Source organism: Amblyraja radiata, chromosome 6, assembly GCF_010909765.2.
Source record: "Amblyraja radiata isolate CabotCenter1 chromosome 6, sAmbRad1.1.pri, whole genome shotgun sequence".
Taxonomy (NCBI): domain Eukaryota; kingdom Metazoa; phylum Chordata; class Chondrichthyes; order Rajiformes; family Rajidae; genus Amblyraja; species Amblyraja radiata.
In genome coordinates, this window is record NC_045961.1 from 52,236,664 (window position 1) to 52,308,604 (window position 71,941).

The window sequence follows — 71,941 nt, forward strand, 5'->3', positions numbered from 1 at the left end:
AGCATGTGCAGTGCCCTACCAGGGGCTCAAACACGCTGGATAAAGTGTACACCAACATCAAGGACGCTTACAGAGCTCTCCCCTGCCCATCCCTGGGGCAATCCGAACACCTCTCACTGTTTCTACTGCCTGCATACAAACCCCTCATCCGCAAGACCAAACCTGCAATAAGGACGGTCAAAATATGGCCCGAGGACGCCACTCGACAACTCCAGGACTGCTTTGATCGCACCGACTGGGACCTGTTTGCACAACAGGCTACCAGTGGTACAGAGGTAGACTTGGAGGAGTACACATCCACTGTGCTCTCCTACATCAACTGCTGTGTGGAGACTGTCACAGTGGACAAGCAAATAAAGATGTTCCCAAACCGGAAACCCTGGATGAACAAGGAGGTTCAGGATCTGCTAAGGGCACGCAACAATGCCTTTAAATCAGGGACACTTCTGCCTACAGTGAGGCCAGGTCAAACCTGAACAAAGGCATAAAAAAGGCCAAAGACATCCACAGGCAAAGGGTAGAAGAACACTTCAATGCCGCGGACACCAGAAGCATGTGGCAGGGTGTCAGGGACATCACTGACTACAAGAGCAGCCCCGCCTGCCCCCACGGTGATATCACACTGGCCAACGAACTGAACACCTTCTGTGCCCGGTTCGAAACTGGCAACACCACCAGGAGTGGAATAACCCCGGCCATGGCGGAGGGACAGGCCTTAACACTGAGCACTCAGGAGGTACAGTGCGCTCTGCGTAGGATTAATCCACGCAAGGCTGCAGGCCCAGATGGAGTCCAGGGAAGTGTAGATACATAGATACATAGAAAATAGGTGCAGGAGTAGGCCATTCGGCCCTTCGAGCCTGCACCGCCATTCAATATGATCATGGCTGATCATCCAACTCAGTATCCCGTACCTGCCTTCTCTCCATACCCCCTGATCCCTTTAGCCACAAGGGCCACATCTAACTCCCTCTTAAATATAGCCAATGAACTGGCCTCAACTACCCTCTGTGGCAGAGTGTTCCAGAGGTTCACCACTCTCCGTGTGAAAAAGTTTCTTCTCATCTCGGTCCTAAAGGATTTCCCCCTTATCCTTAAGCTGTGACCCCTTGTCCTGGACTTCCCCAACATCGGGACCAATCTTCCTGCATCTAGCCTGTCCAACCCCATAAGAATTTTGTACGTTTCTATAAGATCCCCTCTCAATCTCCTAAATTCTAGCGAGTATAAGCCAAGTCTATCCAGTCTTTCTTCATATGAAAGTCCTGACATCCCAGGAATCAGTCTGGTGAACCTTCTCTGCACTCCCTCTATGGCTATAATGTCCTTCCTCAGATTTGGAGACCAAAACTGTACGCAATACTCCAGATGCGGTCTCACCAAGACCCTGTACAACTGCAGTAGAACCTCCCTGCTCCTATACTAAAGGACTGTGCTGTACAGCTGGCGGAGGTATTCACGAGAATCTTCAATCTATCTCTATCTCTGGCAACGGTCCCCAAGTGCCTGAAAACAGCCACCATAGTGCCGGTGCCGAAAAAGTCCAAAGTCACCAACCTGAACGACTACCGCCCGGTTGCCCTAACTCCAATCCCAATGAAGTGCTTCGAAAGGCTGGTCCTCTCCCATATCAAATCCAGCATCCCTGCCTCACTGGACTCTCATCAATTTGCATACAGGGCAAATAGATCAACAGAGGATGCCATCTCTCTGGCTCTTCACACTGTCCTGACTCACCTGGACAGACAGGGCACGTACGTGAGGATGCTCTTCGTTGACTATAGCTCTGCATTCAATACGGTCATCCCCACCAAGCTCACCACCAAACTCCACCAGGTAGGCCTCAGCTCGCCGATATGCGATTGGATCCTGAACTTTCTGACGGAGCGACCGCAGGCAGTGAGACTGGGCCCGCACCTGACCTCCACTATCACCCTGAGCACTGGCACACCACAAGGCTGTGTACTAAGCCCCATGCTCTACTCCCTCTTCACTCACGACTGTGTTCCTGCATTCGACACCAACACCATCGTGAAGTTTGCAGACGACACAACAGTGATTGGGCTGATCACCAACGGTGATGAAACAAACTACAGAGCGGAGGTGCAGAACCTGGCGGACTGGTGCACACGTAACAATTTGTCACTAAACACCTCCAAGACCAAGGAGCTGAATATTGACTTCAGGAGGCCCCATAATGGAGAATAAGCCCCAATCTCTATTTACAGGGAAAGTGTGGAGAGAGTGTCCAGCTTTAAGTTTCTGGGCACTCACATTTCTGAGGACCTCACATGGTCCACCAACACCGCTGTGCTGGTCAAGAAGGCACAGTAACGGCTGTTCTTCCTGAGGACATTAAAAAAGACTGGTCTGCCCCAACAGCTGCTGACAATGTTCTACCGCTGCACCACAGAGAGCATATTAACGTATGGCATCTCTGTGTGGTATCTCAGCTGCACGGAGGCGGAGAGGAGAGCTCTTCAGCGCGTCGTCCACAGAGCGCAGAGGATCATTGGGACAGAGCTACCAGCCTTGGAGGGCATCTATCACACACGGTGCCTCAGGCAGGCCGTCAGCATCCATAAAGACTCATCACACCCCTGTAACGGACTGTTTGAACTACTTCCCTCCGGCAGACGTTACAAGGCCTTCTACGCCTGAACCTCCAGACTCAGAAACTGCTTTATTCCAAGAGCTATAGCGGCTCTGAACCGGCCCTGCTGAGTGCCCCCCACCGTCCCTGGACTGTCTCCCTTGGATGGTCACGACACACAGCTTATTTATTTATTTACTTTTCTTTTTCATCGGTTGGAGCTGCATACTAAATCTCGTTGCACTGACGTGCAATGACAATAAAAAAAAAAAAAAAGATATTATTATTATTATCTGCAGTTCTTTCCTACACACATGGCCGGGGGAAGAGGGGATAACGAAGGGATACAAGGATGCGAACAGTGGAACTGGTCGGATGACAAGGATGGGGGTGGGGGAGAGAGAAAATGCAAGGGGTACGAGAAATTAGAGAAGTCATGAATTAGGACTACACTTCTTCCCACCCTGCTTCCTGTAAGGACTCCATCCCTACTCCCAATTCCTCCGTTTACGCCGCATCTGCACCCAGGATGAAGTGTTCCACACCAGGGCATCGGAGATATCCTCATTCTTCAGGGAACGGGGGTTCCCCTCTTCCACTATAGATGAGGCTCTCACCAGGGTCTCTTCTATACCCAGTGGCTCTGCTTTCACTCTCCATACCCCCACTCGAAACAAGGGCAGTGTCCCCCTTGTCCTCAACTTCCACCCTACCAGCCGTCACATACAACAAATAATCCTCCGACATTTTCGCCACCTCCAAAGTGATCCCACCACTTGCCATATCTTCCCATCTCCTCCCCTGTCTGCTTTCCGCAGAGACCGCTCCCTCCGTAACTCCCTGATCAATTTGTCCCTTCCCATCCGAACCACCCCCTCTCTGGGCACTTTCCCTTGCAACCGCAGGAAATGCCACACTTGTCACTTTTTCTCCCTCCTCGACTCCATCCAAGGACCCAAGCAGTCTTTCCAGGTGCGGCAGAGGTTAACCTGCACCTCCTCCAACCTCATCTATTGCATCCGCTGCTCTAGGTGTCAGCTGCTCTACATCAGTGAGACCTCGCTTCGCCCAACACCTCCGCTCGGTTTGCAATAGCTAACCTGATCTCCCAGTGGCTCAACGCTTCAACTCCCCCTCCCATTCTGAATCCGACCTTTCTGTCCTGGGCCTCCTCCATGGCCAGAGTGAGGACCACTGTAAATTGGAGGAGCAGCACCTCATACTTCGCTTGGGCAGTTTACACCCCAGCGGTATGAACATTGACTTCTTCAATTTCAGGTAATCCCTGCTTTCTCCTCCCCTTCTCAGCTCTCCCTCAGCCCACTGTCTCCGCCTCTTTCTACACCCTCACATCAGTCTGAAGAAGGGTCTCGACCCGAAACGTTGCCTATTTCCTTCGCTCCATAGATGCTGCCTCACCGCTGAGTTTCTCCAGCATTTTTGTCTACTCACGAATTAGGATTGTATCTTTAATTTTGCAATTTGTAATTACTGTGAATGAATCGTGGTTAATATAGGTTCGAGATACCCGTGTAACCGGGACAATGCAATAGTTTGCACCATCCCACACCGCCACCTCTTGGTTACAAATGATCGAGGCAACTGGCGGCTACTTTGTAACAAAACATTCGCAACAATGTAATACAGATTGGAGAACCTCGCAGTTAAGTAACATTTTGAAACATTTCTGTTGAAATTCACGTTGCCACCAGAGCACTTGAGTTAACAATTACGAACCAACCCCTTCAACCAGTGTTGTTTCGAATGCTGCACACAACAATCATAAGATTGTTTGAAGTTGGGATATTAATAATATTAATGACCCGGACCCCGGACGTGCAGAAAGGCGTATCTGATGTGATATGTAACAAGGGCTGCGTCAGCAGTTGCCGCCATTCTCATTCCACATGAGCCAGCTCCTCAAGAGGGAATCTAGGCGTCACTCATTCTGACCGTCCGGGGGGAAGGACGGAGAATCTTTAATGTCGTAGCTGTCCAGGTGTCAACTATTTTCGCAAATTCACTTCATCCAGCAAAACAAAAACTTCAATAGTTAAACGTCAGGGTTGGGAACGTGACGACCTATGTTCCACAAACACTTATCTCTCGTGTTCGAGTTCCCCCATTTCCCCTTTATCCCCCCCCCCCTGCCTTTCTCTTCCCCTCTGTCATTTTCCACTCATACCCCCCCCCCCCCCGCGACTTTACATTTCACTCCTTCTCGCCTCTCCTCTGACACCCTTTTATTTCATTTTCACCTATGACCTTTGCCACTAATTCCACCCATCTGCCAATCAACCCCTACCCCATCACCTATATCCACCCATCACTTGCCTGGATGTGAACGCGTCTGAATATGCTTGTGACAATTTGCGCAGTCTGAAGAAGGGTCTCGACCAGGAACGTCACCTATTCTTTTTCTCCAGAAATAGAAAATAGAAAATAGGTGCAGGAGGAGGCCAGTTGGCCCTTCGAGCCAGCACCGCAAGATGCTGCTTGACCCGCTGAGTTACTCCAACACTTTAGTGTCTAATTTCGGTATAAAGCAGCACCTGCAGTTCCTTCCTACACATATCTCTTCTTAGACTTTGTCCCGCCCCCACTTCTTTCCAGCTCCTCTCCCCCCCAATCCCCAAACCCCACTACAATCAGTCTGAAAAGAAAGTAGCCTGCCCATTCTCTGGCACAGTCTGAAGCATCACTCGTCCATTCCCTCCAGAGATGCTGCTTGACCCTCCGACCTCCCCCAGCACTTTGTTTTGCTCAAGATTCAAGCCTCTGCAGTTCTTCGTGACTGCATCTAATACTTTCCTAAACAGTTACAAGACCTGGTAATAGTGCGTAGGGCAGATATCGTCAAGAAGACTATTGTCCCTAAATGGTTAAAAAGCTCTCTCCAATGTCATCTTCCCAACATCTGATGGCATCTTTACCATCTTTATCAGTGGTACTCTCATCCCAAAACATTGATACATTGAAAAGTATTGAATTTGTGTCCAGAAAGATATGAAAAAAATCCAATACACTCTTCATACAATTAAATGTTCAAAATTAATCATTTCTTTCCCTGCACAACTTGTTTATATAAGAATTATTATGGATATTAAAAATGACCATTGTCTCCAATGGTGCATTGCAGATACTCACCACTCACTGCTCACGACTCACTGTTTCGAAGATTCAACTTTAATGCTTCAATCTTTCTAAAACACTGGAAGCTCCCTGCATTTAAATCCATTCCAATTTGGGGGGTTGTATCCGCTTTGAACACGCCCTTTCCTTTTGTGGTCTTGAATGAATGGTCATAGAGTCATACAGCATGGAGACAGGCCCTTCATCCCAACTCATCCACGGTGACCAAGAAAGTAGTCCCATTTGCCCACCTTTGGCAAATATCCTTCCAAACCTCTCCTATCCATGTACCTGTCCAAGTGTCTTTTAGCTTCTTTTATAGTACCTGCATCAACTACCTCCAGTTTACAAAACAAGACAAAATGCTGGAGTAATTCAGCGGCTCAGGCAGCATCTTTGGAGAACATGGATAGGTGGTTTTTCCTCTCAGGAGCCTTATACAGACTCCAAGGTGGAATGTACACAGTAAATGGTAGGGTCCTGAAAAGTGTTGTAGGACACCGAGACTTACATAGTTTCCTGTAAGTAGAGACACGGGTAGACAGAGTGAAAAACAAGGCATTTGGCATGTGTGGCTTCATCGGTCAGGGCTTTGATTATAGGAGTTTGAGCAAATCATTGGTGAATTATGTGCAGTTATGGTCACCCAGTAATCATATAAATGTCATATAGCTGGAAACGGTGCACAAAAGATTCACAAGGAATTACCTGGGCCTGAGGGTTTGAGCTAAAAGGTGGGACTGGATAATGATATCGAATAAGAGGCCATACCTTTAGAATGCAGATGACAAGGAATTTATTTGGCCAGATGGTGGTGAATCCGTGGAATTTATTGCCACACAGTGGTGGAGGCCAAGTCATTGTGTATTTATAAAGCAGAGATCGATTGGATTTTCATTAGCAAGGGCGTCAAATGTTACAGGAGAAGGCAGGAGAATGGGGTTGAGAGGGAAACAGATCAGCCACGATCGAATGGCAAAGCAGACACAATGGGCCGAATGGCCTAATTCTGCTCCTATGTCTTATGATCTTATGGAAAGGCTGAGACTTTCCTCTATGTGCTTTAGGTCCCTGGAGCCGAGGGAGAGGCCGAGGAAACCGGGAAGGGTCGCGCCGGGTAGGCCCGGGAGCGGGGAAACACCTGCCTCTCCGCCCGAGACAGGGCGGCGATGACCTACCCAGGGGGGCAGAAAAGGAAACTTACCCGTGGAGCTGTCGGGTCCCTGAGGGGGGGGGAAATATTTTGACGCCAGTCAAGTAAAGAAGGGAGGGGCGTGGCAAGTGGGGGCGTTGTTTTATCTCGCAAGCACAGGACCCGCTAAATAGCCCGCCGCACGGACCGGATAAAATCTCGTGGCGGGCCGGGTTTGGCCCGCGGGCCATAATTTGGAGATGCCCCCTCCTGTTCTAAAGGATCACACAGCGCACTGGCCAGGAGTCCGTTCACAAATACCAATCTTCTGTGTAAAGCGGCCGCGGAACCAGGAACCTGCCCGGAATACCCAAAGGCTGAGCGGACAGTGGTACCGAGAGGTACCTGGAGCTGGAGATGTCAGACGCAAGGAGCAAGGGTTATCCGGGGAATGCTTCCAGCGCCGTCAAAGGGGAGGGAGGGAGGGGGAGAGAGAGAGGGAGAGAGAGGGGGGGAGAGAGAGAGAGAGGGGGAGAGAGAGAGGTGGAGAGAGGGGAGGAGAGGCCGGTGCCTCTTCTCTCGTTCTACTCGCTATCTCTCTCTCTCTCTGCTCTCTCTCTCTCTCTCTCTTCTCTTCTCTCTCTTTCTCTCCTTTCCTCTCTCTTCTCTCTTCTCTCGCTCTCTTGTCTCCTCTCTCTCTTTCTCTCTCGCTCCTCGTTCTCTCTTCTCTCTCTCGCCCTGCTTCTTCGTCTCTCTCTTCTCTCTCTCTACCTCTTCTCTCTCTCGTCTCTCTCTCTTTCTCTCTCTCTTCTCTTCTCTCTCTCTCGCTCTTTTGTCTCTCTCTCCTCTCTCTCTCTCTCCTCACTGCTCTCTCTCCTCTCTTCTCTCTCTCTCTCTCTCTCCTCTCCTCTCCCTCTCTCTCCTCTCTCTCCTCTCTCTCTCCTCTCTTCTCTCTCTTCCTCTCTTCTCTGCTCTCTCTCTCTCTGCCTCTCTCTCAGAGAGAGAGAGAGATCTGTCAACATGTAAAAACACTGTGCATTTGCACGTGAGAAATAATGTATGTACACCAAAATGGAAATCAAAACTGTCACGTTAACATTGGTAGAATTGACCACAAACCTGGGTTAAGTTGTACAATTACCCATAAATCGCCATTTACAGATCAGATGGTGTAAAAAGTTCAGAAACACGGATAGTTTATTACAAACACCTGATATATTGTGTTTACAGGGCCTTGTTCAGTGGTAATGAGCAATTCTTGGAAGACAAATGGCTCAGAAAAGGGAATATTTTGATAACAGGATTCGCATCACATTTCCTTTGACATTTGCCACTGGCGCTAAGTGGTCTGGATGCACGACAACTGATTTGTATAACTTTCAGCGTTTTTCTTGGTATTGCTTTTTCTTTCACTTTATTATGTTGGTACCTCGTTACTCAATTGGTCCGGCATCCTAGTGAAGAGCGCTTGTAGTATTTTGTATTTCAAGCTGTATTTTTTCTCTTCCAATGAGAAAACCGCTGGCCTCCCGGCCCTGCATATTTTATTGTCACGCTCTTTGCAAACTTGTAATCTCTGTGCTGACTTTTGCCCTGGAACGACTGTTCAAACAACCTCCCTGTTCGGGTAAGCCACCAGACACAGTTTATGGTCTACCGTTTCACAGCAACGCATAGCAACCCCAGTAAACTCGTGGGCAATAAGATCAATTATCTAGCTCTATTTATTCGATAGCATGTAGGAAGTATCAAAGTACGTTTCCAGCACAATGCACAAAGTGATAAAGTGATCGATTCCACTCCGGCAAACAATCGACGGGACTTCTCATGCCAATCGGCACAGAGGTTAAAGAGAGTGAATGTCAGTATGTATGTCATTATTTTTCTCTGGCGGCACTTCAATTTGTAATGGAACATAATTGAAGACTTTGAAAACACACACGAACATTATTGTAATATCCAGTCCTTCCTCGTTCGTCGAAACGAAATTGGAGTGTATTATGGCCAAATAATATAACAATTTGTAAAGCTGCCCCACATTCTAAACACGCGGATAATTGGCCGAGCATTCTTGATTGATTGCCTAGATTAAAAGACACAACAAGGAAACAGGCCGTTCGGCCCACCCAGTCCACACTGACCACTGATCACCCATTCACGCAAATTCTATGTTATCCCACTTTCTCATCCGTTTTCCACACACACTCGGGGCAATTTACAGAGGACAATTTACCAACGCCCATTGGAATGTGCTGGTGGACTCCACATAGACAGCACCCCCCCCCCCTCCCCCCCACCCCCGCAGGTCAGGATCCAAGCCGGGCCTCTGGCGCCGTGAGGTGCCGGCTCTACTAGCTGTTCAACGATAGTAAACCTAACGCATTAACATCTATGCAAGTGCGTTGCACTCTTTCCAAATAAACCCAAACTAATAATCAAGATAAGACACAAAAAGGGAAGGGTCTTGAAGAAGGGTCTCGACCCGAAACGTCACCCATTCCTTCTCTCCAGAGATGCTGCTTGTTCCACAGAGATACTCCAGCTTTTTGTGCCTATCTTCGGTTTAAACCAGCATCTGCAGTTCCTTCCTACTAATAATCAAGATGATCAGAGTTCCTCCCCCCTCCCCTTCCCCATCGAAAAAAAGCAATAACGAAAAAAATATTATAGGCTTACGGACACAGTCAGATAAATCAAGTTTAGTTTAATTTAGAGATAAACTATGACTCCTGATCTTCGAATCCAGCGATCACCACGTGCTCTAGCATTATCCTAAGCACAAGGGACGATTTACAAATGTACCGAAGTTAATAAACCTACAACCCGGTAGGGTCTTTGGAGTGCGGGAGGAAACGGGAGCATCCGGAGAGAGCCCACCCGGTAACAAGGAGAGCGAAGCACCCGAGGTCAGGATCGAACCTGGATCTCTGGCTCCACCGCTGCGCCACTGTGCCGCCCAAATGGTGCGATTCAGAACACAGGTTTCAAACTCTACATTATAATAAACTAGTCCACTCGCAACTAACCCAAAAGATTTATAAAAGTATCTCTAAAGGGGAAAATGTAGAAATTATGAACACGGAAAAATGAAAAACAATTACAATAAGTACAATACAATGCCGGTGCATTTCGGAGAGAAAAGGGAGTTCACATTTGAAATGTCGAAATGCATCTTGTCGTGTTTCACAGACTCGGATATAATCTAACTTTTGACAACTATATTAAAATATTTCACTGATATAAAGCCTGAAACACAGAGGGGGAGAAAAAATCGTTCACATTGTCATTAGGTCGGCGGCAAAGCTTCGGTGTTGTTTCACGGACAAACTTGCCGAAGTCTTGCAGAAAATGTTTTTAATGTTAAACCCCTGGCGTTGCCATTGTGGAATCGTGGAGTGCTGTAGAATGTACTCTTGGACACTGAAGAGTCTGGTACTCCTGCTTATTATATAGGCGCCAGTTCGTGCTTTCCCTCTGTCCCTTCGGGTGTGTGGAAACAGCATTCACTGGGAGACTGTGCCCGGTAAAACCGCGCTACCGGCAGACCCCAACACACCGCCGTTGCCCACCGACAGGGAACCGGCTGGCCCGGGTGGAACCGGGCTCAACTGAGCCGACGCCTGCTGAGATTGCTGTTGTAGCTTCTTCTTTGTCAGCTTTCGCTCCTTGGCCCTTCTGTTTTGAAACCAGATCTTGACCTGAAGTGACGGAAAAGAAACCGATTTAATACGGCAGCACCACAATTCCAATTTCAATTCAATGTTGAAAGGATGGCATAAATATTGCACAAGGATTGCATAAAACGTGTTGTAGTGTCTCAGCGGTTCAGGCAGTATCTGGGGGGCTTGGCCTAAAGAATGGTCCCGACAAAAAAAGTCCCCTACCGATACCTCCTGATCCGCCCAGTTCCTCCAGTACTCATCAGTCTGAAGAAGGGTTTCGGCCCGAAACGTCGCCTATTTCCTTCGCTCCATAGATGCTGCTGCACCCGCTGAGTTTCCCCAGCAATTTTGTGATCCTCCAGTACTTTGCTGCGTTTTGCTCAATATTCCAGTTTCTTGTGACTATTAAAAGGATCCCAGCCTGATCGGCGTCACATACATCACTGCGCATCGTAGGAACATGCCCTTCAACCCACAATGTCTGTGCCGAACGTGATGACAAGACCAACTCATAGAGTGATAAGAGTCGTGCCATGGAGTCATGGACCCTTCAGTCCAACTTGCCCACGCCGACCAACATGCCCCATCTACATTAGTCCCACCTACCTGCATTTGGCCCATATCCCTCTAATCCTATACTATCCATGTACCTATCTAAATGGTTCTTAAACGTTGTGATAGTACCTGCCTCCTTGGGCAGCTCGTTCCATAGCCCCACCGTGCAAAAACGATACACCTCAGATTCCTATTAAATCTCCCCTCCCTCGCCCCTCACCTTAAACCTGTTTCTCGATTCCCATGCTCTGGGCAAAAGACTGTGCATTTACCCGATCAGTTCCTCTCATGATTTTATACACCTCTATAAGATTACCCCTGACCCCACTGCGCGCCAAGGAATAAACTGTTTACTTGATCTATGCCGTTTAGGATAATTCTTCGTAGGAACGACTCTCTTCTGAACCCCAAACTTCACCTATCCATGCTTCCAGAGAAGCTGCCTCACCCGCTGAGTTGCTCCAGCACTTTGTCTTATTTAGACCAACTCTTATCTGCCCGCACACAATCCATATCCTTCCATTAACTGCCGAACTGAAAGTCTCTACCTGCCACGAATTACACAACACATTGAGATTGCACAAACTGAAAATACTATAGTTGCAAACAATTCATAGGTGCGCTGCTGTACATCAGTAATGATTATTTTACATTTGTTTTCTTTAAGAATGTGAATAACAACCCAAACTAAACAATTCAGTTAAAACTTATCTCTGAGCGATGGGGGAATCAAAGAAAGCTGCCTCTAGCCGCTAGTTGCTAGGTTTTTAACTGCTCGGGCTCCGGTCGAGTTGTGAGGAAATCACACAATTACCATCGATAGAAAATCTCGATTGCACTGACACAGATAGTGATTGGTGAATGGAACAGAGGAGGTAGTTGAGGCAAGTACCATTGCAACATTTAAGAAACATTTTGACAGGCACATGGATGGGATATGTTTAGAGGGAATGTGTATGGAGGAACTGCAGATGTTGGTTTAAACAGAAGACAGACACAGAAGCTAGAGTAAACTCAGCGGCTCAGGCAGCATCTCTGGAGAAAAAGACTAGGTAACGTTTCTGGTCGGGATTGTTGTTTTGAGTAAATTTGGAAGTCATTGGTTAGGTGTCCTATGCCAAACACACTCAGGATAAGTTATTTAATTTTAATTTCAAAAAAATGAACTTGATTCGCAATAAAAACAATGTATACAAAAATAAATAAGAAGAAACTTAAAAATAAGTCTTCATACATTCTTAGTATCTATAAATTCGGGTTGGAAATGATTGGAAAGGTGACTTATGGCTCTTGGTATATCGTTTTTAAATCAACAAACAAACTTTATTCGTAATAAATATATATATATATAAATAAAGTGCAAAAACTCTTAATACATTCTTGGTGTCTGCGCATTTAATATTGCTGGCGCCATACTCTGTATCACCAGTCTTTACACATAAGTCTGGACTCCAAACGTCACCTATCCGTATTCTCCAGAGGGGCTGTCGGTCAGGCTGAGTTACTCCATTTTGTATCCTTTTGTTGCCTCTTATCTGGCGCTTTGAGGAGATATCCCTTCCCTTGTTTGCTGCATGTGTTGCCAGCCGGCTAACGCGCATCTCTTAGATAGAACACAAAGATGTCCGTCAGGGAATGTTGCCCACTGGCCTATTCCAGACTGCAGGAGTACGTGCTGAGGAACGCATTGAAGCTTGGTGCAGCTAGTACCAAGGGTCTGTGGGGAAGGACCACAGACTAGGGTCTCTCCTCTGCTGAACATTGAGGGGCAGGGTCCGTTTGGGACACCCCTCAAATAAGGCAAGGGATGTCATCCCAGGGGGGCACTTGAGTGGCAAGGGTGCCTGGTATAAGGATAGTTCGCGAACACTACCGAACATAACACCAATAAGCATGGATAGGGAGGAACTGCAGGTGCTGGTTTACACCGAAGATAGACTGGAGTAACACAGTGGGCCAGGCAGCATCTTTGGGCAAAAATAAATAGGTGACGTTTGGGGTTGACACCGTTCTTCAGAGTCAGGGGAGAGGGAAACTAGAGGTATGAAAAGGTTCAAAAGGAATTAAGAGCCCGCACCGATGATCAAGGAAAGGTGGAGCCCACAATGGTCCATTGTTGGCTGTGGAAGAAGTGACAACAAATGGATACCAACAGTGAAACTAGGAGGCTAACTAGGGTGGGGGAATGTCAGAAGAGTTTTTCCACTGTTCTTGGTTTGTATATATCTTTTTATTCAGAAAACGTTTATGGAAAAAGACTCAGCTGGTCAGGCAGCATTTCTGGAGGACATGGGTAGGCAATGTTTCAGGACAAAACGTCAACTATTCAGGTCCTCCAGAGATGCTGCCTGTCCCACTGAGTTACTCCAATTCCTTGTGTCCTTGCCAGTCAACTGGAGGTGCGTGCACTTTGCCCTGTCAGTCACCCACCTGTCTCTCGGAAAGCCCCAGATTTGCAGCCAGCTCAGCTTTCCGCCGAATGGTGATGTAGCGGCTGTAGTGAAACTCTTTCTCCAACTCCAGCCTCTGGTGATCTGTGTAAACCACTCGGTATTTGTCCTTTGTTCTTGTTTTATCTGTAACAGAACAAGTGAGAGCGCATCAAATATAATGACAACGAATTGCCTCACTGTGATCTGCATTCTCTCCGATTCCTTAGCTGAATCTTTGAAAGATGCAAGGTGGATAATCATTGTTATTTGGGAATAGACACAGAATGCTGGAGTAATTCAACGGCCTAGGCAGCATCTTTAGACATACTGCACAAGAGACCCGGGATCGATCCTGACTATGGGTGCTGTCTGTATGTTAGTTGGTGCGGGCAAGTTGGGCCTGAATAGCCGTTCAGAATGTTATGTATTAGAAATTCAATATATATTAGCACTCATTTAGAAGATACTCATTAATTTCCACCGACATATTTAACCATGCTGACCAGCAATCCCTGTACACTAGCGCCATCCTACACACTTGGGACTCTTTCTGTGCTTTATATATAAAACTAAAACTCTGGAGTAAAGGAATGTCCTTTCCTTTTCCCCTATTCCTTTTCTCAAAAGATGCTGTCTGATCTTCTGAGTTATTCCAGCGCTTTGTGTCTATCGTCGGTGTAAGATAGCTCTGCAGTTTCTTCCTACACAAGTTATTTTTGGGAGTTAAGCTTCATATAAATATGTTATTGAAAGTTGAGCAATTCACTTTCTCGTCTTGACGTGCGGCCCAATGTTTAAGAACATAAAACATTGAACAGCCCACTTCGGACATTCCATGCCCAAGAAACCTAGTTAAATTAATCTCGTCTGCCTGTACATGATCCACATCCCTCCATACCCTGCATATTCATGGTTCTATCCAAAAGCCTCTTAAATGCACTGTGGTATCTGCCCCGGCAGTGTGTTCCAAGCACCCTCCCCCCTCTGTGTAAAAAATAACCCGTCTCTAAGCTTTTCCCTTCTCACCTTAAAATGATGCCTTCCTTTTTGGAATTTCCACCCTGGGAAAACGGTTCTAACTGTCTACCCTTTTCTATACCTCTCGTAATTTTATATACTTCTATCAGCCTCCCCCCCCCCCCCTCCCCAGCCTCTCTGACGATCCAGAGACAACAATCCAAGTTTGTCCAATCTCAGCTTTTGAAAGCAAACGTGTAAGCTACAAGAACTTGCGAAATATTTCCTGTTAGTTACATTAGCGCAGAACAAGGCGAGATGAAGATAAGTTCACACAAACATGCTGGTGATGTTAGTTTCTCCACAACGGCTTCGCCTAAAGACATCGATTTGGAGGACTTCAAACCACGAAAGATCTTTTTTTTAAATTAGAAAATAAGATTAGTCGATAAAATGAGCTCAGATGGTTAATCGAGGCTGAAAAAAAACAGCAAACGCCCCCATCTAACCCACAGAGCGTTGTAAAACGATCGGACAACGAGAAAAGTACATCTTAAAAGCGTGTCTGGATTTATTATGTAACTTATTTTTGCATTTCCTAATGCATCCCCGCGCTCAGTATAATGTTAACTCTCTCCAATTAATCCTATGGGTGTCGTATTTCTTCTGGTCTTTTCATCTTATTTCTACATTTTGTGCTCTGTGAGAAAATGGGGTTTCGAACCCCCCAAATTATTTAACTTCGCAGTATAAAACACCTCGTTTTCTGAAAGACCTGAAGATGTTTCACAATTTAAACACAGACATTTCGGACTGTTTAAGGCTGCACGGTAGCGCAGCGGTAAACTAAACTAAAAAAAACTTGTGCTCATCGCCAATAAGTGCGTTCTAACGCCAAGATATACCGGACAAGTTCAACATGGCAACCTTTTACGAGTCAAGGTGGCGAAAAATGGACGGGAGAGGGCGAAAATTGAATACAAAAAATTGCAGTTTCTAAGATCATATTGGAAAGAAATTGGTCAAAATCTCAATATCAAAAGTAATTTAATTCTAGAATTGTTATAATCTTAATATTTGCCATGAAGCAGCATCCTTGCAATAATGGCTGGAACGGTTTGTATGAATTGATTAAGAAGGAACTGCAGATGCTGGAAAATCGAAGGTACACAAAAATGCTGGAGAAACTCAGCGGGTGCAGCAGCATCTATGGAGCGAAGGAAATAGGCAACGCTTCGGCCCGAAACGTTGCCTAATTTCTTTCGCTCCATAGATGCTGCTGCACCCGCTGAGTTTCTCCAGCACTTTTGTGTACCTTGTATGAATTGATAATGAGTATTCCGGGAGAAATATCGATCCTGTTTTCTTGTGTGTGTGGATAATTTAGGTCAAATATTGGCCAGATTAATGTTACACCGAGAGTTAATCGGAACAATTGACCTAAACCAGCTGCTGCTTAATCCAGTGTCAGGAGATGCCAGTAAAATGTTTGAAAATGGTTATGGAAAAAAGTAAAGATAAGACGCAAAGTGTTGGGAGTAACTCAGCGGGTCAGAGCACAGCGCAGCACAGCACCTCTGGAGAAAAATAATAGGGTCGGGACCTTTCTTCAGAAGTTTTTACCTTAGGGTAAAAAATAGTTTGGACACATTTCGAAAACCTTTTAATGAGAAACTCGAACTTGTGGGCGGCACAGTGGCGCAGCGGTAGAGTTGCTGCAGCTGCCTTATAGCTCCAGAGAACCGGGTTCGATCCTGACTATGGGTGCTGTTTGTACGCAGTTTGTACGTTCTCCGTGTGACTGCATGGGGTTTCTCCGGTTTCCTCCCACACCCAAAGACGTTTAGGCTTGTAGGTTAATTGGCTTCGGTAAAATAGTAAATTATACCTAGTGTGTAGGATAATGCTAGCGCTGGTCGGCGCGACTCGGTGAGTTTCCGCGCTGTGCCTCTAAACTAAACTAAATGCATAATAACAATTACTACTGAAAAAAATAAGTGAAAACTATTGGGAAACTCGGTACAATTCCCGACATTTCTCTTATGTACCACAAACTCTTAAGAGTGCGATGTAACGTTCAGCTATATTTACGTTTAAACACTTAAAAATCCACAATCGATGCAAACGGTGAGGTTGCTATAAAATTTTGAAAGACACCTGGACTGGGACATGGATATTAAAGATTTAGAGGGGAACTGGGTCAAATGCGGGCCAATGGAACCAGCTTGGACGAGTTGGGTGGAAGGGCCTGTTTCCGTGCAGCGAGACTCCATGATTGTCCATGACTCTATTAAGTCGAATTTAATAACCCAATATATTTATGTGCGCCCCGAACAATTTTAATGAACCCTATCGAAAAAGGAAACTTCCCTTCCCCTGCGCTCAGATGCTGAACGCCGGCGGGACGACTTTGTTCAGGTAATTCGCTGCAAACTCCAACAAAAGCGCCCCGCGGAGAAACAAGCTTCATCCAGGGGAAATGTATACAGCTGTTTAAAGGCGAACACGGCCCGAACAATGCGCGACAAGGGGATCTTATCAAAGAGATTTTTTTTTCAGTGGTGCATTCTGTTTAAATTGCCACTTACGAACAAATGGCGGCTGAATCTTTCATCACGAATCTCGGCGCATTTACATTTAAAACCCTCATTCCTAAAGATAGAAGAATGCTGAAGAATTTCAATGGGAAATGCTTCAAAGATGAAGGTTGGCTGTTGGAGCCAAGGCGCATATGGACATTTTTTGGAAGGAAAAAAATGATCTGACAAATTGTGTTAAAAAAACACATTAATCACCGAAAACACATGGCTTATCTTGTGCAGCAAGAAATACACAAATAATCCCCGGGCGCTGAATAGAAAGGTCAACGAACCCATTGAGAAAGGGATCAAATTTTTGATTGCAATTTTTCTGCGAGTCCGTCCAAAACGCAATTCTGAATACACTTGATAAAGAAGAAGAAATGTACGAACGCGTTTTAAAACAGCGTACTTTCGAACTAAATTATCAATACTTATTCGGGCGTATAAAATGACCCATTTTCCGACCACTATTGCCCTCTTATAAGGGTTCATTTCTTGGTAAATTAATACAAAACATTATATTAGCAATTCAAACTATTTGCAGTTTTAAGACTTCAGGAGCGTTCTGAGTTCATTTTCAGTAATTGCTTTGAATTTAAAGCAGTGGTGCACTTAAAAAGTGACTTTCCCAAGAATACATTCAGCCAAGATTTCACATCAATGTTTTCTTTTGCATCTCATTGACACGTACGTGTGTCACGGATGACACTTCGTTAGTTGGGAGCAAGTAATATTTATTGTTCCCGTGATGGCCTGGGAACCGAGTGAAAAGAAAGAAGATACGATGAATGGGATCATGCAGAAATGTCAGAATTCTTTATTTGCTGCGAACTCACCACCCTTTTCCGGAGGACGGGCGGAACAATGGAATAGGGCTTCGGGAATAAAAGTGTATATCAAAGCGCATCATGTTAAAAGGTCGTGACACATAACAGATTGACGATCAATCTATCAAGGGGGAATGTATTAATTTACCAAGAAATTCTACTTTTAAATCGGTAATAATGGTGGAAAAATAAGCTTTCTTTCTTAACCCGAAATAAGCCTGAATAATTTAGCGTGCGTGCAATATCGAAAGAACGCAGTTGAAAATTTAATTGTTTTGTTTTGTTTATTATGTGTTATCCATGAGTACAGTATTGTGATTACCGGCCTGCTATGCTGCTGCAAGTAAGAATGTCATTGTTGGTACATTTGACAATCAAACAGTCTTGTCTCTTGATGCAAGACTTCGTCCAGTTTATTTACAACCATGACCCACCACCAGTGTGCGATGCTCAACCTACAGTTCTTGTTTTGTATGTATTTTTTATTCTGAATAAAGTTTCTTGTTGCAAATAAAATACTTTACTTTCATAAGGATAGTTTGTGAACACTACCGAAAATAACACTCATGGATGTATGTATAGACGCTGAGAATGTCGGAAGAGGTTTTTGCACTGTGCTTGGTTTTTATAATGTTTTAATTATTCCGAATACAAAAGTTTATTTTTGGAGGAAATGCTTCACATTTTAGATTAGTCTTTCACCCACAGCAAGGGCTGTAATTGAAACGCTTATTTATTACCTTTAACTTCGACCAAAAGAAGTTTGAAGAATTGCAAACTGATTCTATGTCAAAGAGGTAAGGTTTCATTCGCAGCCGTCCGGAATACATTGTGAAGAGTGGGACATGTAAATTGTGCTTCAAGTCTTGTTTTTTTTCTAATTATGGCCGAGGTATTCTTGATCATAATAACTATAGAAACGTGCAGATTTGCGAATTTTAGCTCATCCTAAATGTAGATCACAAAACACAAAGTACTGGAGGAACTCAGCGGGTTAGGCATCTTCTGGGGAGGGAATGGATAGACGACATTTTAGTTTGGGATCCTTCTTTAGAAGATCCGAAACGTCGCCTCTCTATTCCCTCTACACATGCTGCCTCGATGAGTTCCTCCAGCACCTTGTGTTTTGCTCACAATTCCAATTCCTTGTGACTCCATTAAAAGAGTCCCGGCCCAGTCACATCAAACTACACTTGAGCGGGTTGCTGTAGGTTAAACAGTATAGATAATGTCATTGAGGCATACAGCCGTGAAAACAGGCCCCAACTTGTCCACACCGACCAACATTTGCCATCTACACTAGTCCCACCTGCTTGCGTTTGGCACATATCCCTCTAAACCTACCAATGTACCTATCTAAGGTGCACAAAATTGCTGGGGAAACTCAGCGGGTGCAGCAGCATCTATGGAGCGAAGGAAATAGGCGACGTTTCGGGCCGAAACCATTAATGTACCTATCTAAATGTTTCTTGAATGTTGCGATGGCACCTGCCTCAACTACCTCCTCTAGCAGCTGGTTCCATACATCCTCCACTCTTTGTATACAAAAGTCACCCCTCAGGTTCCTATCTGTTCCCCTTCACCTTCAACCTATGGTTCTCGATGTGTACAAAAACAGACCGAAGGAGATAATCGTCCTTCTCGAACTGACGTGGGGCTATCTGGCGATGGTCACAGGTTGAGAATAGTTCTGATAAAGCAACGTTTTCAATTGCGAATAATTCCGGGTAGCGGGGCGAGGAGATGGAAGTCGGTCCACGTTACAGTAGGCAAGTGACAAACTAGTTTTCAGATTGGCTATGTATAAAGGAATACAGTTGTTTAGTGCTTGGAAAATAGCGGGTACTAACTAATAAACGTATTTGCTTAATGACTCAGAAACAATTGTCAGACGACACTGTTCAGTGATTTATATGGTCGAAAATTGGTTATAAAATCTTCGAATGTCGATAACAGGGTTTGGAATTATTGCAATTAAAGTAGGTCTCCTCAATTCAAGAGGCTTATCGTGAAACTAATGAATAAATTAAGGTGGAAAAAAAGCAAAAGAAATGGCCCGACACAAACTGCGTTACCAATTTATTGTCATTCATTTATACATTAATTATGATGTTATTGGGTTGTCTCATGGCGATATTGTTCACAGGAAGATACCAACCAATAAACACTGCTCGCCTCGCATTACCAGTCAGGCACCGAAATGGTCCCTTAGACAGCGATTTAAAAAGCATTCTGACATGGCATGACCTCCTCGTCGTTTAAGCAGCTTTTTCTGACAGACTGACAAAGCATTAAAAAAATAAATGGATAATTGATACATATTAGGTCGTCCACATTACTTCAGAGCTTAAGATTTTGCAATGTCACCGGGTGTCCGGTTAAAAGGAGGAATTAAGGCAGCACATTCGTGATTATTTTTTAACAGGGACCAGATTCTTAATTTTTACCGTCATTTAAAAAAAAAAGTTCTTGTATCCTTTCGGAGTTAACCTCAACATGAATAATATCTATTTGCTTGGATTTTGACAGAGGAACCCAGATATATCAAGTGCTGGTAAAATCAAAGGTGACAAATTCCTCGGAGTCCTATTTGGTTGAAGAGTGTTACATGGGAGACAATGGTTTTAATTTTTTTAAGTTTCCTCTTTTTCTGCTTGAGACAAGAATCAATATAGTCAAAGAGGATTTTATTGTCATATGCCCCGAAACGGAACAGGAAAATTCTTACTCGCAGCAGCATAACAGACAGAGAATAACTTGAACAGACAGAGAATAAAATAAAAGATAGACACAAAATGTTTTAGTAACTTAGCGGGACAGGCAGCATCTCTGGAGATAAAGAGTGTGTGCGTTTCGGGTCGAGACCCTTCTTCAGGCAAGTCAGGGGAAAGTGAAACTTAAAATAGAGTGGCATAGGATGGAAAAACCAGGAATATCCGGGAGAAAACATTCCCCTTTTGTCCCACTGAGTTCGGGCTTCGGTTCTACAGTTAATTCACCAAAGTTGCAAACTCGACCCCAGGGCACGGGAATCTTTATCAAAGAAATACAATTGGAAGCATTTGACTTACGCAACGGCCAGAGTGGAGGTGAGAAAGCGATTTCCATAGTTATGTGAAAATGGAGTCGTGGGAGCAATTTCTCTATCATGTTCTGCTTTGGAGTGTTAAAGAGGGCTAGAGACACTTACCTGTAGCGGACAGCTGCTGGTTTGGTTTCCTCATCCATTGGTAAGGGTTGCGCCTTTGGCTATTGGGGGAATGCTGTTCCAATAGATTATTGTTTAGAGGCTGTATCACGCCAGATGTCGGGTTCTGGACGGAATTATATTCTGCTGGGTTGTAAGAAAGAGATCCCGGCGAGGTGTTGATGCCGTGGACAGTGCTAGTGGGCGCCGCGTACGCACTCCAGTCGTCCCGGGGTGGCCCGTAAGGGGAAGGCCAGGATCCTGAAGACTGAGTGTGATTGTCCAGGTTTACGCCGGGTACATGATAGCCAGCATAATCCGTGTATTGTGGCGTGTTGACGAAGTTCTGAGTGCCCAAGTTAATGCCAGAATGCCGGACGGAGCCTGGGTACATGCTGATGTCTTTATCCAGTAGATAGCTCACGTACATGTTGGCGGCGGGGCGCAATCGGCATGCTGTTCCGGAGAAATCCAGATTACTGTCGTTTCAAGATTTTCTTTTCCCTGGTTTGCTAGTGCGTTTCCAAAGGCGATCAGGGCGATTCGCTCGCGTCTCACATGATTAACGAGTGTTTACAAGCTTCTATTAGTAAAGGCGAACGAAAGGCAGGTGACGTCAACTAATTTGTGCAGCCGAAGATTTGCATTTAAAAAGATAAGAAGACAGGAGCGCCGGGATCAAGAGCTACATATTCAACCGAGTATTGTTTCAAACGCTTCCTCCTTCTACTTCAATCGTCCGCACTTTAACCCCGCATATTCGCTGCCCACAGTCAAAATCATCGGGAAGACTTTTTTTTTGTTTTTTGAAAAAAAAAAATCAGTTTGGGAAGGTAGCGAGTATTGACCCGGGCAAGAACCGCGGAAGTCATCGGACAGGCACAGTTCAAAAGGCAGCAGATTCGCCCAGTTACATACCACGCCGTGAGCACCTTGTCCAATGTTCATGTTAAGGCAGATCGAGGAGCGAGTAAATATCTGGCTCCATTATCAATTGAGCCTGAAATGTTGGCATCGGTTTCGTAAAATGTATTAGCAAACTCTAGCAAGTCAAATTAAGACATCATTTGTACTAAAAACAAGTGTTCATGAAATATGTATAGGGATTTTGAAAGCCACAAACTAGTTCTACATTCAAAGCGCAAATTGTCAAGTTTTAAAACTCGCGAGAATAATAATTCCCAAACGGCACACTTTCATTTGCCTTTTTTTCCACCAGGCTTTTGACCTGGGGTGAGCTGCCAGTGATGATGGTGGTGGAGACATATACGATAGTGGCGTTTAAGAGGCTTTTTTCGCCACATGGATATGGAGGGAATGGATGGATATGGATCATGTGCCAGCGCAGGAGATCAGTTTATTTTGACACCATGTTCGGCAGACATTGTGGCCGAAGAGCCTGTTCCAATGCTGTTCTTTTCAATGGAAGATAGACACAAAGCGCTGGAGTATCTCAGCGGTTCAGGCAACATATATGGAGCGAAGGAATGGGTGACGTTTCGGGTCGAGACGCCTTCTTCAGACATCTGTTCGGGTCTTCGGGTCTCGACCCGCAACGTCACCCATTCCTTCTCTCCAGAGATGCTGCCTGTCCCGCTGAGTTACTCCAGCACGTCGTGTCTATCTTCGGTTTAAACCAACATCTGCCGTCCCTTCCTATATTGTTCTTTTCAATGTTCTACGTTCCCCAAACAGATGCGTTTACAAAAGTCGGTGAGTGAAAAATTGGCCAAACGCCGTTTAGCCAAAGCGAAAACATGTCAAATGAGTGTCAAATAAACATCGAATGAGTGAAATCAAGTTTGCAGATATCCAGGAGAATAGCAGATGGGAGTATACAGTTTCGGAGTTATTGTTCTCATGATCAGACGTTTTACCTTCAATGATATATTTGAGTTGAAATAAAATAGTTGTAAACGAACAAATGGTACTTTACGATAATTAAAACCAAATAAACGTTTAAGGAATGTTCCGTGTTGATATTTTGGAAATGAGCTGAACGATAATAATCAAACCGTACATGAAGTACATTCATTCATTTCCCGCGAACTGGGACATGACCAGCAGATTGTTGGTGTTTAAAGAAAACCAGGATTTTGAGTTGCTTTGACTTTTTAGTTTAATTTCAAAGAATTAGCGTGGTAGGTATATTCATAATAATGGGGGTTGCAAATAAATGAGTTTATTGTTACAAATTAAAAGACGCCAGAACACATGGAAATAAATAAAACGGGATATAACCTAAATGCTATAGAGAAGATGGTTTAGATGATTGAAATACAGATGGGGGAGGATATTGGAATAAAGTGACATTTTTCTGTAAATCGCCACCTCTCCATAATCTTTGTCATCGTTGTAAGTGGAATTAATTTCTTTGATTGGATATTTAGCCACGGCAGAGTAAAATGCAAAAAAAGAATTTAAATATTCTTCACATTTGTAAATGCAACCATGCCAAACACAGCGACGTTCTTGACTCAACTTGTCGAAAATATTATGAAGATGTCTCTATAAGTGGCCTCTATATTGTGGCCATTCAATTATTAAAGAAATGGCTGCCTTAAAAAAAACCCTTCATTAGTATACATTATTGAACTTGCTCGCATTTCACCTATTGCAAAACAAAGAAATCATAATAAGACAACAAATGCCCCAATTACATAGTATGTTGAATCACACGCACTTCATGTATGTTATTATAAACGGAGGACTATATTAGTTAAGCAAATGTGTATTATGTAACAAATCATCACCATATTGAACATCAACGTGCCAATTCCGGTCAAACACCTGTGCTAATTAGTCTAATGATTTGTACTATATCCTTGCTTTATTCCAACTTTTGAAAACTTGCATAGATATCTGGTTGGAACAAGTACTGCACGGATCGTTTTTATATATGACTTAACACCAGAATGATTTGTAGGGGTAGTTTAGTAATTTGTTCGTTACCGCCTTCCAAGCTAAATGAATAACAGTGTGGACCGACGAGCTTCGAAAATGTTCGAAACCCATCCCAATAGAATGGCCAGAAAGCACAACATTCTTTATTTAATAAATGGGAGGCATAAGAAAATATTTAGTGCTAATCATTTTATTGTTGTTTAAAGAAAACATCCAATTTATTTAATCACAAAAGGCAAGATGCTCACATCCATTTCAACATCCATCCCGGAGCGACTCTGAGTAGGGACAATCATTCCCACAATTTTATTGCCATTCGACTCTGGGTTTTAAAAACCGTCCAATCTTCTTATACCGATTTTTTGGCAAAGCAGCGACCAAATCGAAGTCACCACAATTCCTTCGGGTCGATTCCAATGACATGTTAATGGCCAATATTAAACCGCGAATTCGATGAAGCAGTAAACTTTAAATGCAATTTAAAAAGGCGATAAAACTGACAAAAGTTGCTGTAACCTGAATTATATTGCATGATCGCGCTTCATAAATTTCAGGTCGGAGTTGTCTGCCCTGTGAATAATTTTCAGATTAAGTAATCTCAGGGTGATATATGACCATTAACCAGACGAGTTACAATCATGGCTATTTATTAGACCAACGTGACTACGCCGTAATCTGCAGTCATTTATTTTGTCAAAACAATGCCCCAGTTATATTATTCAAGTCCCCCCCAAAAAGCATATTGGAACCACGATTGTGGGACTGAGTCCTTGCGAATGCTCGTTGTGGGTTGGTGAGCGGTTTCATCACCTTCTGATTATTTCTGAGTATTTCTGTTGTGAATTTAACAACTTAAACCGAATATCTGGCCAAATCCAATGACATCTTCCAAAGGCCTTTAAGTCTGCTAAATAAAGCCAAATAGAGCGTGGATTTTAACATATGGGAACGCGCTCAAAGCTATAGTTATAATTCTTATATGTGGAAATCTTAATTCAAACAAGCAAGCGGGACAAGTTCTCGTACTGTCACCCTTATTGCTAGTTAGTTAACACCATTTATTCAAGAGTCGAGTCAAGAGAGTTTTATTGTCGTATGCCCTAGGCAGAATAATGAAGTTCTTACTTGCAGCAGCACAACAGAATACGTAAACGTTGTACATATATGTAAACAATATAATTCGAGTCGCGAAATTAAATTCTGGACTCCACCTTTTATTCAAAGTGTCGCACCAGAGAATTAATCTACTGCGTAGGAAGGAACTACAGATGCTCGTTTAAACGGAAGATAGGTACAAAAAAACTGGAGTAACTCAGCGGGTCAGGCAGCATACTGTGTTTGATATTTTAGAAGTCTCTAACAATCTGTCTTAGTACGTTTCGCGGGATGGGTTTCCCGGTTGAGGATGTTCCTAACACGCAAAGTGTAGCCAATCTAATACTCATCGGGGTGTCAATTTTACTCTCAGACTTTTATGAACCCTGCTGAGAATTGTGTCGCTATAAAATTCAGCCTGGCCAATGTTTTCTACTGACAGCATTTACTCTATCGCCTCCCGTTCTACCTCGGACGGCAGACACACTTCGTCCCTCTGTTCTCATTGGGATCTGTAGACATCTAACCCCCCCCCCCGGTCCGGTCGACATCTAACCCCCCCCCCCCCCTCCCCCGGTCCGGAAACCCACGTTTCCATCCCAGATGCACCTTGCTCCGCGCCATGTACTTCGACAGTAATGGCAAACTTAATGGAATATAGAAACATAATGCTGGAGTAACTCGGCGGGACAGGTAGTACCACCGGAGAGAAGGAATTGGCGATGTCTTGGGTCGAGACCCTTCTTCAGACTTCAAACTTCAATCTTATTCACACTTAATGGAACCAGCACCTTGTGTCTTTTTCAATAAACTAACAGTGCTTGTATCTACAGTCCACATCTTTATGGTAACATTCATTCGCTTCGCGATCCTAAAGTCATTTCCGCGAACGAAAACAAGAAAGACAAGTGCATGATAGTCATAAAAGTGATTCGTGTAGGATGAGTGTAAATGGGTGCAGACATGGTGAATGGCTTTTTTTCAGCGTTGTATAACTCTAAGACTTTGCATAACTCTGACACGTCTAAGTGCAGTTATTTACTGCAAATTGCTGGAGTAACTGAGCGGTCAAGCAGCATCTCTGGAGAAAGTCTGAAGAAAGGTCCTGATCCGAAACGTCACCCACCCTTTTTCTCCAGAGATGCTGTCTGACCCGCTCAGTTTCTCCAGCACTTCGGGTATACCTTCGGTGTAAACCAGCATCTGCAATTCCTTTTCCACACATATCTTTAGCAATCAACCAAATCTGAGATTATGTTAAATTATATTACTTGAGCCCAGTAAACTTAAAAAAAGACGGAACCTTTTTCTAAATGGTAAATTAGAGTCATCGAGCTGTATAGCACGGAAATAGACCCTCGGGCACAAAGTGCTGGACGAACCGAACAGGTCCGACAACATCTGGCGACGGGATGGGCAGATAATGTTTCGGGTGGGGACCCTTCTTGGTTTTAATCAATGAGTTTTTTTTTGTTACTCTAAAGTCTTTGTACAAATTATATCTTTAAATGATTCAAATTCCCTCTTTATCAGCATTAATTTTTAACGTGTATTATTTTTATGTCTGCAACTAATTAAAGACTCGAATAATTTACGACATTGGTCAAAACTGCACATGATCATTGTTAAAATCAGGTCATGATCATTTCTTCCAATATTAATTCAGATCGCTTTGTCATTAACAAGCAATAAAAACAAAAGAAAAAAACAAGCAAATGAAACAGAGTGAGGGATTTTGCGTGTGTCAACAAACTTTGGTAAATTACATAAACCCTGTAGTTTTCTGGCCTTGATCATAAAAATATGGAAAATTTGAATGGTCACATTTTCAGAAGAGTTAAAGAAGATAGAGACTCATTCAGTGTGTAGACTCTGAGATATTTACACAAGATGTCCTTTAAAATGGAAAACAAGCTCTTCAATTTATAACTTTAGTAAGAACGAAGTATTTATTTTATCTCATTCTTTACTTTGTCGCATTGATTTTCTTTCCTATTAGTTTACGTTCTGATCCATTCCCACGAAAACATCTCAGCGTGTGGGTGTGGAAGGGGGCAAGCAGATCTCAGACTTGTAGTTATCAATTTAAACAGAGCTTCAGTTAATGTTCAAGTTAAAGCTAAACAACACAATCACCAGAGACCCACACCGCCCTCATTTCATTCCTTTCTTTGCTTTTAAAATCTTTTTATTCGTTTTTTTCTCACCAAAAAACAAAAACAAAACATAAAAAACAGAGCAAAAAGAATAATGATAAACATAACAGTGACATTGATACATAGGGATCAGGATGACATTAATAACAGGTATAACCTAATGTGAATCCAGTGTCAAAATTCACATTGAATATAGACCTCTATGTAAATATAGTTAAATATTTAAAAGAAAACTTCTATATGTAGAAAAAAAAACCACAAAGATAAAAAGACAAAAAAAGAGGAAAAAAGGAAGAAACAAAACTCCCTAAAAAACTAAAGAAAAAAAGACAGGAAAAAATAAAAAAAATAAAATAAAAACAAAGCAAAGCAAAACAGAATCTGAACTGAGAATTTCAACAATTTAAGTCTGTTTGTCGTCAAGTCCGTTCCACCATATAAAGGTAAAATAGTTTTTACAACAGTTAGAGAGGGAGCAATTTATGTTGTATGAAAATGTTGAATAAATTTTCCTCAAGTCTTATCAAATTTAACCAAGGGTTCAACAATGTCACTCCTGATTTTTTTCTAAATTTAAACATGATATCGTTTCAGAGTACCAATGGAGTGTGGTCGGAGTGTTGTAGTCTTTCCATTTAAATAAAATAGATCTTCTGGCGATCGGGTCGGAGCCTGAAAACTGCAACTGCAACAGCTTCTTCCCTGCAGTCATCAGGCTATTAAACACTACAACCTCCAAATAGGATCTGAATTACGTAAACATTGGTGCATTGGTTTTGTCTTTTTGCAATGTTATAGTTTGCCTGTTTGTTTTTAGGTGTATCTATGTATGTGCGTGGTTAACACACGCACACACGCACACACGCACACACACACACACACACGAACACACACACACACACACACACACACACACACACACACACACACACACACACACATGTATATTTATATATATATATAAAATAAACATTGAATTATTATATTGTTTACATAGTACTATGTTTAAATATTATGTTGTGCTGCTGCAAGTACAAATTTCATTTTCGTTCTGGGACATATGACAATAAAACACTCTTGACTCATTTTAAGTTACACTGCGTGAACCAAAAACAATTTCTAGCTGTAACCCAATTAAAACAGAATCAACATTGAAATGTGAAATATAAATGGAAGATAATAGAATTACTGGGCGACACCTATTAAAGGGTCTCGACCCGAAACGTCACCCATTCCTTCTCTCCAGAGATGCTGCCTGACCCGCTGAGTTACTCCAGCTTTTTGTGTCTATTTTCGGTACCTATTAAAAAATAGGGTTAATAGTTAAAACCTTACAAAGGGTCTTCAACCTGAAATATTCACCCTGTTTCTCCTTCCATAGACTGGTTGAGTTTTTCCAGTATTTTCTGGTTTTATATTGAAATGCTCATTTTATTTACAACTAATATAAATGTCGGGCAGCATGATGGCGCATCAGTAGAGTCAGAGTCCAGGGTTGGAACTTGACTTCAGTTGCTGTCTGTATGGAATGTTTACATTCTCCCCGTGACCGTATGGGATTTGCCTGGATGCTTCGGATTTTTCCCATATTCCAAAGGCATACAGGTTTGCAGGTTAATTAGCTTTGGTAAAAATTGTAAATTGTCCCAAGTATATTGGATAGTGCTAGTACCCCATTCCTGTCTTCTCCCCATGTCCCCTGACTCCACTATCTTTAAGAGCCATATCAAGCTCTCTCTTGAAAGTATCCAGAGAACCGGCCTCCACGGCCTGAGGCAGAGAATACCACAGACTCACAAATCTCTGTGTGAAAAAGTGTTTCCTCATCTCTGTTCTAAATGCCTTACCCCTTATTCTTAAACTGTGGCCCCTGGTTCTGGACTCCCCCAACATCGGGAACATGTTTTCTGCCTCTAGCATGTCCAAACCCTTAATAATATGTTTCAATAAGATCCCCTCTAATCCTTCTAAATTCCAGAGTATTGAGGCCCAGCCGCTCCATTTTCTCAGCATTGGACAGTCCCGCCATCCCGGGAATTAACCTTGTGAACCTACGCTGCACTCCCTCAATAGCAAGAATGTCCTTCCTCAAATTAGGGGACCAAAACTGCACACAATACTCCAGGTGTGGTCTCACTAGGGCCCTTTGCAACTGCAGGAAGACCTCTTTGCTCATATACTCAACTCCTCTTGTTATGAAGGCCAAAATGCCATTTGCTTTTTTCACTGCCTGCTGTACCTGCATGCTTACCTTCATTGACTGATGAACAAGGGCCCCTTTTCCCAACTTGATACCATTTAGATAATAATCTGCCTTCCTGTTTTTGCTACCAAAGTGGATAACCTAACATTTATCTACATTAAACTGCATTTGCCATGCATCTGCCCACTCCCCCAACCTGTCCAAGTCACTCTGCATTTTCATAGCATCCTCTTCACAGTTCACACTACCACCCAGCTTTCTGTCATCTGCAAATTTGCTAATGTTACTTTGAATCCCTTCATCTAAATCATTAATGTATATTGTAAATAGCTGCGGTCCTGAGCCTTGCGGTACCCCACTAGTCACTGCCTACCATTCTGAAAGGGACCTGTTAATCCCTACTCTTTGTTTCCTGTCTGCCAACCACTTCTCTATCCATGTCAGCATTCTACCCGCAATACCGTGTGCCCTAATTTTGCCCACTAATCTCCTATGTGGGTCCTTATCAAATGCTTTCTGAAAGTCCAGGTACACTACATCCACTGGCTCTCCCTTTTCCATTTTCCAAGTTACATCCTCAAAAAATTCCAGAAGATTAGTCAAACATGATTTCCCCTTCGTAAATCCGTGCTGACTCGGACCGATCCTGTTACTGCTACCCAAATGTGCCGCTATTTCATCTTTTATGATTGACTCCAACATCTTCCCCAACACTGATGTCAGGCAAACTGGTCTATAATTCCCTGTTTTCTCTCTCCCGCCTTTCTTAAAAAGTGGGATGACATTAGCTACCCTCCAATACACAGGAACTGATCCTGAATATATAGAACATTGGAAAATGAACACCAATGCGTACACGTTTCTAGAGCCACTTCCCTGGGATGCAGACAATCAGGCCCTGGGGATTAATCAGCCTTCAGTCCCATCAGTCTACCCAACATTTCCTGCCTAATGTGGATTTCCTTCAGTTCCTCTGTCACCTCAGATCCTCTGGCCACTAGTACATCAGGAAGATTGTTTGTGTCCTCCTTAGTGAAGATGGATCCAAAGTGTTCAACTCATCTGCCATTTCCTTGTTCCCCATAATAAATTCACCTTTTTCAATCTTCAAGGGTCCAACTTGGGTCTTAACTAATTTTTTCATCTTCACTCACCTAAAGAAGCTTTTACTATCCTCCTTTATATTCTTGGCTAGCTTACCTTCGTACCTCATCTTTTCTCCCCGTATTGTCTTTTCAGTTATCTTCTGTTGCTCTTTAAACATTACCCAATCCTCTGGCTTCCCGCTCCTCTTTGCTATGTTGTACTTCTTCTCTTTTATTTTTATACTGTTCCTGACTTCCCTTGTCAGCCACGGTTGCCTTTTACTCCCCTTGGAATCTTTCTTCTTCTTTGGAATGAACTGATCCTGCTTCTATATTATTCCCAGAAATACCTGCCATTGTTGTTCCACTGTCATCCCTGCTAGGGTATCTTTCCAGTCAACTTTGGCCAGCTCTTCCCTCATAGCTTCATAGTCCCCTTGTTCAACTGTAACATGGACACCTCCGATTTACCCTTCTCCCTCTCAAATCTCTAAACTAAAAACAAAACTAAAATCTGTGACAATCCAAATATTCAACCTCAAACCTCCTTGAAAAATGGTCTTTTATCTCTGGTAGACCATAAGTCTCAAGTTTAAATAAGATCCACACTAAAATCTTTAATTTAGAGTGGATGCATACATCGCTGGGGGTACACACTTAATCAATGAATGGCTAGTTTCACTTTCATCCACTTCAAAACACTAATCTCTAGTTGGTTGCAGAATTAGATGTTTGCTAACTTTGAAGGGAATATCTGAGCATGCAAGGCTATAAAAAGTTTAATTCAGTTTAGTTTAGTTTATTGTCACGTGTACCGAGGTACAGTGAAAAGCTTTTTGTTCAGATTGTAAGTGAAGTTCAAGACCAAAATATGATTTAATTATCCCCCAAAATTAATATATTAGCACATTGATAATAATTTATTAACATGTGTATGAACACTGATTTAACATTTACAATGATAGGGATTACTACAGACCAAACAGAACCTCTCGGCCCGGGCGTCGCGGGCCAGAACCTCGCAAGTCAGAGGTAGAGCCTTGTGGGCCAGAGCCCATGCCTCGTGGGCCGGCGGTGGAGCCTTGCGGGCCGGAGCCTCGCTAGTCGGCGGTAGAGCCTCGCTGGCCGGAGCCTGGGCCACGTGGGCCGGAACCTCGCTGGCCAGAGGTGGAGCCCATGGCAGGGGCCTGGGTTGGAGCCACGGAGGCATCCGGAGAGAATCCGGCAGCGTTAATGGAGGGTACGGTGCGGCATTCGATGACAGTGCCGACCGACGGGCGAGGTCGGACATGTGGAAGTGAGGATGCCATTGACAAGGAACAATGGGGGGACCGCCGTGATGGAGGGGGAAGGGGGGGGGAGAACAAAGGGGGGGAGGGGGGACGGAATTTGTAACTTTGTAAACGGCCTTTATCGGCGACTATTTGCATACCTGCAGTATGCAAACAAACAACTTCAGTGACTTGTCTCAGGTTTGAATTCAATTCAATTTTTTAATGCCTTATCCTTTCTGATTTGTTGCAGCTGCCAACATTTCCATTGCCTTTTAAAACAGAACAGCACAGGAATAGGCCCATCAGCCCACAATGTTCATACCAAACATGATGCCAAGATAAATTAACCTCATATGCCTGCACATGAACCATATCCCTCTATTCCCTGCACATCCATGTGCCTATTTAAAAGCCTCTTAAACGCCCCATGTTATCTGCTTCCACTACTACCTCCGGCAGCATGTTCCAGGCACCCATCACTCTTTGTTTAAGAAATCTTGCCCTGCTCATCGCCATTACACCTTGCCCCTTTAACCTTAAAGCTATGCCCTCTGTCTTTGACATTTCCACCTTGGGTGAAAGGTTCTGACTGTCTACCTTATCTATCCCTCTCTTGATTTTTATGCTTCTATCAAAGATAGATACAAAGAGCTGGATTCCCTCAGCGGGACAGGTAGCATCTCTGGAGAGAAGGAATGGGTGACATTTCGGGTTGAGACCCTTCTTCAGACTAGTTAGGGGAAAGGGAATCAAGAGATATAGACGATGATGTAGAAATATAAAGATATGCAAAAAAGTAACGATGAGAAAGGAAACAGGCCATTGTTCACTGTTTCTTGGGTGAAAATTAGAAGCTGGTGCGACTTGGGTGGGGGCGGGATGGAGAGAAAGGGAATGGTGGGGCTACTTGAAGTTAGAGAAATCAAATTTCATACCACTGGGCTGTAAGCTGCCCAAGCAAAATATGAGATGCTGTCCCTGTAATTTGCGTTTAGCCTCACTCTGACAATGGTGGAGACCTAGGACAGAAAGGTTGGTGTGGGAATGGGAAGGAGAATTAAAGTGTTTAGCAATTGGGAGATCAGGTAGGTCCAGGCAGATTGAGTGAAGGTGTTCCGCGAAACGATCGCCCAGTCTACGTTTGATCTCGCCGATGCATAAGTCCACATCTTGAACAACGGATATGGTAGATTAGGTTGGAGGAGGTGTGAATGAACCTCTGCCTAACCTGAAAAGATTGTCGGGCTCCCTGGACAGAGTCGAGGGAGGAGGTGTAGGGTCAAGGTGTTGCATCTTCTGCGGTTGCAGGGGATGGTACCTGGGGAGGGGTGGTTTGGGTTGGAAGGGATGAGTTAACCTGCTTCTATCAGGTCTCCTCTCAACCTCTGGTGCTCCAGAGAAAACAATCCAAATCTGTCCAACCACTCCTTATAAGGATCTCTTTAATCCATGCAACCATAAGACATAGGAGCAGAATTAGGCCATTCAGCTCTCCTCCGCCATTCAATCATTGCTGATCTATTTTTCCCTCTCAACTCCATTCTTCTGCCTTCTCCCCGTAATCTTTGTCACTCTTACTAATCAAGAACCTATCAATCTCTGCTTTAAAAATAGCCACTATCTTGGCCTCCACAGCCATGTGAGGAAATGAATTCCACAGTTTCACCACACTCTGTCTAAAGCAGCGTTTCTCAACCGGGGTTCCGCGAGAGGTTGCTAGGGGTTCCGAGAGAAATTGTGATAAATAGGCTAATCATATGTAATTACAATTTTGAGTCATTTTTGTGTTTAATTTCATATTCGTAATTTTATTATACACGTAGGGCATATTCTTGGAAAATTCTTGGGTATTATTATAAAGTCTTCAACCTCTTATATCATTAAAAGTATAATAATCATAGGGAATATATTTAGCGACGTCTATACGGTGCCAGTGTGAAATGGCCTTTAGTGGTCAGTCAACAGGAGCTGGACGTGATGGATGTGTGTATCATCAAGTGACTCATTCAAGTACAGATGCACGCACGGTCTCCATCAGTCCTGTCTGTGCTTCCTGGCGTGCAGGTACAGTTCCTCATTCACCCACGTTATTTATTCATTTTTACCCATCGTTTAGGGATGTTATATGAGTTTAAAAAAATTACAAGCATATGGTGCAACGCAAACTTAGAAATGAACAGTTTCAGAACCGGGTGAGGGATGGGTAAAGATACAAAGTAGGTATATCCCTTTCAATTCTCTTTTTTTCCCTCTTTTTTCTTCTTTATTCTCTTTTTCTTCTTATTTCACCTCACCTTTTTGTTTTCTCCTTCGGGCTATACAGCCCCATGGGATCTTTCTTTTCTATTTCTTCTCGAACTAACAATATCACTACTTTATATAAAACTTTCTCTCTCTCTATTCTGGCTTTTCTTACTCTTTTTCTTTACTATTAAATTTAAAATAAGAAGTTGTACACGAAATGTAATATGCTATTCATGTCTTATATTATTGTACACTACTAATAAAAATATATTTTTTTTTTAATTAAAAAAATTAAGTATGTTTATGTTTATTTTTGTTAGTTTATCAAAAGTTTATTTATGTATGTTTTTGTTAGTTTACGAAAAGTTTATGTGTGTTGTTTTCTCTCTCTCTTTCTCGCTCCTCCAAGGTTAGTTCTGTTTGCCTTTATTCACTTCAGTTTTATTTGTTTAAGTGTTATTTATCAAGTTATTTATCTTCTTTTTTACATTTTTTGCTTTTTTGTTTTACAGAAATGTCTGACCCTCCAGTTATCAGAAAAATATATTATGTTTGCCTTATGAACTTTAAATTTATGAAAGAGAAAGAAAGAGTAATAAAGATATATAGTAATTTTTATGTAGGGGTTCCGTGAGACATGAAAATTATTTCAAGGGTTTCGCAAGGGTAAAAAGGTTGAGAAACGCTGGTCTAAAGAGATTCCTCCTCATCTCTATTCTAAAGGTACATCCTTTTATTCTGAGGCTGTGCCCTCTGGTCGTAGACCTTTGCACTAGTGGAAACATCCTCTCCACATCCATCTATCAGGCCTTTCACTATGCGGTATGTTTCAATAAAATCACCCTTCATCCTTCTAAACAGTGAGTTCTCTCAAAATGTGGCCTTCATCATCTATTTGAAATCGGTAAAAGAATCCTTTAAGGACAGCACGGCGGTGCAGCGGGGGAGTTGCTGTCATACGGTGCCAGAAACAGGTTCAACCCTGACTATTGGTGCTGTATGTATGAGTTTTTTTGTTCTCCCCGTGTTCACGTGGATTTTCTCCGGGTGCTCTGGTTTCTTCCCACACTCCAAAGATGTCTAAGTTTGTAGGTTAATTGGCTTCAGTAAAAATTGTAAATTGCCCCTGGTGTGTAGGAAATTACTAGTGTATGGGTGATCGCTGGTCGGCTCAGACTCGGTGGGCTGAAGGGTCTGTTTCTGCGCTGTATCCCTGAACTAAACTAAACTAAACTAAACAAAAGAAACAAAACTAAACTAAACAAAATCTTCTTGTAGCTGCTCTATGTTTTCTTTGTATACCACTGTTATCTCTCAAAGAAGCAAATTGAACTGTGTACATAAACTTATTTGTAACTTTTTAACAGTTTTGCTATCTTATCTGGTGCTTGTTCCAAGAAAAAACTAATCACATTCCCATAGCTCATACCTTCACAGTGTGTAGCCCATGTTTTTGTAATGTCCTTTGTGACTGATTTCTGTTTTTTTTAAATAATCCTTTAGTGTTGGACAGATAAATTTAGTTGTAGTTTTTTGTTTTAGAGATGCAGTATGAAAACAAGTCCTTCAGCTGACTGACTCCGTGCTGACCAACAATCACCCTCTGTGCACTAGTTCTATCTGACACACGAGGACAATTTACTGATGCCAATTAACCTACAAACCCACACATATTTGGAATGTGGTAGGAAGCTGGAGCACCCGGAGGAAACCCACGCAGTCATCGGATGAACGAACAAAGGCAGCACCCTAGTCAGTGTCGATCTCGTGTCTCTGGTGCCGTGAGGCAGCAACTCTACTGTTGCACCACTGTGCTGCCCTATCAATTATATCCCACACTCTCTTTCCCAATGTTTGTTCTTTCTTCTGGAAACTGAAAATGCTGGAAACACTTAGCAGGTCAGTCAGCATCTGTGGAAAGAGAAGCAAAGTTAAGTGTCCAGCACAGAGACCCTTAGACAGTCTGGTTGGAGCTCAGTTGTGTGAGCTTCCTGAGTGGTCACCGTGGGAAGGGAATGGGGGACATTGGCTCCTGAACCTATGGCCCAGGCCTTATCTGAGGGGAGTAGGTAGGCTGCGGTGCAGTGATTTGCTGACACACAGATTTCCCCTTCACACACTCTACCTCCTGACCCAGAGATAAACCAGTGGTTACATGAAAGCAGAGAGTTCATAAGTCATAGGAGCAGAATTAGACCATTCGGCACCGAGTCTACTCTGGCATTCAATCATGGCCGATCCATCTTTCCCTCTCAACCCCATACCCCTGCCTGCTCCCAGTAACCTTTGACACCCTTACCAATCAAGGTATATACCAGCATCTGCAGTTCCTACCTACACCAAGAAACAGCTAGTTGGGGTGAGGAAGACTGCTATTGATGATAAGGTGGTAGAGTTCACGGTTAAAGCTGGACATTGTAGCTCTGAGCAAAGTACAGACAGCTGGAGGAACTCTCGACTCGCTGAGCTACTCCAGCACTCGATGCCATCTGCTGGAGGAAGTCAGTGATTCAATGTGTAAGAAAGAACTGCAGATGCTGGTTTAAACTGAAGATTCAATGATTCAATTATACTTTATTTTCACGTACCTAGGTGCAATGAAATTCTTTATTTTTGCATATTATACACAGTATTGAAAGAGTTACCACATATCTGGTGCTGACAAAGTTACAAAAGTACTCATTGGAGCCCCGCAGGTAACTCTTTGTTCTTTGCCCCCCCCTCCACCCCCTACCCCCTTTCCGGGTCCCTCTTTGTTCTTGGCGGCCCCCACCCCTCGCTGGGACCCTCCATGTTCTCAGTGGCTCGTCCCCTCCGCGCCGGGTCCCTCCTTGTTCTTGGCAGCCCACCCCCACAGCCGCATGATCCCTCCTTGTTCTTGGCAGCTCCCTCCCTCCCTCCCCCGCCCCAGTTTAATCACTGTTGTCAGGGTGTAAGCAAAAGGACAGTGAAATCAAAATACAAAGTGCCGGAGGAACTGAAGTGGGACAGGCAGCTTCTTAGTTTAGTTTAGAGATACAGTGTGGAAACAGGCCCTTCGGCCCATGGAGTCCATGCCACTTACAAACCTGTATGTCATTGGAGTGTGGGAGGAAACCGGAGCACCCAGGGAAAACCCATGTGGTCACGGGGAGAACGCACAAACTCCGTGCAGACAGTATCCGTAGTCAGGATCAAACACGGGTCTCTGGCGCTGTAGGGCATCAACTTTACTGCTGTGCCACCGTTCCGGCCTCTGTGGAGGGAAATGGATCATCAGTCTGAAGAAGCATCCTGACCCAAAACGTTGCCTGTCCATTCGCTCCACAGATGTTGCCTGACTCGATGAGTTCCTCCAACACTTTGCTGTTTGCTCAAGTTAACTTTAATGATTTATGTATGTTGGCTGGTACCGTCAGGTAGAAAATATAATGCTTTATATCATAGGCAAACTTGGATTGTTGGATAGCCCTTATTAAAGGCAAACTTGGATTGTTTTCTCTGGAACTGGCTGAGGGGAGACCTGCTGGAAGTATATAAAATAATGAGAGGCATTGAGAGGGTCAACAGTCAGACCTTTTTTCCCAGATTGGAAATGTTAAAGACTAGAGGGCTCAGCTTTAAGGTGAGAGGGGCAGAATTTGAAATAGATATGCGGGGCAAGATTTTTTTACACAGAGGGTGATGGGTGCCTGGAATATGTTGCCTGGGATCGTGGTGGAGGCAACTAAAGTGGTATTTAAGAGGAGTTAAGACAGGCACATGCTTATGCAAGGAATGGAGGAATATGGATCAAGTGCAGGCAGAGGAGATTTGATTAACATAGCATCATGTCGGCACGGACCATGTGGGACGAAAGGAGTGTTTCTGTGCTGTACTGTTCTAACATTTTATCTTAACATTTTGGGAATAATTTCAAATAATTTGGGCAGCACAGCGATGCAGCAGTAAAGTTGCTACCTTACAGCACCAGACACCCGGGTTTGATCCTGACTATGGGTGCATGGGTTTTCTCGGGTGCTCGGTTTATTTCCACACTCCAAAGTTGTGCAGGTTTGTTGGTTAGTTGGCTTCGGGAAAAAATTATAAGTTATCCCTGGTGTGTAGCATAGTGCTAGTGTATGGGGATGGCTGGTCAGTGCAGACTCGGTGGGCCGAAGGGCTTGTTTCCACACTGTATCTCCAAACTAAAAACGAAATTAAAATCTGTGACTTAGTCGAAATATTCAACCTCAAACCTTCTCCTTGAAAAATGGTCTTTTATCTCTGGTGCACCATTAATCTCAAGTTTAAATAAGATCCACACTAAAATCTTTAATTTAGAGTGGATGCATACATTGCTGGGGGTACACACTTAAACAATGAATGGCTAGTTTCACTTTCATCCACTTCGAAACACTAATCACTAATTGGTTACCGAATTAGATGTTTGCTAACTTTGAAGGGATTATCTGAGTATGCAAGTCTATAAAAAGTTTAGTTCAGTTTAGTTTAGTTTATTGTCATGTGTACCGAGATGCAGTGATATTTTTTTTAAGGCAGCATGGTTGCGCATCAGTAGAGTTGCTGCCTTACAACGGCAGAGTTCCGGGTTGGATCCTGACCTCTGTTGCTGTGTGTATGTAGTATGTACATTCTCCCCATGACCATGTGGGATTTGCCTGGAAGCTTTGGTTTCCTCCCATATTCCAAAGATGTACAGGTTTGTAGGTTAATTGGCTTCAGAAAAAAATTGTGAATTGTCCGTAGTGTGTAGGATAGTGCTAGTGTACGGGGTGATTGCTGGTCGGCATGGACTCGGGGGGGGGGGGGGGGGGGGGGGGGGGGGGGGAGCAAAGGACTTGTTTCCGCACTGCGTCTTAAAGTCCAAATTGTATTTCCTGTTAATGTACAATGATCCACTTACAGAGTATTTTGTTCTATAGGCAAGCAAGCTATGGTAATTATGAAGGGGCACAGTGCCACCTACTGCCTTTTCCCTTCAGTTGAGAATACGAGAGTGTGGCTGTAGAAAGGATGCATCAAGCAGGCAAGGGTGCAGGGGAGATTTACAAGAATGTTACCACAGCTGAAAGGTGTGATGAGAGGCAGGATAGTCTGGGTCTTTGTTCTTTGTCCATATTACTGAGGTTTATAAAATCATCTCTGGCTGAGCTTGATGACAAAAAAAATTCCTGTTATAGAGAGCTATATTCCACAGCTCCAGTTTCTTCCCCACCTTGGCTATCCGCTCCAGCCAATTCTTGTCACACGCCTCAGCCCCCCTGAACCAGATCCCCAGCACCATCAAGAAGTCAGGCTTGATGGTGAAGGGGACGGAAGATCGTTCGGGCCAGTTGCCAAAGAGCATGGCCTCGCTCTTCCAGCGGTTCACCCTGGCTCCCGTTGCCGATTCAAACTGGTCGCAGATGCTGATCAATCTGCGGACCGACCCTGGATCTGAGCAGAAGACGGCGACATCGTCCATGTACAGGGAGGTTTTGATCTGAGTGCCCCCACTGCCTGGCAATGTCACTCCTCTTATGCTCGCGTCCTTCCTGATGGACTCGATAAAAGGTTCAATACAACAGACGAACAGACGGGGAGAGAGGGCAACCCTGCCTGACTCCAGACCTGACGGGGAAGCTGTCTGATTCCCACCCATTGATTTGGACTGCACTACAGATATCGGTGCAGATAAGTTGGATCCAATTTCTGATTCCCTTCCCAAAGCCCATTTTGGAGAGCACGTCCCTCATGTACGTGTGTGATATCCTGTCGAAGGCCTTCTCCTGGTCCAAGCTGACTAGGCAGGTATCCACCCGTCTGTCCTGCATGTAGGCAATGGTATCTCTCAGCCTCAGTAGCGCCAGGCTGTCTGAGATTTTCCTGCCAGGTACAACATAGGTTTGGTCTGGGTGGATCACCCATCCAAGAGCAGACTTGATCCGGTTGGCGATGGCCTTAGAATAGGATCTTATCATCATCATTCAACAATGTGATGGGTCTCCAATTCCTTAAATCCTTCATCTCCCCCTTCTGCTTGTAGATTAGGGTGATGCTGCTCTTCCTTCCTCATGGAGTCTTACATGCTGCCAGCTAGAAGCATGCCATTGTACACTTCCAGTAGGTCCGTGCCCACCCTGTCCCACAGAGCCGAATACAACTCGGCCGGTCAGCCATCGCTTCCGGGAATTTTACTCGAGTCAAAGGAATGGATGGAGCCAGTCAGCTCCTCTAGGGTCAGTGGTTGGTCCAGACTCTCCCACTTGCTGTCCTCCAAGACCTCCATGATAGAGGACAGGAAGTTCTTGGAGGCGGTGCTGTCTGTGGCCTTTCTGTTGTCCGTATAAAAGGATTTGCAGATCCTCAGCATGTCCATCTGCAAGGATGTTACCGAGCCGTCCTCCTCCCTAAGGCTGTTCATCACAGAGCTCCCCCTGTGAACCTTATGGAAGAAGCGTGAGCGCGTCTCATCCTGCTCCACGTGGTGGACCCTGGATCGGAAGATGATCTTAGAGGATTCGAAGGTAAAGAGCCGAGCTTGCCGGCCCTTCAACTCTCTAAGTTCCTCCCTTACATCCACCCTCTTGACTGCAGAAGGAGCAGTTGCTGCAAATCTGTCTGGAGCTGACACAATTCCCTCTGATTCTGTCTTGTTCTCTGAACCCCTTTAAATATGAAGAACCTCTTGATGTTCTTGGTTGCTTCCCACCAGTGTGTTGGGGAGTCAAAGACGGGCTTCACCATTCTCCAACATGCGTAGTCCCTCGGCTCGCCTGCAGTCCGTCTGTTTTTTTTTGTTTTTTTGTCGTTCTTTTGCCCTGTTTTAGTTAATTTTTGGTTTATTAGGTTGTGTATGTGTGTGGGTGGGGGGGAGAAACATGTTTTTGGTCTCTTCCTTCGGGGGATGCGACTTCTCTTGTCGTATCCCCCGTCTCTGCCTGCACCGAAGCCTAATAGCTGAGCTGGCGGCCTCGGAGCTGGGGCAGCGTTCCAGCGGCAGCGGTCCGACTCCGGAGCTGTGGTGTTCTGACGGCAGCGGCGACCCGACCTCGGAGCTGGGGCAGCGTCAGCGGTGACCCGGCCTCGGAGCTGGGGCAGCGGCAGCGGCTGCGGCTGCAGCAGCGGCGACCCGGCCTCGGAGCTGGGGCAGCGGCAACCCGACCTCGGAGCTGAGGCGGCGTTCCGGCAGCAGCGGCCACCCGACCCAACCGCGGGCCCAGTGGCCGACATCGTCGGGAGCTCGCAGGTCACAGGTCACGGGTTGGTGACCTGTTCTCCGGAGCTCCCGCAACAACAGCTGCGTCCGCTGGACTGGAAGGCCGCAGCTTCGGCAGCTTCGACCACCCCGGGCTGCGGAGTTGAACCGGCCCATTCGCGGAGCTTGGATTCAGCTGCGGGACTGACATTACTTGCCATCGCCCCGCGGGGTCACAACATCTGAAGCCTGGATCGCCTCGGCGCAGAGGGAGAATAAGAAGCGATGAGACAAAGACTTATGACTTTTGCCTTCCATCACAGTGAGGAGGTGTCTGGTGAACTTACTGTGGTGGATGTTAATTTGTGTTTATTGTGTGTTTTTGTCATTTTTACTATATGTAGGACTGCAAGGCAACGACATTTTGTTCAGACCGCAAGGTCTGAATGACAATAAAGGCTACTTTGACTTTGACTTTGACTTTAATTGGCTAGGTGTATGTGTAAATTGTCCCTCGTGTGTGTAGGAAGGTGGTGATGTGTGGGGATCGCTGGTCGGTGTGGACTCGAAGGGCCTGTTTCTGCGCTGTATCTCTAAATTAAAATAACTAAACTAAAGGTTTGGATGGAGATGGGAGAAGCATAGACAATCTGCACTATCTCGGTTAGGCAACTTTGACCTTTCTATTCTGGGTCTCCCAAAGTGAGGCCACATGCACATTGAAGGAACAACACCCAATATTTTGTTTGGGTAGCTTACAACCCAGCTTACAACACATTGAAGGTAGACACAAAATGCTGGAGCAACTCAGCGGGTCAGGCAGCATCACTGGAGAGAAGTAATGGGTCTACCTTTGATTTAAACCAGCATCTGCAGTTCTTTCCTTACAACCCACTGACTTCTCTACTTTTAAATAACTTCAGCTCACACTCCACTCCCCTGCTTCCTCCCTCCTTGCCCCCTTCCTTCACCCTAGTTGTTTTACCAGTTCCACAGTCTCCACATAGTTTCTCTTGAACACCTTCCCTAGCCAACAATGGGCCTACAAGTCACCACCCTGCCTAAAGTAATTTGTGGCCGGACCAGTTTGGTCTTGGTCTTTTCCCGCCTCCAGCTGTTCGCCTCGCCCTTCTCCTGTAATGTGTATGTAATGAGTCGAGTCAAACACATATCAAGATGCAATACATGTTTATTAAATCTACTTACAGCATCGGTCTGCAGGACATTACAGTTCCTAGCAGCTACTCATACTGAATGGCGTAAGCAAGCTCTTAGTAATATGAATCGCATATTAGGCGGAGCAACTACTAACATGCACTACAATTGGTTAGTAGGAAATAACCAACCTACATCTCCCCCACCTCCTACTTTCAGACTGACGAAGGGTCCAGACCCGAAACATCACCCATTGTTTTTCTCCACATATGCTGCCTGACCCGTTGAGTTACTCCAGCACTTTGTGTCTATCTTTGATCGGCATGGATAAGTTGGGCCGAAAGGCCTGTTTCCATGCTGGGCTGGTCAATGACTTCACGATTCTATGACATCAAATGACAATTGGATAAATACATGGAAAGGAAGGATCTAGAGGGCTATGGGTAAAATACAGGAGAATGAGATGCCAACTTGGTCGACATGGAGAAGGTGGGCCAAAATCATCTATGTAGACACGATTGTGTGGTGGAGCAAACACGAGGTATTATAACCCACTCCAGAGTCCATTTGGTCAGCATGGACAAGGTGGGCCAAAGTCATCTATGTTGACTCTATTGGGGTGTGGACCAAACACAAGGCTCTGTGACCCACTGCGACTTCCATTTCCCGTGCTGGTGTTAGAGCTTGGTGCTGGGGCCACTTGATTGAAGATGTCCAACAGACGCAGACGGCAGATCTTCTTGACCTCCCCAATGCCCGTCTCAAGCTCCCGCTCCAGGCTGTGGTGGATCCTGATGGTCATCTGCTCAATGATGGTGACCGTGTCATTCATCCTAGCACAGATCACGAAGGGGAAGTGGAACCTGTCCTTGTACGAAGCGTTTAACTCACTCAGCTGGGACCTCTGGGCCAGAGTGAGAGTAGTCATTCCTCCTTGACTCTGCTCGCTCTGGGACTCAGGTGAGAGTGTTCCCCGGACCATGTCTCTCCCAGCAAGGTCAGAGATACATCGCAAGAGTCCCTTCTTCCCTTAAAAACACAAAATAAAATACATTTAAATCCTGCATCTATTTAGCTCTGGAGACTCAAGGAATTGCAGATGTTTACAAAAAAAAGACATGGATAGGTGACATTTCATGTCTGAAGAAGATGAAGGTCCCATCCCGAAACATCATCTATCCATGTTCTCCTGAGATGTTGCCTGACTGGCTGAGTTACTCCAGCACTCTCTGTGTTTTTTTGTCTGATTATCAGTTTGTGTGACCTACTCAATCTATTTTAGTTTACTTTAGTTTAGAGTTAGAGTGGAAACAGGCCCTTCAGGCTACGGAATCCACGCTGATCAGCGACCCCTATACTCTAGCACTATCCTACACACTCGGGACAATTTACAATTTTCCGGAGCACCTAAGGGAAACCTTAGGGGAGAACATGCAAACTCCGTACAGCCATCACCCGCAGCCAGGATCAAACCCGGGTGTCTGGCGTTGTGAGGCAGCAACTCTACCACTACACCACCTTACCACCCCTGGTCAAGTTAAAAAATGAAGCCCTAGTTCATGCCAAGAGGCTGGTTGAAATAAATGTTGAACTAATTTTTGTATTTCCGAGTGAAGGGAGGCCAAGTTTAAGGGAGGCGACATTTTGCTAGCTAGTCGACACACTCTACACCCAAAACCCAACGATTAAATAATATGTGCAGAGCTTTGTTGTAATATTTCACTTCGGTGTTACGTGAGTGACTACGTGAAGGCCCCACCAGCACGCATGCACGCCATATCGTCACACGCATTGCACCAGCGACGGGCGGGGGAAGAGCTCTCCCGCGGCAAAATTGAAAAACGGACCTACAGGTAAGAATTCTTATTCTAAGGTCGTATTTCTTGCCCTTGTTGTGCTTTGTGTTGTAGCACTATGGACAAGGGGAAGAAAACGGGTCGCGTCTCGTATGGCTACAGGGGACCGTGAAAGTTCCGACAGCCGGGGGGCGACCAGCGGCACCTGGACCGTAGTCTCTGCGGTCTACAGTCACCGACGTCAACCCTGCACAGCTGAGCCCAGCGCCGCGAGCTGCACAGCCCGAACCAGCGCAGCGGGCTGGAGGCAAAGCCCAGCAGATGTCGGTCCGGCCGGTTGACTCGGATGAATCTGGCCAGGAGGGCGCGCTGCCCGAGAGCAGTGGACGTGACCGCCTCTCCCGCATGGAGCGGTTGATGGAGCAAATGCTCCAACGTGACTTGCTCCGTGAGATGGAGCAAATTCACTATGGGAGTCTTCGCACTCCCATAACAGCACCTTATCCAGGGCTGTCCAATGCATCTCCCTCGACAGAGGGGAGCATTGCGGGCCAGGGCTGGGCTGGTCCTGAAGAAGGGGACATGGCTGAAGAAACCGGCAGTGTGCTGGGGGTGCAGGATCCTAATGGGGCTTTTTCACGGGGCGAGTTGACGCAAGATGTCACCAGAGTGAAGTGGTCGTGGTCCAGCACGAGTCTCGCACGATATAACGGGGGGTAGATAAAGAGTTCCCACGGTACTCGGCATTTCTGTTATTTGTGCGAGTGACTTGTCTCAGTGACTCAGAACTGCTGTAGCTTTGGGAGCAACAACAACAACAGCAGCAGCAGGAGGAGATTAGCAAGAGATACGACTGATTGGCTCTAGCCCAAGTGGGAGGAGAGAAGTGAGTCAGTGCTGGGAAAACAGCTGAAAACTGAGGAATTTGGTTTGTAAATTGGTAAATCAGGCAATTTATCAGTCAATTTAAGTAAGACTGCTCTTAGGGAGCGGCAGTGAGTGAAGTGCCCTGTGAGAAAAGTGTGAGTCTTTGGCTCGAGAGTCTTCGGAGAGGAGGCTGAGGAGCGGAGACTACGCAAAACACTGCAGAGGGAGAGACGAAAGAAGGAGATGTCAGGCAAGCTGATTCAGTGTGATGCTTGCAGTATGTGGGAGGTCAAGGACACCGCTGGTGCCTCTGGCTGCTACAAATGCGAAAAGTGCATCCAGGTAGAGCTCCTGAAGGGCCGTGTTGGGGAACTGGAGAAGCAAGTGGATGACCTCCGGTTCGTCCGAGAAACGGAGTCGTTCCTCGACAAGTCCTACAGTACGATTGTTACACCTAAGGTACTGGAAGAGAGAAGGTGGGAGACAGTGAGAACGGGAGGGAAGCATGGAATGCCAACGTCCCCGGGGGTTGTACCTCTTGTGAACAGGTTCACCCACTTAGAAGCTGTCGGGACAGAAGAGGTGTTTACACTGGGCGGCGGACTGGCTTGTGATGCGAATAGGGCTGTTGAGCCAAAACCAAAAAGGCCTAAGGCAGGCAACGCCATTGTAGTAGGAGACTCCATTGTGAGAGGTACGGACAGGGGTTTCTGCGGCAACAGACGGGATGCGAGGATGGTGTGCTGCCTTCCTGGTGCCAGGATCCAGGATGTCACGGACAGAGTGCAGAAAATCCTCAAGGGCGAAGGTGAACATCCGGAAGTGGTAGTGCATGTCGGCACAAACGATGTCGGAAAGAAGGGGATGAATATTCTGCAGCGTGACTTTGGAGAGCTCGGAAAAATGCTGAAAAGCAGGACCTCCAGGGTTGTTATCTCCGGTTTGCTTCCAGTTCCTCGTGCTGGCGAGAGCAGGAACAGGGAGATACGGGACCTGAACGTGTGGCTGAGGAACTGGTGCACGGGGCAGGGATTTAGATTCTTAGATCACTGGGATCTGTTTTGGGGTAAGGGGGAACTGTACAAAAGGGACGGATTGCATCTTAACAGGTGTGGGACCAGCATTCTGGCAGGCAGGTTTGCCACTGCTACACGGGTGGTTTTAAACTGAATAAGGGGGGTGGGGTGTCGAATGGGCTAGTGGAGGATGGAGTTAAAGGGAAAGGGTTTCTTAAATGTGTGAGCGTAGAGACAGAGGGGTGTAAAATGAGGGTAGAAAGTAAAAGTGGCAGGCCGGAAAATCCAGGGCAAAAATCAAAAAGGGCCACTTTTCAACAAAATTGTATAAGGGGTAAGAGTGTTGTAAAAACAAGCCTGAAGGCTTTGTGTCTCAATGCAAGGAGCATTCGTAATAAGGTGGATGAGTTGAATGTGCAGATAGCTATTAATGACTATGATATAGTTGGGATCACGGAGACATGGCTCCAGGGTGACCAAGGCTGGGAGCTGAACATCCAGGGATATTCAATATTCAGGAGGGATAGAGAGAAAGGAAAAGGAGGTGGGGTAGCGTTGCTGATTAGAGAGGAGATTAACGCAATGGAAAGGAAGGACATTAGTTTGCAGGATGTGGAATCGGTATGGGTAGAGCTGCGAAACACTAAGGGGCAGAAAACGCTGGTGGGTGTTGTGTACAGGCCACCTAACAGTAGTAGTGAAGTTGGAGATGGTATCAAACAGGAAATTAGAAATGCGTGCGACAAAGGCAAAACCGTTATAATGGGTGACTTCAATCTACATATAGATTGGGTGAATCAAATTGGCAGGGGTGCTGAGGAAGAGGATTTTTTGGAATGTATGCGGGATAGTTATCTAAATCAACATGTAGAGGAACCAACGAGAGAGCAGGCTATTTTAGACTGGGTATTGAGTAATGAGGAAGGGTTAGTTAGCAGTCTTGTTGTACGTGCCCCCTTGGGCAAGAGTGACCATAATATGGTTGAGTTCTTCATTAGGATGGAGAGTGACATTGTTAATTCAGAAACAATGGTTCTGAACTTAAAGAAAGGTAACTTTGAGGGTATGAGACGTGAATTGGCCAAGATTGACTGGCAATTGATTCTTATAGGGTTGACGGTGGATATGCAATGGAAGGCATTTAAAGACTACATGGATGAACTACAACAATTGTTCATCCCAGTTTGGCAAAAGAATGAATCAGGGAAGGTAGTGCATCCGTGGATAACAAGGGAAATCAGGGATAGTATCAAAGCGAAGGATGATGCGTACAAATTAGCCAGAAAAAGCAGCATACCGGAGGACTGGGAGAAATTCAGAGACCAGCAGAGGAGGACAAAGGGCTTAATTAGGAAAGGAAAAATAGATTATGAAAGAAAACTGGCAGGGAACATAAAAACTGACTGCAAAAGTTTTTATAGATATGTGAAAAGAAAGAGATTAGTTAAAACAAATGTAGGTCCCTTGCAGTCAGAAACGGGTGAGTTGATCATGGGGAACAAGGATATGGCGGACCAATTGAATAACTACTTTGGTTCCGTCTTCACTAAGGAAGACATAAATAATCTGCCGGAAATAGCAGGGGACCGCGGGTCAAAGGAGTTGGAGGAATTGAGTGAAATCCAGGTTAGCCGGGAAGTGGTGTTGGGTAAATTAAATGGATTAAAGGCCGATAAATCCCCAGGGCCAGATAGGCTGCATCCCAGAGTACTTAAGGAAGTAGCTCCAGAAATAGTGGATGCATTAGTAATAATCTTTCAAAACTCTTTAGATTCTGGAGTAGTTCCTGAGGATTGGCGGGTAGCAAACGTAACCCCACTTTTTAAGAAGGGAGGGAGAGAGAAAACGGGGAATTACAGACCAGTTAGTCTAACATCGGTAGTGGGGAAACTGCTAGAGTCAGTTATTAAAGATGGGATAGCAGCACATTTGGAAAGTGGTGAAATCATTGGACAAAGTCAGCATGGATTTACAAAAGGTAAATCATGTCTGACGAATCTTATAGAATTTTTCGAGGATGTAACTAGTAGCGTGGATAGGGGAGAACCAGTGGATGTGGTGTATCTGGACTTCCAGAAGGCTTTCGACAAGGTCCCACATAAGAGATTAGTTTACAAACTTAAAGCACACGGCATTGGGGGTTCAGTATTGATGTGGATAGAGAACTGGCTGGCAAACAGGAAGCAAAGAGTAGGAGTAAACGGGTCCTTTTCACAATGGCAGGCAGTGACTAGTGGGGTACCGCAAGGCTCAGTGCTGGGACCCCAGCTATTTACAATATATATTAATGATCTGGATGAGGGAATTGAAGGCAATATCTCCAAATTTGCGGATGACACGAAGCTGGGGGGCAGTGTTAGCTGTGAGGAGGATGCTAGGAGACTGCAAGGTGACTTGGATAGGCTGGGTGAGTGGGCAAATGTTTGGCAGATGCAGTATAATGTGGATAAATGTGAGGTTATCCATTTTGGTGGCAAAAACAGGAATGCAGACTATTATCTAAATGGTGGCCGACTAGGAAAAGGGGAGATGCAGCGAGACCTGGGTGTCATGGTACACCAGTCATTGAAAGTGGGCATGCAAGTGCAGCAGGCAGTGAAGAATGCGAATGGTATGTTAGCTTTCATAGCAAAAGGATTTGAGTATAGGAGCAGGGAGGTTCTACTGCAGTTGTACAGAGTCTTTGTGAGATCACACCTGGAGTATTGCGTACAGTTTTGGTCTCCAAATCTGAGGAAGGACATTATTGCCATAGAGGGAGTGCAGAGAAGGTTCACCAGACTGATTCCTGGGATGTCAGGACTGTCTTATGAAGAAAGACTGGATAGACTTGGTTTATACTCTCTAGAATTTAGGAGATTGAGAGGGGATCTTATAGAAACTTACAAAATTCTTAAGGGGTTGGACAGGCTAGGTGCAGGAAGATTGCTCCCGATGTTGGGGAAGTCCAGGACAAGGGGTCACAGCTTAAGGATAAGGGGGAAATCCTTTAAAACCGAGATGAGAAGAACTTTTTTCACACAGAGAGTGGTGAATCTCTGGAACTCCCTGCCACAGAGGGTAGTCGAGGCCAGTTCATTGGCTATATTTAAGAGGGAGTTAGATGTGGCCCTTGTGGCTAAGGGGATCAGAGGGTATGGAGAGAAGGCAGGTACGGGATACTGAGTTGGATGATCAGCCATGATCATATTGAATGGTGGTGCAGGCTCGAAGGGCCGAATGGCCTACTCCTGCACCTATTTTCTATGTCTATGTTTCTATGTCCGTCTCCCGAGCTTTCGCGTTAAATCTTGACTGAACATCGTGAACTACACGTGACACAAATGATGTAACTTTTTTTTTCACACACTATAAATATCCTCCCTTGGTTGAATTGGCTCATTTGGAGACATGTTTTACTGTGTATGTGGGAGACACAGATGGACTGAGCACAGTACCTCGGTCTTATTGTGTGTGGGAGAGGGGGAGAAAGAGACGTACACTCACAGAGGCAGAGTCTCTCAGCCTGTGTAAGAGGGAGGGAGAGAGAGAGAGAGAGAGAGAGGCACACACAAGGTGGATGTGAAATCTCACCTGCCTGTTTCAGTGACAGACACCCGCCGCCAGTAAATGAAGACACCCCCATCTGTCTCCCCCTCCTCTCCCTCGACTCCCCCACCTTTCCCTCCCAACTCCAGTCCCGTCCCGACCACCTGGGAAACTGAATAGAGCAACAATATAGATATAGAAACTGAAACAATATAGAAACTGAATAGAGCAACATGGCAAAAACATCTCTGACACGCTTTACCCCCTTTCTTTGAGATTTTCTGGGAGCCATCTCTGCAAGTGTTCCTGTTAAAAAGATTATCCAACAATGACAATTAGGTGGGACGTCCTCGAAGGACACATGTTCCCTTGTCGATATTGAGACTACCTTTTTTACTCACCTTCTGTCCCCTCTGTCCAGCTTCCGGGTTTACCGTTCGCAGGAGTTCCCACGCGCTATATCTCTAAAATCTGAAGTTAGGTAATGTCTAAAGGAACTGCAGACGCTGGTTAATGCTGGTTAATACGCACAGAAGGACACAAAATGTTGGTGTAACTCAGCAGGTAAGTCAGATCTGGGAAGAAAAACATAAAAAGCTGGAGTAAGTCAGCGGGTCAGGCAGCATCTCTGGAGAAAAAGAATAGGTGGCGATTCGAATCGGAACCCTTCTTCAGACAGCCTAATCGGAATTGAGTCTGAAGATGTGTCTCGTCCCGAAACATCAGCTATTTTTCTCCAGAGATGCTGCTTGACTCGCTGAGTTACTCCAGCTATTTGTGTCTGTCTTCGGTTTAAACCAGCATGTGCAGTTCACTCCTTACACGGGTCTCTGTACAACATTGATTGGTAGCGTTCCGGACCCTGCTTCGGAAAGGCATCGATCGCTAGTCGGCGAGGACTCCGACCTGTATCTCTCAAAGAAGTACATGTGAAAAATTTCTCACGGACCATAAAAATGCGTAACCTTTCAGTAAAGTCCCTTTTAAAGTCCCTTTTAAAGATTATAGTTATTTTCTTGAATCTCATTAACATAACTCATGAATAAGTTGATGTCCATATGCGGATGCAAATCTTTATTTTTACTTATTTTTTAAATTCAATCCCACAGAAGACAATTTTTACTCACCTTCTGTCCCCTCTGTCCAGCTTCCGTGTTCACCGTTCGCAGGAGTTCCCACGGTACCCGCAAGAGTTATTACGGATATCGCACTGGTCACTACGTCCATATAATGTTGCAATGCTCAACCACAAGTGTACAAGTCACTCTTGGAGAAATTCAAACTTTCTTGAATTTTCTCCCGAGTGACCAAGGTACACGATTACCTGCCGTTAGCGCTACGGTGGTCCACGAATGCCGTACTGTTATCGCACGAGGTTCCCACGATGTTAAACTCTGGTTAACTCTTGCGTCAAGTCGCCCCGTGAAAAGGCCGCTTAAGGAGTCACTTTTTTTTTCTTTTTTTTTCCGGAAAGGTTTTTTTATTAGATTTTTAAACAAATGCACAATTTACAAGGGAAGGTAGAAAGCTCAAACAATTAAGAAAACACTTAAACAAAATTATCAAATTAAAATATTAACATTTTAATCTATAATATATTCAACCTCCTGCAGTGACCAGTGTTCACAGAAGGCCTCCACAGTCCCCGTGGACACCGCGTGTTCCCTCTCCAGGGGCACGCGGGCACGGACGTAACCCCGGAAAAGGGGCAGGCAGCCAACCGCTGTGCGGCCGTCGACTGCTCGCTGCCTGGACCCGCGAATGGCCATCTTGCCCAGGCCCAGGAGCAAACTGACAGGGAGACCCCCTCCTCCCTCCCGACCCTCCCCCCTCTGTACCGGGTGCCCATAAATTAATAGCGTTGGACTAAAATGTAGCCAAAACTTGAGGAGCAGCCCCTTCAGATACTCGAACAGGGGCTGCAACCTCTCACACTCTATGTACACATGGAACATGGTCTCTTCCTCACCGCAGAAATGACAAGCAGGGGAAGAGTCCGTGAACCGGCTCAAGTACCTATTACAGGCCACGGCTTTGTGCAACACTCTCCACCCCAGGTCCCCGATGTAAAGGGGGAGGACTCCCTTGTAGAGAGACCTCCACTGGGGACCGCTCCCCTCGTCAGGTGGTAACACGGACCGCCAGGGTGTGTCTGGATGGAAGACGAGGGCGAGGAAGTGGAGAGTGTGCAAGGGCAGCCTGTACAGTACGCGCTTCTCTGCATCACAGAACGGCACACTGGGCATCTCGGGAAGGCGGCTCATGTTGCATGGGGCCGGCTCTCAGGGAGGGACCCGGGCCATGGGACCTATGAACAATTCTGACTGAGTGGGGGTAAGCTCATCCGGAATCGCTCCATGCACACGCCTCTCCTCGACACCCACCGTCACAGCCACGACACCCCCCTCCCCCTGAGGAGCAGGGCCCTAGTTGAAGGTGACCAAATTCCTGGCTTTCAGGAGGTCACGGTAAAAGCCAGGCAACTCCCGCCTAGCGCGTCGACTCATGCCCGCTACCGGGTGCCGTAAGCCCTCCTGAAGGCAGCGCCCCTGGCGAAAAAAGTACGTCGCCAGCACGTGCCATTTAGGAGGGTAGTCCAAGTAGACGTAACTCCGCAGGGTCCTGAGTCAGAGAGCCGCCACCTGGGTACAAACACAGACCAGCTACTGGGAGTGGTCACCAAATTTGCGGACCACCGCAATCAGGAGTACCATTGCAGACCAAGCTGGCGGCCAGCATCGACTACCTGTCCTTCCATCCTCTGCAGGAACAGGTAGTTAACAAAACTACGGAGAAGTATATGCCTCCTGCAAACTTTATTTCGTTAAATGTGCCTGCAGTAAACAGTGCAATCTGGGGGTACATAGGGACTGGCATAAGAACCCAGGAGGTCAAACTACAGAAGATTCTAAAACTTCTGACAGCGGGCATAACATTGTTTGATCGTTCAGTCGATGGTACTAAGATGACGGACACTCAGCAGGACACACTGGCATTGCTCCGCATTACCCAGTATGAAATCAATTGTTTGCGAAAGAGCGCAATAAAACCTGCACTAAACCCCAAATTTGCAGGGTTGTGCGAAACAGCTGCAATACAACCGCAGATACTGCTGTTTGGGGGGGAAACTTGTCCAAACAAGTAAAAGTGCTTGATGAAGAGTCTAAAGCCGTCGGGCTCATGAGGGCGTCATCAGCAACGGGCAAGACCACACACCTCAGACGGCAGCACCCCTATGCAGCCACCAGCAGGCATCGTCACCAGGATGCTGGTGAAAGCATGAGGGCCGCACAGCAACCACAAAGGTCCTTTTTAGGCCAAGGCCCAGAGCGACCCTCATGGAAAATGCGCCAACCCCGCACTCCGGCGCCTCGTCCGCAGAAGAGGCAGAAGCTGAAGAAGTGAATGTAACACCCGCAACCATGGAGGTAGGTGGGTCTGGTTCCTTCCAGAACATAAAAGTAGGACCTGTACTAACAGGGGGAAGGTTACACTTATTTTGGGAAGCATGGAGATTAATTACCACTGATAAATATATACTACAGAGTATTCAGGGATACGAAATTGAGTTCATCCAAAAGATATGCCACCAGTTCAACATGTGCCTAACCAAAAGTTGTACTCTCACAACAGGAGAAATTGGAAGGACAGGCAGAACTGGAAAGGTTATATTCCAAAGGTATAATAGAGAGGTCGGCACATGACTCTCTAGAATTTGTATCCAATATATTTACAAAAACCAAAAAAGATGGTGGATGACGCATCATCATTGACTTAACAAAACTGAGTACTTATGTAAAGTATACTCATTTCAAAATGGAAACATTTGTTACTGCCAAACAATTAGTTTCAGAGGGATACTTCATGGCATGCATTGATCTAAAAGATGCATACTATTCAGTACCCATACATAGGGGATCATCGTCGATACCTAAAATTTAACTGGATGGGGCAACTACGGCAGTATATAGCGTTGCCTAATAGTTTAACTTCAGCCCCAAGGCTGTTCACCAAGATATTAAAGCCGGCCTTGGCAATACTTAGGAAACAAAACATATTGTCATGGCATATCTTGATGATATATTAATTGTGGGGGAAACCCTGGAACTAGCTAAATCAGCAGTTTTAGCTACCTAACATTGTTTGAAACTCTGGGGTTCATCATCCATCCAGATAAATCTAAGTTGACGCCATCCGCAACTGTGGACTATCTGGGATTCACTATTAACACTATCCACATGTCTGTAACATTGCCAAAGAGTAAAGCAGCATACTTAGTGGAACAAATTGATTGTTACAAATAAACCATCTATTCGACAGGTGGCAAGACTAATTGGGAAACTAGTAGCAGCATTTCCAGGTACTCAGTTTGGACCTTTGCATTATCAAAGTTTAAAAAGGGCAAAGGTACAAGCGCTAAAACATCATGCAGGTCATTTTGATCGACCTATGCAGTTACCAGCCAAAGCAATTTTGGAGTTACAATCGTGGGAGGGAAATATTTGGCATAGTTCCAGCCCCATCATTATTAGTAACCCATCATTCACATTACAAACGGAGGCCAGCGCTCATGGCTGGGGAGCTACTAACACTATATCCTGTACTGGTTGTAGATGGAACATCAGGAATCATCATTACTAAAAACACTGGGTATAAATTATTTAGAGATGTTGGGTGCGTTTCATGGGCTAAAAGCCTACTGTTTTCAATGCACCATCTGCATGTCGCCTACAAATTGATAATACCACAGTGGTGGCATATATTAATCATATGGGTGGAATAAAATCGACATCATGTGTCAATCTGGCCAATACAATCTGGCAATGGTGTGTTAACATACATATTTGGCTATCAGCAACTTACCTACCAGGTAAGCTCAATACAATGGCAGACACCAGGTCACGAACATTTAATGACAGCACCGAATGGATGTTGGACCACAAAATATTTGCTGATATTACTATATGATATGGTACACCAGATATCGATCTATTTGCATCTAGACTCAATCACCAGTTACCAACATATGTCGCTTGGGAACCAGACCTGGGGCAGCAGCGATGGACTCTTTCTCGCTGAATTGGGGAAAATTGTTTTCTATGCTTTTTCCCCCTCCTGCCTCATCAGTCGGGTCCTACGCAAAATACATATGGACTCAGCATCAGGTATCTTGGTAGTACCCGATTGGCCTACACAGCCATGGTTCCCTGTGGTCCTTGACATGGTCTCTGAACCATATATGCCGATCATGCTGGATCTGGGCTGACGGACAGGACCATGAACATGATCACGGCGGCCTATCGAGAGTCAACAAAAAAGCAGTACCTCTCCAGCATAAGAAAATGGGAGTCGTATTGCTCAAGGGATGGTGTAGCGTGTAATACAGCTACAGTCACCAATGTCCTGGAATTCCTGTCCAGCCTTCATATTGATGAAGGACTGAGCTGCAACGCTATCAATTGCGCTAGGAGTGCCCTGTCAGCCTACTGGTGGCAGGCACCAGGACAGCTCTCCATGCGATCCCACCCTCTAGTTGCCAAACTTATGAGGGTTATTTACAACAATAACCCTCCTAGAGCGAGGTACTCCCAGATCTGGGATGTCAGTGTTGTACTAACATTGCTAAGGGGTTGGTCACCAGCAATACCCCTGTCCCTGGAAAAGCTCACATTAAAAACAGTATGCTGATGGCACTGGTCTCATCTCAAAGGGTCCAGTCTCTACATAAACTGAGACTGGACAATATGATGGTATCTACAGAAAATATAAACTTTCGCATTTTGGAGCTGGTTAAACAAAATAGACCAGGAACATCAGGACAGAATTGGAATTCCAGGCATACCCATCTGACACCCGACTGTGTGTAATGACACACCTTCTACTATACCTTAAGACTACTAAAACCTTAAGAGGTAGTGAATTGGCACTATGGGTCAGCTATAAACAGCCTCATGGCCGGGTATCAGCACAGACCATCTCTAGATGGCTCAGACATGTTTTGGGAGCTGCTGGGGGTGGATACTGACATTTTAAAATCTCATTCCACCAGGACAGCGGCAACATCGGCAGCTAGAGACATGGAAGTGCCCATGGACCATATCCTGGCAACAGCAGGATGGTCTAGAGAGATGACCTTCCAACTCTTTTATAATAAGCCAATAACCAAACCTGCGGTGTTGCAGAATCAATTTTGAATTCTGTAATATATTTAGCCCAAGGGAGCATTATTTTTGTTAAAATAAATTGTTATTGTTTGAATTTTGATTCATGTCTGAATACGATAACATACTTCCACCCTTAGAAACATAGGTGCAGGAGTAGGCCATTCGGCCCTTCGAGCCTGCACCGCCATTCAATATGATCATGGCTGATCATCCAACTCAGTATCCTGTACCTGCCTTCTCTCCATACCCCCTGATCCCTTTAGCCACAAGGGCCACATCTAACTCCCTCTTAAATATAGCCAATGAACTGGCCTCAACTACCTTCTGTGGCAGAGAGTTCCAGAGATTCACCATCTCTGTGTGAAAAATGTTTTTCTCATCTCGGTCCTAAAAGATTTCCCCCTTATCCTTAAACTGTAACCCCTTGTCCTGGACTTCCCCAGCATCGCGAACAATCTTCCTGCATCTAGCCTGTCCAACCCCTTAAGGATTTTGTAAGTTTCTAAAAGATCCCCCCTCAATCTCCTAAATTCTAGCGAGTACAAGCCGAGTCTATCCAGTCTTTCTTCATATGAAAGTCCTGACATCCCAGGAATCAGTCTGGTGAACCTTCTCTGCACTCCCTCCATGGCAAGAATGTCTTTCCTCATATTTGATTAGATTAGATTTACTTTATTAATCCCCTTATTCAGGGGAAATTCAGATGTCCTTGCAGCACACTAATAAAAATACAACATAGCATTCAAGAAGTTTAACATTAAAACATAAAAACATCCGCCCACAGTGGTTCCCACTGTGGGGGAAGGCACAAAGTCCAGTCCCCTTCCTCTTGTCCACCCAGAGTCGGGCCTATTGAGGACTCCACATTCGCCGTTACGGTGCCCGATGTTCTCGCCGGGTGATGGTACTCCGGCGTCGGGAGAACCCTCAGCAGCTTGGGGTGCCAGGAACGGCCGCCTTCTTACCGGCTTCCAAGCCAACAGACCACGTTGAACGGAGCTTCACACACTGGCGATCTCGACGAGAGGTCCCAGGCTCCGGGATGTAAAGTTCAACGCCGCAGCTGGCCGCTCCACAGAACCGCGGCTCCACAATGTTCTTATCGGCGGTCCCAGCATACTGGAGTTCCAGCGCGGCGACTCAGTCAAGGCATCGCCCGCTCCGCCGCTGCGCCACAGCACTGTGCCGCCGCCAAAGCCGAGGTTCTGGCCAGGTCCCCTGAGAAACGTCGCTCCAGGACCCGCTGGTAGGCCGCGAGGACAGGTCGAAGGTGCTGCTCAGAGGAAGGCAGCCTCTCCGACCAGGTAGGGACTTGAAAAGCAGATTCCCCCTTCCCCTCCACCTCCCCCCACACATAAAAAGATTAGACCCCCTGACTACACACTTTAACGTACTAAAAAATAATAAAAAATAAGTGAAAAAAAGGGACAGCTGCAGGACAGGCAGCCGTTCAAGACAGCGCCTCCTCCGGAGACCAAAACTGTACGCAATACTCCAGGTGCAGTCTCACCAAGACCCTGTACAACTGCAGTAGAACCTCCCTGCTCCTATACTCAAATCCCTTTGCTATGAATGCTAACATACCATTCGCTTTCTTCACTGCCTGCTGCTCCAGCATGCCTACTTTCAATGACTGGTGTACCATTACACCCAGGTCTCGTTGCATCTCCCCCTTTCCTAATCGGCCACCATTCAGATAAAAGTCTACTTTCCTGTTTTTGCCACCAAAGTGGATAACCTCACATTTATCCACATTATACTGCATCTGCCATGCATTTGCCCACTCACCCAGCCTATCCAAGTCACCTTGCAGCCTCCTAGCATCCTCCTCACAGCTAACACTGCCCCCCAGCTTTGTGTCATCCGCAAACTTGGAGATGTTGCATTCAATTCCCTCGTCCAAATCATTAATATATATTGTAAATAGCTGGGGTCCCAGCACTGAGCCTTGCGGTACCCCACTAGTCACTGCCTGCTATTGTGAAAAGGACCCGTTTACTCCTACTCTTTGCTTCCTGTTTGCCAGCCAGTTCTCTATCCACATCAATACTGAACCCCCAATACCGTGTGCTTTAAGTTTGTATACTAATCTCTTATGTGGGACCTTGTCGAAAGCCTTTTGAAAGTCCAGATATATCACATCCACTGGTTCTCCCTTATCCACTCTACTAGTTACATCCTCGAAAAATTCTATAAGATTCGTCAGTCATGATTTACCTTACGTAAATCCATGCTGACTTTGTCCAATGATTTCACCACTTTCCAAATGTGCTGCTATCCCATCTTTAATAACTGACTTTAGCAGTTTCCCCACTACCGATGTTAGACTAACTGGTCTGTAATTCCCCGTTTTCTATCTCCCTCCCTTTTTAAAAAGTGGGGTTACATTAGCTACCCTCCAATCCTCAGGAACTACTCCAGAATCTAAAGAGGTTTGAAAAATTATCACTAATGCATCCATTATTTCTGGGGCTACTTCCTTAAGTACTCTGGGATGACTTGGATGACTTCGGCAGTGAGTGAAGCATGGACTGGTTCCACGGCATGAAATCACAGATCTTTAAAATCTTCAAGTAGTCACTCACGTGACTCCAAAGTAAAATAGTAAGATTAAACGAGAATTTACCAGTTTGAAGTTTGATCTTTATTTTATGAGGAGTTACGTCGAGGGATTACGTGCCCTCCACGCCCACCCTCTAATACAAAGGTCATCTGGTATCTTAGTTCTTATTATCTTACTATGTTTATTTCACTTACTGTTGTCTGTGATTTCACACCGCTGCTTATGAACGTCGCGCATGCGTGCGCTCTTCACGTAATCCCTCGACGTAACTCCTCATAAAATAAAGATTAAACTTCAAATTGGTAAATTCTCGTTTAATCTTACTATTAATCTGTGTCAGTGTGATTGGATAAATAAACACGTTAATTAGTCAGAACAAATTATTGTCTCATTGCAAAATATACGATACGATACAATATGATACGATTGAACTTTATTCTATCGTATATTATCGTATATTTTGCCCTAAATTATGCTAAGACTATTGCCGAAGACCCAAAATTTGGAAGCTCAACGCTGTTTATGCTTGATTTTGCAATGATTTTGCAATGATACATTCCATATTGATCTAGTTCTAGCCCTTTGCTGACTATGTAAATAATGGTCATTTTATTTTTTAGTTTTGCCGTCAGATTCACTTTGCTTTTATTTTCCAGCTCTCGTGATGAAAGTGAAATCTTGTCACAGTAGTATTCAGCTGAGGTCTGTGCAGTTTATATTTAATATGCCTATAGTGAGTTTTTAAATAAATAGATCTGTGCATTCTTACCAGATGGAGGCAATGAATCTATGAAGTCTCCAAAGGTATTTTCCAATGCTTCCAGACTAGAGAAGGGACGATCAGACCAAACTGCAGCCGCGATCATTGGACATCTCTCAACCACATTCCCAAATTTACCGACAAACTCTTCGTAATCCATGGAGTTAAAGACGTTAGCTTCCATGGTTGTTGCTTGGCTGTTGCGCAAAGCAGAATGCAAATAGCGAGGAACATTTTGTTTACTCTCAGTGTCGGTAAATGTGAGGATAGTGCTCCCTTAGATATAAACTCACCCACCTGGCCCTTGATAGCCATCGCTGGACAATCTGTATCTGTTGGACTGCATGTTTACAGTTTTATAACATAGAATGTAGAACAGTACAGCACAGGAACAGTCCATTTGGCCAACAAAGTCCATGCCAAATATACCAAGTTAAACTAATCTCTTCAGCCTGCATGTGATCCATATCCCTCCATTCCCTGCATATCCCTGTGCCTATCCAAAAGCCTCTTAAACACCACTTTTGTATCAGCCTCCAATGCCACCCATAGCAGCATATTCTAAGCACCCACCACTCTCTCTGTAAAATAAACGCTTCAGAAATACACATAACACACATGGCCTGAAGGTTTCTCCAATCCAATTCAAAACCCTGGTTGCTGGCAACATCTCCTTCCATGCCTTTGGCTCAGGGCCTCAGCTCCTCCAATAGTCTCCGACGCCACCTCTTGTTTAATCACTGTTGTCAGGGTTCCATTGGGAATGTAGACACAGGAACAGCAGATGCAGTTTTACAACAAACAAAAGCCACAAAGTGCTGGAGTAACTCAGCAGGTCAGGCAGCTGTCAAGGAGAACATGGTTAGGTGATGTTTCAGATCGGTCGGCTTGAGTCTGAAGTAGGATCCCACTGTGAATCACTGCATCGATGGTGGAGCGCGGCAACAGCCTGGGGCTGTACCAGGACTCACTCCAAGAGGCCGAGGCACATGGGGACAACCCACACAGGTCTTGGGGAGAGCATACAAACTCTGTATGGACTGCACCCGAGGTCAGAATTGAATCTGGGTCGCTGGGGCTGGAAGGCAGTGACTCTGCTGTTACACCACCGCACCGCCCAGATGTGGAGGATTTTGCAAAGGCAGTGTGTGGTCTCTCTCTTCAACGATTTCAGGTGCAATTTAAGGAAGAGCGAAAGATAATGCATGAGACAGAAATATTTCTAACACACTCAATGCAATAAAATAGTAAGATTAAACGAGAACTTACCAGTTTGAAGTTTGATCTGTATTTTATGAGGAGTTACGATGAGGGTATTACGTGAAGAACCCGCTCAGTGCGCAGGCGCGGCATACTTCCAAGCAGCGGTGTGGAATCACAGATAGACACAGTTATTTTGAAGTAAACATAGTAAAGATAAGGAGACATCAATTTATTAGTTTGATCCATATAATGAGGGTGGGAGCGGAGGGCACGTAATACCCTCATCGTAACTCCTCATAAAATACAGATCAAACTTCAAACTGGTAAGTTCTCGTTTAATCTTACTATTTTACTTCGTAGTCACGTGAGTGACTACGTGAAGATTTCAAAGCTCTGTGATTTCAAACCGTGTAACAGTTTCATTTCACTCACTGCCGAAGTTCTTGAGGGAGGAAGTGTTATCGTAATGAACCAATGAGTCTATTTGTAGAAAAACACAATGGTATTTTTTAAACAATAACAACAAAGAATTAAGTTGCTCCCCTGGGCTTAAATTAAATATTTGCAGTTCGTAAATCTTTACTGCAAATAAACCAGGTTTTGCCAACGGCTTATTATAAAATTTCTGAACGGTCTTTTCCCTTCCCACCATCCTGCTGTAGCCAGGATGTGGTCTATAGGCATGTCCATTCTTTAGCCGTCGACATGGATGCTGCCCTGGTGGAATAAAATTTGTACATGTTAGTGTTTATCCCAGCAGTTTCTAGCACTTGCTTGAGCCATCTCGCAATGGTTTGGCTCGTACCCCACCATAAGGTTTTTGTGACTGACCCACAAGGCTTTTCATTTCCCTCGAATATTCTGGTTGTGTCTATGTAGGATAGTAGGTGGGTCATGGCACATAATCGTGGTTCTGGTGGGTAAGCCACGACTGGATTAGGTGTTCCTGGTCTGCTCTGTTTGACCAGTCGCTGGATAACGACAGATCTGGTCTGGAGCTGTGATCATGTTGTCCAGTCGCAATAGGTGTAGTGACTGGACCCTCTGAGCGGATACAAGTGCCATCAACATGAGCGTCTTTAGTGTAGCTTGCTCGAGGCCGGGGGATCTGGCTGGTGGCCATTCCCTGAGATATGTCAGGACCACACTGATATCCCAAATATGGGTACACCTGGGCTTAGGGCTTGATATTGTAAATGCCCTTCATCAGTTTTACCACCAGTGGATGGGATCCCATCGCCTGTTGTCCTGGCGCTGGTTTGAGATAAGCAGAAAGAGCACTCTGCGCTGTGTTGATGGCACTGTAGCTGATCCCTACATCGTGGTGTAGATAGGCCAGGAACTCCAGTATGTTGGTGGCTGTAGCTGTTGCGTATGTTGTCCCTGTTTCCTGGCAGTACTTCTCCCTTTTTTGATGCTGGTTAAGTACTCCCTTTTGGTGGATGTTCGAAGGGATGCCGACATGGTGGTGATGGTTTGTTTGGACAATCCCAGTTCCAGGTAAGGTCTGTTCAAACTTGCAACCCAGGCGTTTAATTTTCTCATGGCATGGGTGTTTAGCTTACCTGGTAGGTAAGTAGCTGATAGCCAAATATGTCTTTCGACACACCATTGCCAAATCATGTTGACCAATTTGTCGCATGATAATGATTTTATGCCACCCATATGGTTAATATAAGCCATCACCGTAGTATTTATCAATTTGTAACCGAACATGCAAGTGCTGCATATTAGATACATATGCTTTTAAACCATAAAAGGCGCCCAACATCTCTAGATAGTTAATGCCCAGTGTAAGTAGTAATGATGACTCTAGGTTAGTCCATCTACCACTTGTGCTGGATATGGAGTTAGTCGCTCCCCAGCCTTGAGCACTGGCATCTGTTTGAATAACTAAAGTAGGGTTAGTGATAAAGATAGGGCTGAAACTATGCCAAACGTTTTCTGCCCAGCACTGTAGCTCTGATATTGCTTCAGTGGGTAAGTTCATGACACGATCATAGTGACCTGTATGTCGTTTTATTGCCCGTACCTTTGCTCTCTGTAAATTTTTTGATAGTGCAAAGGTCCGAATTGTGTAGCCGGAAATGCTGCTGCCATTTCCCCAATTACTCTTGCTACTTGTCAAATAGTTGGTCGCTCGTTGACCATTAATTTGTTGCATGATTGTGCTAATTCAACCATTTTTGCCTTTGGCAAGGTAACAGTCATATGGACTGAGTTAATTGTGAAGCCCAGGTAGTCCATGATAGTGGATGGCTTCAACTTAGATTTATCTGGATGTAGGACGAACCCCAGAGTTTCGAGGAGCTGTTTTGTAGCTGATACTGCTGCCACAGCCAATTCCATCGTTTTCCCTACTATCAGAATATCCTCCAGATATGCCATGACAATATGTTTTTGTTTTCTTAGTATTGCCATGGCTGGGTTCAATATTTTGGTGAATAATCTTGGGCTGAAGTTAGCCCATAGGGCAATGCTTTGTACCATCCAGATAAATTTTAGGTATCTGCGATGATCCTTGTATATGGGTACTAGATAGTAAGCATCTTTAAGATAAATGCTTGCCATGAAGTGTCCTTTGGAATTCAGTTGTTTGGCAGTAACATATGTCTCCATTTTGAAATGTATATACTTAACAAATTTGTTTAGTGATGTTAAGTCAATGATGATGCGACAGCCACCATCTTTTTTGGTTTTAGTGAATATATTCGATACAAATTCCAAAGGTTCATGTTTGGTCTTTTCGATGACCCCCTTTGGTTAAGTCTCACCAGTTCAGCTTGTCCCTCACGTTTCCTTTGACGGAGGGAGAAAATACCCTTTGTGGCCATTGTTGAACTGGCGGTGTTTTTTCTGACATGAATTGTATTTTATATCCACTAATGCTGTTGAGTATATACTTGTCACTCGTGACCATACCCCATGCTTTTTTAAACAAGTGTAATCTCCCCCCTGTTAATAAAGCACCCTTATTCTCTATATGCTGGTAGGGACCAGACCCACCTACCTCCATGGTTATTGGCGATTCTGTTTCTTCATTTTCCTGAAGATTTTGTTCTGACGTGCTGGCGATGTTGGGGGGAGGCGCATTTTCCAGAGGGTCTGCTGCGGGCCCTGATCTAAAAAGATCTTTGGGGATAATGTGCGGGCCCTGATCTAAAAAGATCTTTGGGGATAATGTGCGGACCCCAAGCGTTCACCAATCCCATATTGCGGTCGTCGACTGGTGGATGCCGTGGGGTGCTGCCGCTTGGGTATCGGAGGTCTTGGTTTGCTCGTCCCGGGGCCTGCCCTCATTAGGCCGAAGGTTTTTGATGCTTCCTGCATCTCCTTCAGTTTTTTATTGAAATCTTTCCCAAATAGCAGCGCGTCCGTCTCCGCAGCTGGGGCTTTACACAAGCCAGCAAATTTGGGATTGAGGGCAGGTCTTATGTTTCCCTCCGGAGATTGTTGATCTCAAATTGTGTGGTACACATTAATGCCAGCACATCCTGCTGGCAGGTATCCATCTCCGTGGTCTCCACGGAACGAGCAAAGGCTGTGATGGCCGACGTCAGGAGCCTTAGGATCCGCTGTAGCTTGAGTTCTTGGGTCCGGATGTGTGACCCACATGCCCCCAGATTTGGCTGTTGACACTTTTTACTTTGAGGGCCTCACAGTTTTCTGGTGCTGTGTGTTGTTTCAGCACCTCAGCGAGCACCTTTTCCAGTAATGGTTGATGCTGGCCGCCATTCTTGGTTCCAGCGGTGCTCCAGCCCATGGGGTTGCTACAAGCGGCCATCACACCCAACAGCTCTTCCTGTTCCTGCACCCCTGGCATACTCCCGAATTCGTCCACCTGCCCCTGTTCCAGACCAGCCCAGCCCTGGTCACCAATGCTAGCCTCCAGTAATGAGGGAGCAGAGGGCAGTGTACAGAACACTGTGGAGGGGGTGCCTGACCTCCCTCCGCGAGAGCGCTGTTTCTGCGCATCTCGCTGGAGCTGCTCCAATTGCTGTTGGATGCAGCTCAGGCGGCTGTCTCTCCTCCATTTAGGTGGAGACATGTCCCCGTCCAACGAATCGGACGCCACCGGCCGGATGCCTGTTCGGATGGCTAGACATCCAGCCCGCAGTTCAGGCACCAGCTGGGACTGGGCTCGGCGCGGTGATGGGGATAGCGGAGCGCCCGGTAATTGTTCCTACCGCCTTCTTCTGGAGCTTTTGTGCCTTGTAGTAGCGAGAGCGTCCCTCAAGCAGCGCGTCTCGCAGGCACCTGCTCCGTGAGCCACTCCAGCGGCTCTCTCTCCCCCCGTGCGGGTGGAGAGCCGTCCCGTCCGATATCGGGAACACCTGCCGGATGCCTCTCGAGTGGCTATGCATCCAGCCCGCTGCTCAGGTACTAGCAGGCTGGCCTCGGCACGGTGTCGGGGAATTACGGAACACCGGGTCGCTCCTACTGCCTGTTGCTGCCCCCCTCCCCGACGGGAATACGTTCCTCCTTGAACGGGGGACAGTTTAGTTCCAGAGCCTTTTTCTCTGCCTGTAAAAAACACAAGCAGAAAAAGGCTCACCTGTAAAAGAAACCCGACCTCAGGGTACTCACCTGACGGTCCGGTTCATTCTGTAGCGGGAGAGCCTAACTCCCGTGGCAGCCGCTGTTGCACTGCTGGCGTAATGCCGCGCCTGCGCACTGAGCGGGTTCTTCACGTAGTCACTCACGTGACTCCGAAGTAAAATCAAAGAATATATTCAACTCATCAAATTGATTAGCAATTTAGTTTAGTTTTAGTTTAGTTTATTGTCACAAGTACTGAGCGACAGTGAAAAGTGTTTTTGTTGCCGGCTATCCAGTCAATGAAAAGACTATACATGATTACAATCAAGCCGTCCACAGTGTACAGATACAGGATAAAGGGAATAACGTTTAGTGCAAGATAAAGTCGAGTAAAGTCCAATTAAAGATTTTGTGAAATTAATTCTAAATTCCATAAGATCCTTTCATGTTTTATTCCAACACAATATTCTAGGAATGTATATCGCTGTTTTTTGTTGTTGTGAATATTTCTGACACTCCTTCCAATATTCTTTACACAACTTTACTCTCTAAGAAGAATGAGACAAAGCTATTACAGAGATTGATAACGGAACTAGGAGTTGGGAAGTATAGAACTAGGAGTTGGGAACTCAAAACAAATGGGTGTGTTTTATTCAGGACTGAGAGAGGAAGAAGGATGTGTAAGAAGGAACTCCAGATGCTGATTTCAAAGGTTCAAAGGTTCTTTATTTGTCACATACACCAATTGGTGTAGTGAAATGCGGATTGCCATTGCAGCACATAAAAAAAGAATACAACATAACAGTAATAAAGAAATTTATACATAAAAACCATCCCCCCACAATGGTTCCCATTATGAGGGAAGGCACAAAGTCCAGTCCCCATCCCCATGTCCACCCATAGTCGGGCCTATTGAGGCCTCCGCAGTCACCTCTATGGAGGCCCGATGTTCCAGGCCGTTCTCGCCGGATGATGGTGCTCCGGCGTCGGGAGAATCCTCTCATCGGCATGGGAAACCTGGAACGGTCGCTTCCTTACCGGAGACCGCGGCTTCCGAAGCCGACAGGCCGCGCTGGATGAAGCTCCACCACTGGCGATTCCCAGGCTCCCGATGTAAAGTTCAGCGCCGCAGCCTTGCCGCTCCACAGATCTGCAGCCCCGCGATGTTTCATCGGCAGTCTCAGCATACTGGAGTTCCAGCGCGGCGACCCGGGCAAGGCATCGCCCACTCCGCGATAGCGCTCCAGCGCTGTGCCGCCGCCGAAGCCGAGGTTCTGGCCGGTCCCCTCAGGAAACGCCGCTCCAGGCCCGCTGGTAGGCCACGAGGACGGGTCGAAGATGCAGCCCGGAGAAAAGCCGCCTCTCCGACCAGATAGGGACCCTGAAAAGCAGTCCCCCCCTCCCCCACATAAAAAAGGCTAGAGCTACGAAAAACAAAAAATCAACTAACTAAAAATAAAAAAAAGAAGTGAAAAAACGGACAGCGGCAGGCTGGGCAGCCATACCCGTACAGGACGGCGCCCCCTTTAAACTGAAGATAGACACAAAAAGCTGGAGTAACTCAGCAGGGCAGGCAGCATCTCTGGAGAGAAGGAATGGGAGATGGTTCTGGTCGAGACCCTTCTTCGCTTGCCTTCATTGGTCGGAGCCTTGAGAATAAGAGCCCAGAAGACATGTGCAGCTTCATAGGACTTTGGTTAAACCGCATTTGGAGCATTGCGTGCCATTTTGGTTGTCCCATTACAGGAAGAGGGTGCAGGCTATGAAGAGGGTGCAGAGGAGGTTTATCAGAAAGCTGCCTGGTATAGGGAGTATTATATACATGCAGAGATTGGACAAATTAGGAATTTTTTCTCTGAAAAGCTGGAGGTTGAGGGTCGACCTGATAGAAATATATAAAATTACTAGACCAAGTGCAGACCCGTTGGGTCTGTGCCCCCAACGTGCGGTTGTGGGGGGGAGGCGGCATGCAGCGTCACACACACTAACTATCAACCCCCCCCCCCGCACTCATGCTAATTACCCCCCTTGATATTATATTAATATTATTAATTTGCTCCTTTTACCCCATAAATACCCTATCTACTGATGCATAGCCCCCAACTTGCAGTCACACCTAGAGAGGGGGGGGGGGGGGGCTGGGGTAGAGAGTGAGGGCAGAGAGAGAAGGGGCAGAGAGAGAGAGGGGCAAGAGGGAGAGGGGGGTGGAGAGGAGGAGAAGAGGGAGGGTGGGTGAGGTGGGGGAGGAGGGGAGGAGAGAGAGAGGGTGAGAGTGAGGGGGAGAGAGAGGGGGTGCTGAGAGGGGGTGAGGGGGAGAGGTGGGGAGCAGGGAGGGGGAGGTAGGGGGGAGGATGGAGGGAAGAGGGTAGGGGGTGTGGAGGGGAGGGGGTTTAGGGGAGGGAGGGAGGGTGGGGGAGGGGATGGAGGGGAGGAGGGGAGAGAGAGAGAGAGAGAGAGAGGGGGAGAGGGGGGAGGGAGAGGAGAGAGAGAGAGGGGGGAGACGGGGGAGGAGAGAGAGGGGGGAGAGGGGGGGTGTGCTGAGAGGGGAGGGTGGAGGGAAGGGGGGAGGGTGGAGGGAAGGGGTAGGGGTGTGTGGAGGGGAGGGGGGTTTAGGGGAGGAATGGTGGGGGAGGGGATGGAGGGGAGGGGGGAGAGAAAAAGAGGAGAGAGAGAAGGGGGGAGGGGGGTGAGGAGAGGAGAGGGGGGAGGAGAGGGTGGGGAGAGGAGAGAGGGGGGAGAGGAGGGGTGAGGTGGGGAGAGGGGGGAGAGGAGAGGGGGGGAGGAGAGGAAAGGGGGGGGAGGAGAGGAAAGGGCAGGGGAGGAGAGGGGGGGAGGAGAGGGGGGGGAGGAGAGGGGAGGGAGAGGAGAGGGGGGGGGGAGGGGGAGAGGAGAGGGGGGGGGGGGAGGGAGAGGAGAGGGGGAGGAGAGGAGGGGGGAGAACCTAAAAAACATTTTAGAACCAAAAAAGACTCATTCTGCAAGCATTGTAGAACCAAAAGAGACACTTTTTGCAAATATTTTAGAACCAATAGACACTTTTTGCAAACATTTTAGAACCAATAGACACATTCTACAAGCGTTTTAGAACCACTAAGGACACTTACATTTGAGTAGACATGTGTTCAGTGTTATTCACAGCTCAGAGAAACGTGACCCTCTGCCTTCCTCCATCTTGAAGAGTGAGTGAGGCATACAACTTCCTGGTTTTATAGTCCCTCCCCCCTGCCGCCAGCAGGGGCAGCAGAGAGAATGGGGAATTTTGTAAAAACATTAATATCTCTGTCATTTTTCATCAACGGGAAAAATCCTCGGCACACATACGGCGGAGGCGGGCTTTGAGCAAGGTGGCCAAAAATGACGGCCGTAGGTGGCGGCGTTCTCTCGGAAATCGCAGCACAGGTGGCCAAAACCGGTCAAGAACAGACTTTTAGTAATATAGATGAGAGGCATAGAAATGGTAGACAGACTGAACCTTTTTCTGAAGGTGGAAATATCAAAGACTAGAGGGCATACAGGCCCGTACGAAGCTTTTCAAAAAGGGGGGTGGCATGACAGGATTATAAAAAACTTAATGTGAAATAATGTGCGCGCTGCGCACATCACGAGCGCGAAGCGTGAAGTCCTTCGATGCCAGGGTCCAGGGCGCGCTTAAGGGCCCTGGAAGCTCAGGGGTTTTAGACGCTCTCTGATGCATTCTGAGCCTTATTTTGGAGCATTTTTGCACCAAATGTATGACCAGTATTTCAGAAATTAACAGGAACCTGAGAGGTAGCTTTTTCACACAAAGGGTGCTGGGTGTATGTAACGAGCGGCCAGAGGAGGTAGTTAAGGCTGGGACTATCCTAATGTTTAAGAGACATTTGGACACGTAGATGGATAGGACAGATTTAGATTGATATGGGGCAAACGCGTGTGAGTGGGACTAGTTTAGATGGGACATGTCGGTCGGTGTGGGCAAGTTGGGCTGAAGGGCCTGTTTCCACACTGCATCATTCTATGACTAAAAAGTGAAGAAGAAAAATGCATGTAGATAAGTAGAGCAGATTTGAAAGAGGAGTGAAATGCAAAGGCAGAGAGAGGTTTATGGGTGGAAAGGAACATAGGAAAGGAGGGGGGAGAGTGGGCTTGGGCAGATGGGTGAAGGGAAAATAGTCACAAAGTGCTGGAGTAACTCAGTGGGTCAGGCAGCATCTGCGGAGAATATGCATAGGCGACGTTTCACAGAATGCTGGAGTAACTCAGCGAGTCAGGCAGCATCTGTGGAGAACATGGATAGGTGACATGTCACAGAGTGCTGGAGTAACTCAGTGAGAGGCAGCATCTGTGGAGAACATGGATTGGTGACATGTCACAGAGTGCTGGAGTAACTCAGTGAGAGGCAGCATCTGTGGAGAACATGGATTGGTGACATGTCACAGAGTGCTGGAGTAACTAAGTGGGTCAGGCAGCATCTCTGGAGAAAAGGTATAGATTATATTTTGGGTCAAGACCGTTCTTCAGTAATATTCATGATGTGACATGCATAGACATTCCTGAATGTTACCCCAACCATCGTGAGCTACTTTGTTACGGTGCTTGCCCTCTCCTATAACATCTCTGCTGCCTTGGGTGATGCAGGACAAGACACAAGCTTTGGGACACGGTGTGAAGCTGTTGCCGTCTGTCCCAGCCTGGTAAAAACCTGGATGGAGTGGATTTGGAGAGGATGTTTCCACTAGTGGGAGAGTCTAGGACCAGTGGCCACAGCCTCAGAATTAAAAGACATTCCTTTAGAAAGGAGATGAGCAGGAACTTCTTAAGTCAGAGGGTGGTGAATTGTGGAATTAATTGCCACAGACAGCTGTGGAGGTCAATTTAATGGACATTTTTCAGGAGGAGATTGATAGATTCTTGATTGATACGGATGTCAGAGGTAATGGGGAGAAGGCAGGAGAATGGATTTGAGAGGGAAAGATAGATAGAGTCATAGAGTGATACAGTGTGGAAACAGGCCCTTCGGCCCAGCATGTCCCATCTGCACTAGTCCCACCTGCCCACATTTGATCCATATCCCTCCGAAACTGTCCTATCCGTGTACCTGTCTAACTGTTTCTTAAATGTTGCGATAGTCCCAGCGAGGGTGGTGTGGACCCAGCGGGGGTGGTGTGGGCCTAGCGGGGGTCAGCAGGGGCGGCGTGGACCCAGCGGAGGTCAGCGGGGGTGGCGTGGGCCCAGCGGGGGTGGCATGAGCCCAGCGGGGGTGTCATGAGCCCAGTGGGGGTGGCATGAGTCCAGCGGGGGTGGCGTGGGCCCAGCGGGGGTGGCATGAGTCCAGCGGGGGTGGCATGAGTCCAGCGGGGGTGGCAAGAGCCCAGCAGGGGTGGCAAGAGCCCAGCGGGGGTGGGGTGGGCCCAGGGGTGGGGTGGGCCCAGCAGTGGTGGCATGAGCCCAGCGGGGGTGGTGCGGGCCCAGCAGGGGTGGCATGAGCCCAGCGGGGGTGGTGTGGGCCCAGCGGGTGTCAGCAGGGGTGGTTTGGGGGGAAGATGGCTTGGGCCCCGGCGGCGGAGGGAGGCGAGGGGAGCGGGCTCCGCCACAGCGGCGTCTGGTGTTGGGGTTACAGCCGTTGGGTTCAGATTCAGCCACTCTTGCCAGGCGACGGGAGAACAGAGAACTGGCCGTATCCAAAGTGGAAACGGTGATTTTTTGATTTTTGTTTGGTTATTTTTTCTTAGGGGAGAAAAAACGCACCCCCCATTCGGACGGCCATGGCATAGGTTTAAGGTCTTTCATAACAAGAGGATTTCAGTATAGGAGTAGAGAGGTTCTTCTGCAGTTGTATAGGGCTCTGGTAAGACCACATTTGGAGTATTGTGTACAGTTTTGGTCTCCTAATTTGAGGAAGGACATCCTTGTGATTGAGGCAGTGCAGTGTAGGTTCACGAGATTGATCCCTGGGATGGCGGGACTGTCATATGAGGAAAGATTGAAAAGACGGCTTGTATTCACTGGAGTTTAGAAGGATGAGGGGATATCTTATAAAAACATATAAAATTATAAAAGGACTGGCCAAACTAGATGCAGGAAAAATGTTCCCAATGTTGGGCGAGTCCAGAACTACGGGCCACAGTCTTATGCGGCTTTTTCACGGGGTGACTTGACGCAAGATGTAACCAGAGTGAAGTGGTCGTGGTCTAGCACGATATCACACGATATAACGGGGGGTAGATAAAGAGTTCCCACGGTACTCGGCATTTCTGTTATTTGTGCGAGTGACTTGTCCGTCTCCCGAGCTTTCCCGTTAAATCTTGAATGAACATTGTGAAGTGTTGTTAAATCATCACGTGGCACAAATGATGTCACTTTTTTTTCACACACTATAAATATCCTCCCTTGGTTGAATTGGCTCATTTGGAGACATGTTTTACTGTGTATGTGGGAGACACAGATGGACTGAGCACAGTACCTCGGTCTTACTGTGTGTGGGAGAGGGGGAGAAAGAGACGTACACTCACAGAGGCAGAGTCTCTCAGCCTGTGTAAGAGGGAGGGAGGGAGAGAGAGAGAGAGGCACACACAAGGTGGATGTGAAATCTCACCTGCCTGTTTCAGTGACAGACACCCGCCGCCAGTAAATGAAGACACCCCCATCTGTCTCCCCCTCCTCTCCCTCGACTCCTTCACCTTTCCCTCCCAACTCCAGTCCCGTCCCGACCCCCTGGGAAACTGAATAGAGCAACAATCAACTGCTGCCTGTGCGCTGATATGACAATAAAGGCTACTTTACTTTACTTTATTTTACTGAGTTAAAGAGTTCCCACGGTAGACTGTAAAACTGGGACCCTGGATCTGGACTCCCCCAACATCGGGAACATTCTTCCTGCATCTAGCCTGTCCAATCCCGTAGATACTGATTAGACCGGTATCTATTTATTTACTTTATTAATGATTTCAATTAAATATTGGGAACATCAGGCCGCAAACGTTATTTCTTGAGTGTTAGTGCTGGACTTTGACTCGACCTTCCTAGTTAGCCGGCGCCTGAGACTGAGCCAAGCAATGTCCAGACCTGACTTCAACACAAAGTGATGGAGGAACTCAAAGGGTCAGGCTCGTCCAACGCTCTGTGTTATGCTCATGATTCCTGCGTCTGCAGTTCCTCGTGTCTACAGACCAGAGTTGCCACTTGACTCCGA

General features: G+C 45.8%; 2 protein-coding genes and 1 long non-coding RNA gene across 3 annotated transcripts; 1 reads left to right on the plus strand and 2 right to left on the minus strand.

The window, feature by feature from the left end:
- Positions 1 to 9,605: 9,605 nt before the first annotated feature.
- Positions 9,606 to 21,733, minus strand: cdx2 (caudal type homeobox 2). The gene is made up of 3 exons (XM_033022830.1): positions 21,063 to 21,733; positions 13,505 to 13,650; positions 9,606 to 10,555 (listed from the first exon to the last, which is right to left on the minus strand). The coding sequence occupies exons 1-3, from the start codon at positions 21,487 to 21,489 to the stop codon at positions 10,361 to 10,363; spliced, it is 768 nt and encodes a 255-aa protein (XP_032878721.1). The 5' UTR covers positions 21,490 to 21,733; the 3' UTR covers positions 9,606 to 10,360.
- Positions 21,734 to 36,101: 14,368 nt separating this feature from the next.
- Positions 36,102 to 59,249, minus strand: LOC116974408 (2-oxo-4-hydroxy-4-carboxy-5-ureidoimidazoline decarboxylase-like). Its single transcript, XM_033022831.1, has 3 exons — positions 59,038 to 59,249; positions 42,849 to 43,363; positions 36,102 to 36,112 (listed from the first exon to the last, which is right to left on the minus strand). The coding sequence occupies exons 1-2, from the start codon at positions 59,210 to 59,212 to the stop codon at positions 42,906 to 42,908; spliced, it is 633 nt and encodes a 210-aa protein (XP_032878722.1). The 5' UTR covers positions 59,213 to 59,249; the 3' UTR covers positions 36,102 to 36,112; positions 42,849 to 42,905.
- On the plus strand, positions 40,570 to 52,846 carry LOC116974410. The gene is made up of 3 exons (XR_004412356.1): positions 40,570 to 40,636; positions 42,679 to 42,682; positions 52,836 to 52,846. It is a non-coding gene; the product is annotated as an uncharacterized LOC116974410 (long non-coding RNA).
- Positions 59,250 to 71,941: the final 12,692 nt, after the last annotated feature.

Excerpts from the sequence above, each read along its gene's own strand:
- LOC116974408 (XM_033022831.1), bottom strand. The coding sequence starts at position 59,212 with ATGGAAGCTAACGTCTTTAACTCCATGGATTACGAAGAGTTTGTCGGT. Across the intron at positions 43,364-59,037 it reads AGATTCATTGCCTCCATCTG|GGAAGAAGGGACTCTTGCGA; the intron begins GTAAGAATGCAC and ends TGTGTTTTTAAG.
- cdx2 (XM_033022830.1), bottom strand. The coding sequence starts at position 21,489 with ATGTACGTGAGCTATCTACTGGATAAAGACATCAGCATGTACCCAGGC. Across the intron at positions 13,651-21,062 it reads CCAGCAGCTGTCCGCTACAG|ATAAAACAAGAACAAAGGAC; the intron begins GTAAGTGTCTCT and ends GTTCTGTTACAG. Across the intron at positions 10,556-13,504 it reads TGGGGCTTTCCGAGAGACAG|GTCAAGATCTGGTTTCAAAA; the intron begins GTGGGTGACTGA and ends CCGTCACTTCAG.